Source organism: Eumetopias jubatus, unplaced genomic scaffold (assembly GCF_037043125.1).
Source record: "Eumetopias jubatus isolate StellerSeaLion01/CBP00866 unplaced genomic scaffold, mEumJub1_p1.0 scaffold_8, whole genome shotgun sequence".
Lineage (NCBI taxonomy): Eukaryota > Metazoa > Chordata > Mammalia > Carnivora > Otariidae > Eumetopias > Eumetopias jubatus.
The window spans coordinates 101,365,096-101,437,184 of NW_028274814.1; the positions used below are offsets into that span (position 1 = coordinate 101,365,096).

General features: G+C 40.8%; 1 protein-coding gene across 1 annotated transcript; it reads right to left on the reverse strand.

Annotated features, from left to right (window-relative positions):
• Nucleotides 1-1,492: 1,492 nt before the first annotated feature.
• On the reverse strand, nucleotides 1,493-20,016 carry CSRP2 (cysteine and glycine rich protein 2). Its single transcript, XM_028105518.2, has 6 exons — nucleotides 19,892-20,016; nucleotides 9,804-9,916; nucleotides 6,995-7,163; nucleotides 3,704-3,833; nucleotides 2,926-3,019; nucleotides 1,493-1,803 (listed from the first exon to the last, which is right to left on the reverse strand). The coding sequence occupies exons 2-6, from the start codon at nucleotides 9,913-9,915 to the stop codon at nucleotides 1,727-1,729; spliced, it is 582 nt and encodes a 193-aa protein (XP_027961319.1). The 5' UTR covers nucleotide 9,916; nucleotides 19,892-20,016; the 3' UTR covers nucleotides 1,493-1,726.
• Nucleotides 20,017-72,089: the final 52,073 nt, after the last annotated feature.

Sequence of the window (72,089 nt, forward strand, 5' to 3'; positions counted from 1 at the left end):
GCCAAAGCTATGGCTATAATATCTACATGTAGCCTCTTCGTGTGGTTTGGGCTTCCTCAAAACATGGTGGCTGAGCTCCAAGAGTAAGCATCTAAAGGGAAAAAGGCAGGCAAAAGCTGTACTGTCTTTTCTAACCTAGTCTTGTCCATCATATTGTGCTAGTTAAAAATGAGTCACTAAGGTTGGCCTTTATACTGTCTTTTCTAACCTAGTCTTGTCCATCACATTGTGCTAGTTAAAAATGAGTCACTAAGGTTGGCCTTTATTCCGGTTGGGGAGTAGTCTTCATGTTTTGGTGGGAATGTCCAGATTTTAAAACTACCACATAGAGAATTAGAAGTTACTCCATAACTCTTCTTCAATTCAGCCTATCTCCATTTATTGCTGATTAACTTCCCCAGTCTTCTTAAAAGGCTTTCTCCTCTACCACAGTGGAACTTGCCTTATAAGACCTACGTGAGGTGCTGAAGGCTGATGCATGAATTTTCACTTAGTACATCCTCAAGATTGACTTCTTCCCACTAAGTTTCTGCTTATGTTTTTAATGTCCTACATAGCACACCCTGTAGCTTTTCAAAATAAGCAATATAGTATGTTAAAATAGGCTTTGGGAAAGACTCATATGTGCTCATTGATCATGCTGGTTCAGTTTTACCAGTACACATTTACAGACCAATTTCACACCATACCCCTGAAAAATAAAAAGTTTGGATTGAGTCTTTGATAAAGAACTAAAAGTTTCTCGGGAAATAATAAGAATACTCTGTGTATACTTAACACTCCTTTTCTACCTGAGCCAGCTAAATGTGCCAGGACAGTGCAACATTCTTTGCAACTTACGCAGTATTGAAATTTTTGAGTAAAGCACTTCAGTTTCCAGGCTTTTGTAAGTTACCATCTATCAGATCAGAGTGGAGTCTAAAAAGTCACACCAAGCCTCAGATTCTGACGTTGTCCGTAGGTAGCTGTTTGTAATAATCTGTAGGTTTAGACGAATCAAAAGAATTTCTCAGTGTTTTGTTTAACAGCGTGCTTACCACCCTGGGTCATTGTGCCTTTCTGAGGAGCTTGTTAGAAGGGCTTCTATGGCCCCACTTCTAAAGAGTCTGCTTCTGTAGGGTCTAGGAGTCCGCCTTTTAATACTCCCAGGTGATTCTAATGCATGTGGTCTGGGAGCCATGCTTTAAAGGAGTAACCACCAGCCAGAGTGGGGAGGGCAGGCAGGCAGGCAGGCAGGCAGGAGATGCTGCTGAATGCCATCTCTGAAGAGCTAGAACCCGTTGCCTAGCAACCCCCACTCTTGAGGCATACTTGCCAGGTTAAAAGAGATCTTTTCCAGGAGCCGTAATGTTGACATTAAACTAGTAAGTCAACTGTTTAATGGGGTGGACTCTATTTAACCACTAATGTGCAGGTAGGGACCTAAAATGACTTTCCACTGACAAATCAGAGCAGCTTCTCCAAAAGGTAAACTGAAAAGACAACCACCAAATCATGCTAAGGTTTTATTTAAAATGTAAAAGAAATAATTCTGAAAATGCTGATGAATAAAGCAAAAGGACACCGTGCTCTCTTCCTACGAGTCAGCCAGCCAGCCTCTCCACGTACGGGACAACAGACAGTACTTAAGTGCTGGCAGAAGTTCACAGTAGTTTAGTGGTAGATTATCTGTGCCTAGAGGGTGTAGAGGTTCTCAGTGTGTGATCTTGGTTCTGGGCTTACACCTTTACTGAGCATGAACGAGGGCCCCTGCTCCTTGGCCATAGCCAAATCCCTTGGGTCCAAAGTTCTTTGCATAGCATCCTATAAAAGAAAAGGAAGAATTAGTAGAAGACCATTAAGCTTTGGTAGCATTGCTTAAGACCCAGGAAACAACAAACCCCTCTAAGTTAAAAAAAAAAGTTTGCCATGCCCAAAAGAGTTCAACCTATTGAAGATCTAAAATGAGTGATGTAGGGGCGCCTGGGTGGCTCAGTTGGTTAAGAGGCTGCCTTTGAAACAATGAATCATGGAACACTACATCAAAAACTAATGATGCAATGTATGGTGATTAACATAACTAAAAAATTTTAAAGAAAAAAAAAGAGGCTGCCTTTGGCTCGGGTCATGACGTCAGGGTCCTAAGACTGAGCCCCACGGTGGGCTTCCTGCCCAGTGGGGAGTCTGCTTCCCCCCCTGCTGTGCCCTGCTTGTGCTGTCTCACTCGTGTTCTCTCTCAGATAAAATCTTTAAAATGAGCCATATAGTAAATATCTTAGAGCTGCAAAGGCAAGTCCAAACATTCTGATGCCACAGTATTCAGCTCCTGGTCCCACTTGAGTTATAAGCATAAAAATCGGGCCGGGCAAGTGACGTATTTGTCTATTACCTTCATATATTCATATGCTTTGCTGAAAACATAAATTTGAAAGAAGACTCTTTATAGTGAGGTTTTTTGTCTTATTGGGGAATCTGAAATGACCAGAACTTAACTTTATTGTATCATCTCAAATTGTTCTGTGGTCCTCTGTTCTTTGTAAGCATCTCTAGAGGCTTTCTTATTTTTTTATTATTATATTAATCACCATACATTACATCATTAGTTTTTGATGTAGTGTTCCATGATTCATTGTTTGCATATAACACCCAGTGCTCCACGCAGAACGTGCCCTCTTTAATCCCCATCACCAGGCTAACCCATCCCCCACCCCCTCCCCTCTAGAACCCGCAGTTTGTTTCTCAGTCCGTAGTCTCTCATGGTCCGTCTCCCCCTCCGATTTCCCCCCCTTCATCCTTCTCCTCCTGCTATTTTCAAATAGCCAGTGGCAATCCCACCTTTCCCCACTGTCAGAGTATCTTTTTTCTTTTTAATGCTGGTGACATTTCCTTAACCAATAACCAGTGTGAGATATTCAGATGGACAGTAATAACAGAAACTCATTTTACCTTTACAATAGATTTCACCTTCTTTCTCAGTCAGGGTTGTGGATTCAAGACTCTTCCCACACTTGGCACAGCGGAAACAGTTTTTGTGCCAGGGCTGGAAGAGAAACTGAGTTAAGTCTGAGAGGTCGGTTCCTTGCAGTACAGTTGAGATGCTGCAGCAAGTGGCTCACAAAGATCAAGCCAGTGCGAGCTCCTGACTGCTGTGGTTCCGCTCCAACAAAAAGCCTGGAACTGGACCTCCCCATACCTACATTCCTGGTCACCTGCAAAAGGGCCGAGTTCAAACTTCGTTCACAGAAGACATGGGCTTGGAGCCCCACCACGCAAGGGCTGTTTCCCCAAGAGCGGTCTCAGACCTTGCTGCAAGCACAGCGTGCTCCTTTAAAGACTGTCCCTTTGATGGCTGAGAACAGCTGCAGCTCAAAGAGGTGAAGTGGTTAAGTAGCTTTCTCGAAGGCACACAACGAATGAGCGTTGGGTGCCCTGACCCTGGTTCCCCACTACCTGGAATAACCCACAGAGTCCAAGTGTGTTAACCGTAACAACCTTCAGGAGTGCCCCTTAGGAAAACAAGTTTCTTTCAGACATAGACGTGATTTGTCAAGCAAGGGCATCACTTCAAAAAGTTAAATGATTCAGATGGCAATCTGAGAAAAATGTGAATCCAAGGCATTTATTTATTTATATGAAGAGTACCTGAAGGGGCTGGGAAGGGGACAAGGGGGAAGGGGAGCGGAGAGCAGTCATTCACGGCTACTAACTCAAGATAGCACTGTACCTTTCCAGCTCCGATGATCTTCTCAGCAGCATACACAGAATCCCCACATCTGGAACACTTCTCAGCACCTCCGTATTTCTGAGCAAATTTGGAAGTGTTTGGATTTGTTGTAGGCCTGTGAGGTTGAGCACTTGTAGAAAGGGGGAACAAATTAGGCAAGATTTACCGAAGGCCCCTTTTAGCCTACAAGGCACATGCAGCAGGAAGCGGGGACTTCACTGCTCAACCGCCCACAGCCGGCGGCCTTTTTACGGGTCAAAGAAAGAAGGACTGAATCTCATGTGCTGGCCAGCTGGTACTTTAACCTATTTATGGGCTCATTTCTGCCCCAAAAGACAGACGAGGCCCCAAACTTAAGTATCTGAGTCTAAACTCAGAATTTATCGAATCCCCAGTGCTTGCCTGTCCACTAAACAATTACGCTTTGCTTTATAAAAACCTACAGTGGACATATTTTTACCTTATATTCATAGTACCGTTCATATTACCGAATCACAACTAGTTTTTTTTTACTTGACCAGAGTTTGAAAAATCACTGTTAACCTAAGCAGTTGAAAGTTTCTGCAAACAGGTCAGTGGACTTAGTCATCAAGAAAGTTAAGCATGATTTACAGATTAATTTCCTAATATATCTTAAGTAGGAGAAAGTGTGAATAAACTGCTTTCTTCATGGAAAAATATTTTAGAAAGTTTGCCTATTACTGTATGATGTTTACTTTTTCTCTGGATAGAGTTTTGTCACTTATTTACAAGTCACTGGGTAAACTGTTTTCCTCGCTTTCTCTAATGTTTTCCCCCTTCAATATGTAGGTATATCTACTCCGCAGAACGGTGTTTTGGGCTCTGAGATTTAAAGACCCCTCAAATCTTGAGCAGATAAGAGGACAACAGCTCGGGAAATTATACAAGTGCCCCATTTTTCCTATTGGAAAAACGGGTTTTTTTCCTCATAGTTTAGGTTACATACATATTTAAAATAAAATGTTAATTTAGAAATACTGCCTTTTCATGAAACAATGTATTCAAACTCTTCACCTATGTCTTCCATTTGTTCATCTCCACTGTATCCACGTTTGGGCCATCTCACAGTTTCCTACACATCCACGTGAGGGGTTTCAGATACATTTTTTGAATCATGTTTGGTGCGGCCACTGGAAATTTTATTCTAAGCAACAAATACAAGTGCAATACTGACTCACAATATGGGTGTTTCCAATTGTCCCTAACGTATGCATATTTTTTAAAAAAAATCTCTACAACCAACTGTATTTACTTTCTTTTAAGAGTGATCTTCAAATGCTATTCACAATGATATCCAACATTTGGAGTTAGGAGTTTCCCTGGAAAAATTTCCAACACATTATGTTAATAAGAACTTAATGGAGATCCTCTCCCACCTCCCTGCTAATGACATCACAGGGTGTGGATAATTGTTTAAACTCATGACAAATGAAGAAATAGGGGCTCAGATATCACATAACTTGTTGGACAGCTAGAGAAATAGTAAATTGGTGAGTCTGAACTGAAAAAAAAGCAGTTCTGCCCCAATGAAATGTTCCTGCGCATGCAATGCTGTCTCCCCGGGAGATCCCTGTGAAGATATATGGTCCACATATGTTATCATTACCATGTCCCACAGGGTGCTCCAGACCACGGGCACTCCCAGAATTCAGTCACTAAGAGAGGCTTCTGGAAAGGGAAGTCTACATCTGGCCCTAGTATGTGGCCAGGCTACGATGGGAAGAGACAAGGGCCCAGATCGACAGGCCAGCACAGAGGGCTTGTCAATTATTGGAGAAGGTGGTCTTTGTGACTCTAAAACTATGGCCGCACTCACTGACTGACTTTTGGGATTATGGATGTATTTGGTTTCGTTTGGGGGAAGGGATATAGATGTATGTGTTTTGAAAGATTTGAAATAAAACCTTAGAAAACAAGGATAGATTTTAACAAGCTGGAAAAGGAGAGCAGAGCAAGAACAATGAACTTCAACAAAGACCAAGGTAAAGCTGGGCTCCCACAATGGCATGCAGCATTGAATGAGTCAGCCCTTGTACACAAGGCACCATGACTCAGAAACTCCGAGTGTGGGAAAAAACGAAAGAACAGACAGGTGGGCCTCGATGCAGTGGGAAGAGCACAGGTGTGGGAGCCGAATGGACATGGAGTCAAATCCTGGCTGTGTCACTTACCTGTGTGACCTGAGCCTTAGTGTCCTGTCTATAAAATACAGACAAAATATCTAAACTCAGACTTAACTGTAAGGACTATAAAAGGAACATAAATGTTCAGCAGACAATAGACACAAATTATTTCAGGCATACCATAATGCACCGTGTTTAAGATCGAAGATTTGGAGTTACACTAGGTTAATTTCCAGGCTCTACAATTAACTAGCAATATGACTATAGGCAGATCGCTTCATTTTCATTGTCTAAATTTGTTGAGTAAGATGGGAAACCCTACTTTGTCAGGTTGTTGTGAGGATTATATGAGGTAACGTGTTAATATTGCATAGTGGCCAGGTCACAGGGCAAGATGAATGGTCTTGTCCAACAAAAGGCCATCTTACTGGAATATTACGCCAGTTTGGGCCTCTTCAGTATAAAATGGATGTGAAAAATTTGAAGTTCAGATGAGGGAATTATTGGGCCAAAAATAGGAGTTAAGAGGAAATTATGAAAATGAAAAAATTACATAGCCTGCACATGAAATACTAAGTGAAGTTGAACAGGGTTAGCACTTTGCTATTTTGGTACTGGAACCTTTTAAAATTTAATACTGATCTCTCAAACAAAAACAGGAAATAATTTCCATTTTTACGTAAAAATTTGTAAGAGAAAAGTCATTGCTTGGTGAAATATTCTTACATGGAAGGAGTGACTGAGGACTTTTCATTGACTGTTTAATTGCACCTGAGAAATGCATCTCATGAATCAGATACTACATTTCTGTATCATTTGATTTCATGACATCTGATCTCTAAAACACTGTGAGATGGAAGTAAATGTAAACCATGTGCTTTTGAGAACATGACTCCTTGATACACTGAAGAATGCTACAAAATGAAGGCTAGAAATCACTGGAATAATCAGTAAGAATTTTGTTAGGTCCCAAACTGTCCATTTCAAGCTTGAAGAATAGTTAACTCATTTATACTAGAAAATTGGAATAATTTTGTGTTCAATTATCTTAAGCTAAACATCTGTTCTGTCCCAGACTCCTGTTCACCAAGCAACATTAATTGTTATGACTCTTTTTCTGAAGGTAACAAACAGGGTCCTAACTCACCTCTCTGGCTTGATGCCCAGCCTCTCACCCCGGTCCATGTTGAGCGTGCCGGCGCCCTGGCCGTAACCATAACCTTTGGGCCCATACTTCTTTCCGTAGCAGGATTTGCAGTAGATCTCCTCATCATGAATTGCCACTGTTGTGCTATCTAAATTTTTCCTGCAAACCACTGAGGGGGAGTAAGTTAGACCTTTAGAAACGTGCCAGAGATGCCTTTTTCCTTAGAACAGTGGTGGCCCTGACACATGGTCTACAAATGGTAAAGGCATAGGCTCACATTCCTTTTTCTTCCGCGATTTCCCAAACACCAAGGACAGCATCTGGACTGGGTCAGCTACAGCTGAGGACGATTTGCCCTTCTCTGCGGATAGGATCGTTGTTTCAGAAACAGACCAGAATTGTAACAGCCCGAAGCCTCAACCTTTTCTATAGGCTTGGCCTCTCTGGGAGGAGGGAGAGAAGTTCGGAGATGGCTATAATTACGTGAACAAAGGGAACAATTAACGCGTTGCTCCCCACCCTCAACACAATCTTTTCCACCTCTTCCTAGTATCACCGAAATCACAACCTAACAAAGAACCAAAGGGTGGCTGAGTGCCTTGTGGGAGTTGGCTCTGCAGCCCTCCTCCCCTAAAGAGCACTCCCGGCATAAAAACGGCTTTCAATCCAGAATTGTAGTTTTCATCATGAGTCTAGAAGGGAAAAAGCATTATTTTTTCATCTCGCCACTGGCTTCTCCAGCGGTGATGAGTATGTCTGAAAATCGTAAAGTGGTTTGAAGTCTGCATTTGTGTTTCCCTTCTGTCCCCAAAGAGAACACATTCTTTCTTGATGGTTTTCTTGCCACGAGACATTTCCACGTATCCCACTTCATAAAACTGCCAAATGTCATCATGTTTTACCCAGACATTATTTCACTTTCTAAAACTTCACTTAAGCTTGCGAAAAAAGGAAACTATGAGGGAACTTGCTGGTAGCACAGCTGGGCAGCTGGAGATCCAAGATTAGGAGACAAGGGGATTGTTTCCCTCCTATTTCAAAGGGTGGGGGGCGGGATGCAAGGAGGAAGAAACGAAGGACAAAGACGGGGGGAGGGGCAGGGAAAGGCGACTGAAATAGTTAAAATTACAAAGTTTCTGTTAAGACTACCGTCTTCTCTGGTAGAAGAGAATGATGTCATCTACTCTGGAACCCTGCCGTTGAGGCTCAAGAACTGAAATACATTTGCTGGAAGACACCGTTCACCTAAAAGCATACATTGCTAAAGAACAAATACCCTTAACAGAATACGTAAAAATACAAAAACTGTTTCAAAGGCCACATATCTATTAACCAAAGGAAGTTCATGAAAACTTTACTGTCACTATCCTTCCTTCCTTCTGTCCTCATCTCTCTATAGTAAAATTCTCCTAGGTTTGCAAACTGCTCCGAATTCTATCCGTAACAGGCTTTAGTTAGCAGAGACTAATACTCAGAAGTAGTAGTAAAATCGCCATTAAAGAAGTTGACATTAAGTAAACAGTGACTTTATTGCGGTGGAGAGACTATCCTGGCTTAAGGTGGATGAAGCTAAGAACAATTTCTCAAGTATCTGTATTTCTTCTTTGTTCACATACTCTTGGTTTCAAACCTGCTGAGAAATAGAGTCCTAAAAAAAAACCCCAAAAAACAGAAAAGTAACTTCTAAGAGAAGAACTGCTTAAACCAGATCTGAGACATGGTAGCTATTATGGGGGCCTACACAGTAAACATATGTTGTATTTTTATCCTTTGTAACTGCGACTTTCTGTTGTCTGTTTCTAGTTGCCTGCAAAACAGCTACACTGTAACAAGGTCCCGACATGTTGAATGCTGGTGCCTAGAGGGAGGACAACTAACCACACTTAATACAAGCAGTTTCTAGCAATAATCCTCACTGTACAGGACTACAGATACGTCTGCACGTACGGGTGGGTTCCTTACATTAACAAATCGCTCATCAAAGAAAATTTTGTCCTTTGAGTCAGGAGATGATGCTTAATGAAGAGCTTTCTGAAGCGGCTTCTCTCCTGCTTGCAACTGAAGGCTTAGTTGTCACTAGAGGGGGCATGCAGGGGGAGGGGGCCTGTGTCTCCTTCTGTGTCTTACTGTCAGCAAACAGGCATGTGCTTCATGCCCTCCTTTCTGTTCTATCAGACGCTGATAATTTCCCATCTAGAAACAGTAATTCCCAACTTGCCTTGATGGGATTTTCATACCCTATGTTCCCTTCCCTCAATTAGGAAGGATATCAATAACCAGAAATAACTCTGAATTTTCACTATCAGAGAAGATGGGAATTTCACTTCTAGACATTTGATTTCAATGAGTCCTGGTGTGCCAGGAAACAAGTGAGGAGGTTTCAAAGAGAAGGGGCCCTGCCAGGAGGAGAAAGCTGGGGTGGGGGGGGCGGTGATGAGGAGCGACCTGCTGACTCAGAAATCAGAGCCCAGCCCTTACCCTGTGCCAGAAGCCGGGCCGAGCGCCAGGCTAAAATCAACACTGAGCTCTTCGCAAAGCAGGGGAGACAGAAGGGAGACCAAGTAAAATCCAGTGAGGGCCCAGTGGAGGCTAGGAGCGATGGGGACACGGCAAGGCCTCATGGGGCCGGTCACCCCCGCCGTCCGTGCCGCCATGCAGAGCCTTCACGCTGTCTGGGACAGACAGGCAAAACCCGCCAGCGCTTCTAACATGATCTTCGTTAACATCACTACAGTGTCTGGTTAAATAGGTAAATGGAGTCATGTTACACATGCGTCCAGTGAGAGGTCAAGCACCGGGAGCTACTTACTGCACAGAAAGCAGCAGCGGTGGAAGCTTCTCCCGTCACACTGCACCTCCTCTGCGTGGTACACGGTCCTCCCACAGGCCCCGCACTTGTTGCCACCTCCCCAGACGGGCATTCTGAAGGAATAAAGGATTCGTGAGAATGTCCCTGCACCCTACGAGACGCCTGCCACGCTTCCAGGGTGCAGCAGCAGATTCTGTTTCTTTAGGCACTGCTCGGACCACCTCTGGAGAGGCCCGCGTTCCTCCAGGACCGCCTCCTCTAACTGCAGCTCCATTAGCGAACTCTGGCTCGTGGGCACAAGCGCTTGCCCGCAGGACAAAGGAGCTGCGTCAGAATGGTACAGGTTGCCGGGCACAACCCAGACGAGGCCACCAGCGTCCCGGGAGCTAAGAAAGGAGAGTAGGAGTGGGAAGAGAACACTGGCGTCGCCCCCACCCCGCACCCCCATCTTAATGATGGGTTCGGAAAACTCCGCTGAAGAATACACACTTGGGGGAGAGGTTTTCATTGCCTCTTTAACTCACTGTAACACCAGCAGATTCTTAACATATACCATACACAAGCTGTGACACTTTCGAGGGAGGAAGAAAGTGTCGAGTTGCTCTGCAAGAACTAGTCTTCTGTTGGTCCGCTGGAGTCATGCAAGATTACGGCATCAACAGTTGGGTCTGTGACTCTACAGCCGCATGCATGGAGCCTTGCTGTAACCACAACAGACAGCCCTCCAGATGGCTACGATTTAGGTTCCTGCTTCACTAATCCCCAGGCCCCCAGCCCAGCCAGGAGTTGTTGAACCCCCTTTGATAGGCCTGCCAGTCGGTACAGAAGGCGCTACCAATTCCCTCCTCGGCAACGTGAAGGGTCTGGCGAGGCCGTCTGAGCACCGTGACCTGCCTCTGTGGGACAGCTCCAAGTTGAAATCCTGCTATCTTGCTAGGATGTAGGGCCAACGTGTTCTAATCTCCCTCCTCAACGACCTGGGAGCCGTTTAAAATGCCTACTTCGGCATGGCCATGTGCACAGTCAGCTGTCTCTGCAGTCCAGAGTTGTCCTTCAAGGACGGTGTGTTTTGTCTGCCCTGCCCTGAGAGGTATCTAAACACACTTTCTTCCGCACCATCATTTTCAGACTTCTCTTATGAGTGGTATTTGCAGCCCTTGGTGGTGAAGTGTCCTTGGATGAGATGCATGCCTCTCCGGGACATAGCTGGATGAGAAAGAGAGACCTCCTTCCTAACTCGGCCGTGGCTAGCTAAATAAGGGAAAAGGAGGGCTGCTTCACAATCCATTGAAGAATCTTCAGTCCTTAAAAAGGAAGGTGGTAAATTCCCATCCTCCTGCCCATCCTATAGCATTTAAATGATCCAGAACCCAATGACTCCCTGAACACTGTGATGAGGGCTTTCTAAAAGCAAGTCGTACAGAATCAGTCATTGTGTTGGGCACATTTCTGGACGTACGGCATTCTCTTGACCTTCTTCTGATCACACCTTCCCCCAGACTTTCTCTGGGGAAGCAAGCATCTCTTTCTAGGTCCATACGCTTCACAGCAGTCTTTATTAAATGCGGTCTCCTTGTGATGGTCCACCACGCCTGGTACCAATTCAAGATGAAATTCAGGTGGGAATTTAGAAACTTTAAACAATTTTATGCCCCAACAATCAAGAGCATGATCAGTGGACTCATCTTGTTGAACAGCATAGAATCAGAGAATCAATGTGCACTTGGAAATTAAAACAAAACAAAAAATGGTCCTCTACCAGATAGTTTGAGAAACACTTGTTTAAAGGGTATTGACTCTACCCTCAACTCCAGGGCTGGGCATGTGACTTGGTCATGGCAATTAGGTCACTGTGGGCCCCCAATCCCCATCACAGTGATTGATGTGCGAATGGTCACATGACCCTAAGGCAGGTCAGGGAAAGTTAAGCCTGGGGGCTTTGGTTTAGGTCTGTGTGGATGCAGGGGTGGAGATGCTAGCAGCTGTCTAGCCATTGTAAGAAAAGAACCTACGGATGAAGCCAGCACAGAAGAAAAGAGATGGAGAGAGTAGGCTTAGACACTTTTCAGCTGCATCTTGTCTTATCCTAGGCGCTATGGGAGCCAATAAATTGCCTTTTCGAGTCATGTGGAGGTGGAGCTCCTCTTCCTTGAAACAAACACATACAAAGAGACTTGACCGATAGGACTAGTTATCACTAAACTGTTGGCCTCAGCTTGCAAAACGCCTCCTTCTTATTCAGACAGGACCAAGGTAATTCCAGGGGTCCACCAACGTCATCAGCTACTGTGAAGGCATCCATAGAGGATGAATAACTAGCAACAAGGGAAGAGATCTGCAAGCTTTCCTTTAGGTAGTTGCATAAATCTGTTATTCCCTTCCCTAGAGACAGGTGCTCCATTGTTTAACTCCACAGTGAAATTTGAGCCTGACTGTAGAACCTCAGCCACAAAGCCCTGGCTCCAAAGGCCCTCCACTGGCTGGAGTCTGGAGTGCATTTAGTAACATGGACTTTGCCCCACGGCTCCAAAGTTACCAGAGTTCTGGAATGCTCATAGAGGCCACAGACATCTGCTGGCAGTACCCTCGTGATTCCAGAAGAAACCTAAAACCAAATCCAGGCCTGTAGGTAATGACCTTACAGTTACTTAAAATTGGATCCCAAGCATCAACAGCCCGGCTGGCTTTGGAAATACTTTGTGATTGTCAAGGCATTTCTCATCATATGAGAAAGTGTACTAGTTATTATCAACGTGTATTTTACATTTTCACACATATTTACTTTGGTGCTATTACCAGTAAGGAACCAGATTTCCATCAAGACTAATGCCCTCTTGGGTTATCTTTGAATAGCATTTAAAAGCACATTTTTCAAAAACAAACTCATCACTTTATGTTATTCTCTATTAAAAAGCAGCTTGGATTTTTAAAAAGGGATTTTAAAAAAGGATTTTTCATGTAATTTTATGTAATTCAGTTACTTGAATTCATTTCTTATAAGTCAAGTCTGATTTCTACTGCCCATGCCACACCAGCCAAATGAGTCACTTTTCAGGAAATACCCATCAAAAGTGCTACAACATTCAGCCTTCTATGTTAAAAGTCTTTTCCCCTCTAGGGTGGGGGCCACATCTCTGTCTTCCCCATACCATCTCCCAGAGTACTTGGCACATGTCAAGATAACTTGTGTTTTATTGTTTTGTTTTATTGAATTGTTTTAAAGAATTCCCCCTTTTTCAACCTGTCTGTACAGTTCTCAGTCCGATCTTACGCTGATCAAGACAAAGGTAGCACTGGTCTACTTCTCTTTGTCACATTTTTGGATTCTAAGTAAAATTTCCAAGTCATTAACATTTTAAAAGTTCCATCCAGTTTCAAGGCTTTCGTAAGGATTTCTGCATACCCCTCTCTGTGGTCCAAGCAAACGGTATAATAGAAAGAGCATCCTCACAAAGCTTCAGCTGCAGTTATGCTCTCTTTTTTATGTTGGATACTGAGTAGTTGGGTGTTCCTCATAGGATTCTCTATTTTGTGTGTCTGAAATATTTCAGCCTGGAAAGAAGGGAGGGAGGAAGGGAGGGAGGAAGGTTGGTTTGGGTATATCTGGGTTAATATCACTGTTAAAATGGTTCTGCAAACTTGGGCTTAGTTTTCTCATCTGTAAAATAGGGAAAGGTAGCTCTCTCTACCCAATGGAGATATTGTGAAGATATAAGAAGGTGAGCAAATGTTTTGGCAGACACCCAGTAACTGTGAGCTTGAAAACGGAAGGGGCCTCTCACAGTGTCCATCCTGCTGTAAGTACTCCAGTAAGGAAGCCCGCTAGAGAAGAGCATAGGTCAGAGCCAAACACGGTGAAGAGAAAACTTAGCTGATATACCTTCTTTGGGAACATTCAAACACTGCAAGAGTGATGACAGTTCCATTTGTGGTACCGAAGAAATGAAGTTCAAATTTACACTTTTAGGGTGAACCCCAATGGAGGAAGTGTGATGATCTTCCATTTCTGTCACTCTTGGCATGGCTATGCATAGAACCAAATTCTAAAGCTTTGGGGTTCCTATAGGCCTTTGGCTGCACCACTCCACGAGGGCTGACGTTAATCACGGCAAACTGGATTTGCACTGAGCAATCTGGGCTGCATGCCTTTCCCCAGTCCTATGCATTAATTTACAGAATGGTGAGAGGAGAAATGAAATCTCACTTTGCACATACCACGCAAAAGAGGCCAAACACAGGCTTATTCTGTTTCTCCGTCTGTTCTTTTTCAGTGTGTGAAAGTTCTAACACTAGGATTTATCCGCTGTGTTAGACTAAAAAGCTTGGTTTACATCTGAACACCTACATGCAGTTTCTCTTTGCTGCTTCTCCCCAGGCAAAGACACCACTCAAAATTTCCTAAGACTTATCCCTAGGAGAAAATTACTATCGTCTAAATCTGAGTCACCTTGTGGTAAAGTTACCTCATTCTCTAGATAATCAACAAAAGCTGCAGAGTGACCATATGGATCATTCTCACACCACCTGTTCTGCATTTAGCATCTTATTTTAGAATCTAAGTGTCTTGAATCCATGAGTCTAGAGTCTACATGTCGCCACTTGCAGTGTAAGTTTTTTGCTCGGATATTAGAGGTTTGGAGTGAATTGTCTATAAACCCAGATTCTAAATACTTCCAGAAGCTTTGACATTTTATTACTACATACAGGGTTTTGTTATTACCCTAGATCCTGGCTAGAATCCAATTTCCCAAAAGGGGGATTTATTATAAACCAGTTTCATCTTGAGACACATCCAGAGGGGTCACTAGTGAAAGAATATGTAAGTTAGTAGGATTGTCCCAATTACAATGATTTTTAACAGAGTTTGAGAGTTGTAGTTAATTGGAAATTAAGCTTTACTCAATGCCCATTCTAAAAATGTTTCCTTCTACTTAACCAAACTATCTGGTTAGTCTACTTCCCATATCTAAGTGAATACCACTGAACCAAGGCTAGACTTCGTGTCTTAGTGATCAGCTCCATGTTCCATTTGGCTCCTTCTATCAAAGCCAAATCTTCAAGACAGCTCAGCCTAAGGGTGAATTCAGAGCATGGATTTTGGAGTCAACACAATCTCATTTCCTTCACATGTAAAATGAGGATAATGTGCCTTTCTTATAGACTTACTGAGAGAATGAGATGAAAACATGCTTATAGGAGGCCCTCAATGTATAATGATATACTCAAGGTAAAATGTTTTGTTATCAATCCTCATCTCCCACTCATCTCATAGAGCCATTCCTTCATGATACTTCTAAATCCCTCCCCATCAGGGCAACTGACTTTCTGCCCTCCCTCATCCAGCTAAATCCTAACTTCTTTTCTGTATTGCAAGTAATTCTTCTAGGGTAGGGGCAGCTAAGAAACACTGTACAATGCTTTCCTGTCTGAAGATTTCACATAAGTGTATTCATCCAGCATTTCATAAGCCATTTCCTGGGTTAGGAACTGAGGCTGAAATGGTTGGTTATAAGGAAGGGGGCCAGTTCCTCCGGGAGTTCTGCTTTGGTGGCAGAACGATGGAAACAAATAATGGCGCTACCACAGAACCTATGACATAGAGGCATGTAGAAAGGGATTCTACATGCGTCTGCAGAGTCTACTTGTACAGGGATGGCAGAAACCGGTTCATCTTGTAGATTTACTGATAGTGGGCTCCTGGAACTACGTTCGAAAAAATTCTGAAGTTCCGTCAAGATGCCGCATTAAAGATGGCTATAATTACGAATGTCTGCCATGGAAGCTGCGGTGTGTGTGCCAGATTTAAGACATTCCTGGTGTAAGAGAAAGAGCATGGAACTTAGGTATAAGGTTGAAAGTCAGTCAGCAGCTCTGTGATCTTGGCCAAGTTCCTTAACCTCAACATCCTCGCTATACCTTGGAAACAGATGACAACGGTCTCTCATTGGGTGGTTGGAGGATTCAATAAGATAACATTTGAGGTACCTGGCAGAGAGCCGGTACTCCACAAACCCCGGCTTCCTTTTCCTTCAGCAGCACTGTGGGGCCTGAATCTGGCTACCAGAAGTTCAGGCGTTAGGTGACCTACTGAGGTCACTGACCTCTAGACATGCAGATCTGGGCTCCACTCACTCCTGTCTGACTCCAGAACCACAAGGTGTCCCCCAAACTCCCATATCTGATGGAAGGGTTGAGACCATCTCCGATCACCTGAGAATGATCAATCAGTCCTCGAGTTACCGAATTTGTTGTACACAGGAATGCCTTCCTCTCTGACCAGTCTTCATGGATCCAGCTACCAGTGAGTGAGTGTCTTCTATGGGCCTGTCTCACACCCAAACTGCTACTCTCAACCAAAAAGCTCTCTACCCCTCCTCTCTGCCTCCCTAAGTCTATCCTCACTACAGAGGAATCCCTCCTTCTCTCCAGTAAGTTCTCCTGTGTTCACCTCAGCCTCACCATTAATTACTAATTCTCTATCCTGTTTCTACTTTTGTCTTCAACATGGGGTACAGCAAAATCCTTGACACAGATTTGGATACTACTTGCCAAATCACATCGCAATTAGAGTGCAACTAGGCTAAAAATGTGTTCACCATGACCCCCAGCACCTGCCATAGCAATCCACAATCTGTACGAACTGCAGGATTTTTAATTATTCAAACAATTTAACGTTTGTGTGATTTTTACATGGAGTCAGACTGAGATTTTATATGCCAAGACTACTGTTTATTTGCCAAATGATCTGATGTTGGTTATTTGATCTGCTAGTTTTATCATTTTAAAAATGGAGATAATGCTTATTTATATCATAAACTAGTTCTGAGATTAAACAATATATGGAAAGCATTTAGAATACTGCTTGCCACATGGTAATAATAATTACAAATACTTATATAAAGCTTACTATATGTGTTACTTATATTAAGTAGTTTACTTATACTAACATTTAACCTTTATCACAATGAAAGGAGACATTATCATTACACCCATTTTATGGGTGGAGAAGCCGAGGTATAGAGACATCGAGTGGCTCGTAACTGTGAAACCAAAACAAAATTACCAATTCAATTTAAAAATCAACACCAATAAAATTCAAATAAGCTATAGAGTTTGTTTCATTGCTGTTTTGCTAAAAGTAAACCACTGTTGGCAACACAAATCTAGTACTGACTTCTCTGGCTCTGGCACAGGTTCTTTTTAAATTGGGCATTTCCTGTGCTATGTGAGGATCCAATTCTCTCTTCAATTTTCTCTTGCAGAAGTACTGTGAAGTCACCATGAAACCTTCTTTCCTATAGTGAGCTGGGAAGCTGTTTGGCCCTAATGTATTTATTACCTGGCATCTGTCGTCTTTTTATTAGTGAAGGACAATTAGTAGTACCGTTGGCACAACGAGATAGTAAACAGAAAGGCAAGGAACCTGATATCCTCTGCAAATCATTCACAGTGTAATTCTATTGGTTCTTCCCCTTGACTTACACCAAAACTTAAAATTTTTTTAACAATCAAAACTTGTGCCAGGTTCCTCCACAATCTAGTCTGAGAAAACTCCAAGTCAGGGTTCTTAAAGTGGGACCACGGTTTCCTTGGAATAATTGGAACTGGTGAACTTGGTACCATGGACTTTATTTTATGCACTTAAAAACATTTTGAGAAAGGGTTCAGACATTTCACTGGATGGCCAGAAGGGTTCACCACACAAAAACAGTTAAGTATCACCATCCTGGGTAATCAAGGCCCCAAGGGAGTCTAGAGATCCCCACCCAACAGAACCCCAGGGCTGCCATGCATATACCAGCCCCGGAAATGACACAGTGCCTGGAGGAAACCTGTGAATATCTGCAAAGGGAAGAAACCTGCTCCCCAGGCAAGGCCAGTAGATACTGTTCAGTTCAGGCTTTCACTGAGAGCCATTTCCCCATATAGTCAACAAAGTTCATAATAGTGTCTAATGACAAGGAATCTCTCCCTGGCTGAGCTGGGCTTTGTTCAAGGATCAAGATCAATATGCCTTATGACAACCCTGGTGTACATGCTATTACATCCATTTTATGAGATGAGGTAACAGAGGCCAGAGAGTAAAGTAACTTGCCCAAGGTCATCAAACCAATGGGTGCTGGAGCTGCAAGAGACTGGGGGAACTGGTCAGTCCTGCCCTTTTCACCAAGCCATGACACCAACCCCCTAGGAGGCTGGCTTTCCACAGCTCATTTGATTTACCTCATTCTTGGCAGAGAAGCAAAATCAGAGGCCCTCATTTCCATGGCCATGTAGTGGCAATGTTAAGGCTGGAGCTAGGCTTCTAAAGCTCCTCATTTATTGCCGTTCCCTCTATGTTATGTCAACATTCTTGCTGTTTTAGTATGAAATTGTATTTTATTGTATTAAATTGTGTGTAGTATAAAATTGTTTTTAGTAGAAAATACAAATTCCCCCAAATCCAAGTTATTTGGCAATTTCATCAGACCTCCAGTGAGTATTGCCTTTATCACAGTAGTTAGCATATCAGTATTTGTATCAATCATTATTTGAATACATTTGAAGGAATTCGTTAAAAATTTATAATCAAAACCTTAGATCAAATCTGCTAATGTTATCTATTGCCTGAGTCCAATGAAATATTTGTCCCCCACAATTGCAACCTTATTCCTTCCTTTCTTCATTCAATTAACCAATACTGGCTCTGGTCCAACTGTGTTTAAGGCACCCAGGCAAGTACTGTGAGTCTCAAAGACTGATGAGATGCAGATCCTGCCTCTTGTAATCTCACTCTAAAAGAGTAAAGAAAACTAGAATCCTGAGTAGAAAGAACACTGAGAAATACTGATCAAGTACTAGCAGCAGTCCACCTGAGAGAACAATGACCACGGATAGTGAGGGTGGACCAGGGTGGACTTCATCAATCAGTTATGGTTTGGTAGGCAGTTTTGAAATTACGTGATTCATTTTTAGAATCCCATCTCACTCATCTCTTTCCTGAAAAATTTGAGTCAAATTATAGCCAAATTTGTGGTTGTCCTATTTGAATTCTTGGCATTTCATAAGTAGAGCTTGAAAACAGGTTAATTAGAAAAGGACTAAAGAGACCGCTTTTACTGCCTGAGTTAAAAAACCTCTACCCCAAATTACAAGATTTTCTGTATTGAAAGCACATATAAAGTGAAAATGTGCTTAGCCTGAAGCCTGCAAATAAAACAGGTAAAACATTTTGGGTAACTATTTAAACAAATATCTTTCAACAAACGTCCGGGCTTGGGGAAGGGGGAGGAAGGTTGAGTGTCTCCCCGCTTAGAAACCCCCTCCCCCCAGGGGCTGCCTACGTGGAGCTTTGGAACTCAGGATGTGATTTTCAGGACCTGTTGCAGAATTTCACAACCAAGCATTCTGGCTTTCCTGTTTGTACCTGAATAGTAGAAAGTTCCGGAAAAAGCTGGGAGTGATCGACCTGATGTTTCACTGCTGTTCTTCAACATTTAAGGTTCAGCGCTTGGTGGGCAGTGACCACCAAACAATGGGGATGCCAGAAGCTCTGTACCGCAGCAGGGGAAGGATTCTGGGCTCAGCAGGCTATGGAAGCCCCCACCTCACTCCCAGGACTCCCAACCAGCCCCTGGTAAGGTCGCCCTCGGAGCAGCACACTCCGGGCAGAGGAGACCCCGAGATTCTGATCCCGCCCTCCCCTTCGCGGAGGGAGAACCGGCTGCTGGAGGAGGGGGCCCCAAACTACTAAAAAGCGGATTAGCAGCAACGCGAAACTCTCGGCCCCGCCTCTCTCCCAGAGAAACCGGTATGGAGCAACCCGTAGGGAGGTCACGCGCGAGTATTTATCTGCCCTAAGGGCTCGGGATCCGAGGACAGGGCCGGGGCGGCTGTGGGGAGCCGGACAGGTGTGTGGAGGGGGGCTGGGGGGACCGGGGCGCAGGAGTGAGGAGGATGGGGGGGCAAGTGGAGATTGGGAAGGGGATGTCAGAGGAGATGGGGGACCGCCAGCAGGACGTCCTGAGGACCCCGGGAGACTGTGGAACCTCCCTCCCCTTGGGTAGGCGGAGGCGCCCCCCTAACCTCCCACCCTCGCCACTACTCACTCGAGTCGGAGGCAGACCACGCACCGCCGGCAGAGATAGCAGAGCCAGACCAGAAAGAGCCCGCTGGCAGTCCGGGAACAGCGACGAAGCGAGCGCCCGCACCTTTTAAAGACTCCCTGGTGGGCGTGGCTTGTGAGCCCCGCCCCCGCCCCGCCCGGCGGATTCCTGGACCCGCTCAGGAGGGCTGGGGGCGTCTGGAGCCGGGGCTGCTCTCGGCTCAGCTTCGGGCTAGGGACCGAGAGACAAAGGGCAGAATCCCGCCTCTTCCTTCTGTTTCCCGCCCGCCTGGCATCTTCCCACGTCCCGAGGCCCCCCCCCCCGCCGGCCCTACCCCTCCTCCCTCCCCACGGGACCCGGCAGTTTCCAGAAGTGATTAGCAGTTGAAAAAGGAGACTTCCTTAACCTACAGAAAGACCGAGCCCGGAGACTGTCCAGTCGGGGAATAGCCCCCGCCGCCCTGAAACGTACCCTTCCCACCGCGGGCGCCAGTTCTCCTTCAGGAGGGAACAGTCCAAGGTCGAGGAGGCTGCCACAAGTAGAGAATCGGCCAAATCGGGGCTTTCCGCCACCCTCTCCCTTGCCTTATCCTTATAAGTAAACTCAACGTGATTAACTTCCCCAGTGGACAAATAGTCTCTGCTCCCATTTCCAGCTTCTGGGAATCCGCAACCTTCCTGTTCTTAAAGAGCAAAATATCTCATCTAGACTAAATAAATGACGTTACGAAAACGCCTCATTCCCCAAGTGTTTTGCTTTTCCCACCGCGAGGGCACACGCTGCTTAGGGGGGAAGAAACCTAAACCCAGCCAGAAGAAACCAGGGCACCGAAGGGTCCAAGGATGTCAGTGACCACGCAGGGGACCTCATACCTGAGCTGCAGGATGATTTATTGTTTTAGATGAAAAGAAGAACAATGCCGGCTCTATCTGGTTCACTTTCTAGGCCTACTGATGACCTTTGTGCCAGAAGCCACGATCCCTAAGAATTGATACATGGGAGAATGGGGAGCTGGAAAAAGGCTGTTACTGAAACTATTCCTCCAACCACAAATGCAGAGCTTCTCAGCCTGGACACCTGACATTTTGGGCTGGGTAATTCGTTGTAGTGGGGGCCTCCCCCCACCAGATGCCAATATTACCCTTCCCTCCACTTTGTAATCATCAAAAACAAAATTTGACTTTGCCAGATGCCCTCGTGGGGAGAGGGCCGAGGGCATCGGTTCAGAACCACATCTGCAGGACAACTTGCATCACTGATACTATGCTGGGGCTAATCCAGGATAAACTCATTAGAATAGCAGCCTTATAGTCTCTGTCCACCAAGTACTGTGCAAAAACACATAGTGGTGACTGACATGTCCTGATATTGTGGCAGGAGTCTGGAAGTATTCCTGCCTGCTGTGAGCTTTTCTAAATATGGGCAATCCATATCTTCATGATATCAGCTAATGTAAAAGTGACATGACTCCTGGGGCTGACGGGACGGTTCTGTTCTCAGATTCTACATTCACTCTAGCTCTGTTGCTTACAATACTTATTTTTTCTTGCACAGGTTTCTGTAGTGTTTCTACTGAATGAAACTCTGTGCATGTCACTGCTGTGCTGATTTTCAGCAAACCATTGGTCCATTCTCCCCTACCCTTGGGTTCTTCTTGATGTCTCCAGGACCTGACCTGTTTGCTTTCTGAGGCTCATGTTGTCCCTAAATTTTACAGCCTCATTCTATCCTTTGAAGTTGGGCTTACTTCTAACCTAGAAGTATTTCTGCTCTCTGATCCTGTATGTATTTGTCTCAGCGTATTTTACAGTGAGTCTGGGGATAAAGTACATTTGATTTTGAATAAATCTGTATTTGTGTTTAATTATCAACATTTTAACAAGTATTTTATTTCCCTTTAGACATTTCTTTAAACTGTTGACTCTTTTCCTTGTAAATATTAAGAAATTATTTCAGATGATTAGAGAGAATGGTGCCAAAAGAAAGAGTATGAGCTTTGGAAACAAACTGATGTGGTTTCAACATACAGCCCTGCCACCTAGTAGCTCTGGGAGCTTCGCCTAATACTTAACTTCTTCACATCTTTTTTCTTTATCTGTGAGATGATGATACTACACAACTCATAGGATTGTTTGGAGGATTAAATCAGATTATGTGTGTACAATGCTGTGTCTGGCTCATGGTAAATTCTCAATAAATGTAGGTTGTTATGTTAAGCAAAGCTATCTTGATGTCCTTTTCTGCTTTGAGAAAGAAATAGAAACTGTGTTTTGCTGAGCATTCATCTTATGTTGTCTACTGAAAGGTTTGGTAGTAGGAAGGTATTGTTTCCAAAATAATTAAGAGCCCGCAATAGAAAGTAAATTGTGTGCCTAGGGAAGAGCTAGTGGGAGAAGAATAAGCCCTTCTGAATTCCATATGGTTCTAGTCTGTGTGACCCCTTCAGTCTTATAAGAGGCAAAATTAAAGGTTAAATGTGTCCAGCAGGAGGTTTCTTTTTCCCAAGAAATGCACATTATACTTGTAACAGCTCTCTCATTCTCTGGAACCCATTAAACAATTTCAAATGAAAGTTCTTCATCAAGGTCACTGTCCTAAGGCAAGTTGAACCAAGGTTGCTTTTCTTCATGACCTTGTGCTCAAGTTCAGATTTTTCAAATATTTTTATTATTTTTATTTCATGCTACTTTTTCTTAACAAAACTCTGAACCAGATGAGTGTGAATATAAACATAGAGCCTCTTTGTTTTATTTTAGGACAAGGATTCCTTCCCAGAAGCCGGCTAGGCTACAGTGAAGAGGAATTTTTTAGTATATGTGAAATAAAGGAAAATATAAATTCTCACTTTGCTAATCTACATGCTTAATGGATAATAATAATAATAATAAAAAGAAGCAGCTGTTCCATCTTATTTCTTAGCCAAGATTTAGCAGCAGTGGTAGGAATTAAAACTTACTCATACTCAAGCCTAATAGTCTGTGATGCATTTTCTGTCAGAGAAAAGAATCATGTAAGTTACATATGCTTAAATTTTGAAGGGTAGAGTATCTTATTCTTGGTATTTGTCATAGTTGCTTTTTTCGAAACTTATTTGAAACTCCTACTTCATTATAACTTGCATTATTTCTTACCCTTCTTTCTCCAAAAAATACAATATCCGGGGCACCTGGGTGGCTCAGTCGGTTAAGCATCCAACTCTTGATTTCAGCTCAGGTCATGATCTCAGGGTCTTGAGATCAAACCCCATGTCAAGAGTCAAGATTCAAGATTCTCTCCCTGTGCCCCTCCTCCCCCTCACGCTCTCTCAAAAAAAAAAAAAACAAAAAAAACCCAAAAAACAAAAACCCACAACAAACAAACAAAAAAAAAAACCATTTCCTTCAGTGCTATCACTTCCGTTACAGGATTACTGATGTTTTCTTTTCTCTCAGAGCTTTCTAGCTTTTCCAGCTAAGCTTATGTTTTCTTATGACAGCAGTTTTCCTAGTTGGACAAGTATGAGAAATATGGTTACCCTTAATCTCCAAGACGGTCTGTTCCATCCACCTTCTCTCAACCTCATGAATGCCCTATTTCACTCTTCTCCCTTATGTTCCGTTGGTGACCTCCCCTCCTTCATTCGCATTCCCAACTACAGCCAACATTTGCTCAGCCTGCCTCCTCTAACTGGCTGTGTTTTCTCCCATGTTTATACTTGCTGTCCCTGATGACGTCAGAGGAAGAGGTGGTTCTCCAACCCCTTACCAAGAATATCCACTCCGAGGGTGTCTTCGATCCCATTTTTTAGCATTCTTCGTTACATTCTCTTGCTCTTCAATTCCTCAGTCTCTACAGCTTCCTTTGCTCTCACATTACAAAGCTGCTGTTATCTTAAAAATATCTTAAAAAGCTGGCAAAACTTCCTTGACTTTTGTAGTAGGTACTCGAGGTGGCCTCTTGATCATCTGTTCCTCTTTCCCAGAGGCCCAGGTCTCTGTGTGGTGTCTGTGTGGTTTCAGGGATATGCCTCCATAAGCCCTGGTTCAGGTATGGACTATTGGACCCCATCAAGGCCTTCCAGCCCTGGTCTGGATAGGGGGTGGGGGTCATGTGTGACCTAAACCCATCCTATCAGAGTGAATCTCTGAACTCTGGGGGATGCTGCCACAGAGCCATGCTTACATGTTCTGGAAAGTTCTGTGTGCATACATGAGGCCCAGAGTTGCTGCATTCATTTTTGCTGGTAGGAAGCCTGCCTGAGAATGAATGAACAAAGAAAGGGCAGAGAAATGGAGCGGAGCTCTGAACAAAGGGCTCGTGAAGTTTGTCTCCCTGCAGGATCTTTTTGTTTTGGGAGCAAATGAATCCCCATTGTTGTTTATTTCTTTTTTTTTCTCTTTTTTTAATTTCATTTTGAGATAGATTTTCTGTTACCTGCAATCAGGACTTCCAATTGATTGTGGTGGTTTAAAACTATGTCCACAAATTCTGTGATACTTCTCCCTTCATCAGGTGAAATTTCCTTTCCCTGCCCTGGAGCATGTGCTGGGTTTAGTGTCTTGCTTCTAGAAAACAGAATAAAGTGTATGATTCTAAGACTAAGTAAAAAAGGGCATGGCGATTTCGTTCTCTTTCATCCCTCTCACTACCTTCTATCTCTGTCTCTTTATCTCTCTGTCTCTGTCTTTTTCTCTCATCACTTGCTCTTGGGAAGCCAGCTGCCATGTCAGGAGGACACTCAAGTGGCCTTGAAGGGCCCCCATGGTGAAGAACAGAGGCCTCCAGCCAGCAGCTGCAGAGAGTTGAAGCCTCCTGACAACAAAAACACGGGTGAGCTTGGAAGGAGATTCTACAGGCTTGTTAAGCCTTGAAATGCCTGGCTGACACTTTACACTCTCGTGAGAGACCCTGAGCCTCTTACTGTGGCCAGAGAGGGTCCCAACTGCCAAATCAATTACCATTTTCCAGTTCTTATGCCGCTTGACCTCTTGGTTATAGGACAACATTGAATAAGTATATGATTGTGTATACATGCACAGAATGGAATTTTCTAAGAAAGGTCACACCTAAAGTTTCCCACAAATATTAACTTCTGTCTTAAGATATTGTTCTGATGAGAATAAATTCTCAAAGTCACAATCACTAGGAAACTTATTTCTTCCCTCCAAAAATTTTACCATGAAGAACAGAGCACACTAGGGATGTATTAAATAATTTTATATTATCTCACTTGTGATAAGAAACACCAGACACTTCCAGGAAAGTAAAATATAAATACTCTAACTCTTAACAGAATTTTTTTTTGCTACAGATTACATAAAAATGAATGCATAGTTATCCACCAAATTTCAAGGAAAAGTTTTAGAATTTGCAGTAGGGTTTACTGAAGAATTTTGGTTTTTTTCCCCCATTCAGAAAAAGTCTAAGTAAATTAGTCTAATTTGGGATTTAAAAATTAGCATTTGGGTGTATAGTTTATTTCAAATGTAGTTAAACAAGATTTCCGTATATTTTGATCACTGAACAAAGCACCAGAGGAAAATCTCATAAAAATTTCCACTTAAAACATCATTCATACATATACATATATATACATATATATGTACATATATGTGTATATACATAATATATATACATATATAATGCTTTTTTGGGAAGTGATGAAGGTTAATAGCGTTTTGGAAACAATGCGCAATTGCTATAATTGATAGGCACTTGATTATTTATAGCATTTGCCGCCAGGCTTTTTCTGTAATGGTCACATATGGGATTGAAAGTCATTTGTAAAATGAAACTTCTCTTCTAAAAGAAAATAAAAACTGTCATGTTTCTGCATCTCGCACCTCATAAGAGAAGTGTTGAGCTATAGACAAAAGGTTAATACTTTTAAAAAAGCTCCTATAAATTCTGTATTTCTATGTTTATGAGGAAAGCTGACTTAGATTTTACTTTAAACATTATTGACCTACCCCGTTCCAGAAAGGATTGTGGGAATACCCAATTCCCATGGCTAATTCTTAAATAATGCCATGTGTTAAAAGACTCAAGTTTTTGATTTATTTGTCCCTGTGTTCACTTCAACAGAAGACTTGACATGATGAAGTAGAACCGAACTCCACCGGCCTGTTAAGGGCTGGGTATGAGCTCAACTCTCTATGTTTACACGGACTTGTAAAGCTATCTGAGTCCTTCGGGAAAGGGCACTGGGCTATGCTGGAGCCATCTTCGTCTCCTGTCCAAATTCAGCTGTAAAACTGTAAATGAGGAAGAGCCCAAGTATACACCATAGGCTGTTCTTCAAGCCGACAGCGTATCCAGCAACCCCAATAACAATAACCATTTGCTAAACCATTTGCTGGACAATAATCATTTGCTGAATGAAACCTTGCATGTCAAACATTATAGGAATATTTCTTCTGGTCCAAACAACAGCCTTTTAAGATCAGTATCCTTTAGGGCGCCAGGGTGGCTCAGTCATTAAGGTTTGCCTTCGGCTCAGGTCATGATCCCAGGGTCCTGGGATCGAGCCCCGCATCGGGATCCCTGCTCGGCGGGAAGCCTGCTTCTCCCTCTCCCACTCCCCCTGCTTGTGTTCCTGCTCTTGCTATCTCTCCCTCTGTCAAATAAATAAATAGAGTCTTTAAAAAGAAAAGAAAAGATCAGTATCTTCCTTTCCATTTTACAGATGAGTAAAGTGAGACTCATGGAAAGTGAATAACTTGTCCCACAGCCACATAGGAAGTGGCAGAGCTCGGAGTCAAATCCAGTCTGGATCCAAACCTCATACTCTTTCCCCTTACCGAATGGGACCTTTCACCAATGAGTCTTTCCTCTCATACAAGAAAAGCAAAACAATAATTTTGCCTGCTAGCACTAAGGACTGTGAGCTCCTTGGGGGCGAGTCTTCATTCAGGCAAACCAAACATGAACCTTTGCAGTGTGCGCACATGCTCTACGCCGTAGCTGGCTGGTGTGAAGGCTATGACAAGAAGTGGCACCACGAATAAGCCTAGGTGGTCTCAACCTGGGGAGCAGGTCTGGGGACGGGACATGTGCTGGGGTGGGGTGGGTTAGAAATGGAGGTGGGTGTAGAGAGGAAGCAAATGCATGAAAAAGCCAACACTATCTTCTTGGAGCTAAAGCCTGCCACATGTTGGATGAGCACATTCGACAGTGTAGAAACACCAAAGTTTAATTTGGGCACATCCATTTTTGTCCCATTACCTTTTTGGGGCACAAGGATGGAATAAATTCTTGACACAGCGTGGGAAGCAGGCATGTGGTCTTCCTTCCACCTCTATCCACCTGAGGAAATGGGTGAGTTATTTAACTTTTTTGAGCTTAATTTTCCTCTAAGTCTAGCTGATCACCACAGACCCTTTAGCTCTGAATTCTATGATTCTACTAGCAGCAATGGCATGATATTATAGTCATGTATTTTTTTGACATGGAAAGGCATTCCCATGTAGTTAGGTGGCAGATAATTGCAGATAACAGAATTTCCAAGAGAAGCAGGAAAGCAAACAATGCAGTAGGAGCCAGAATCAGTGCCTGACCCCAGCATGGTGCAATTTTAACGGGACCCCTCTGCTGCCCAGGGCTGCCTCTCAGTATCTGTTCTGCCAGAGTCTGAGAATGGACTTTCTCCTTCAGCTACTGGGAGATATGCTGTCCCTGACCATGGTTGTCACCTCATGTTACTCACTTGCCTTCCATATATGTTCTCAGGGTGTGTATCTACCATCAGGGCTTGGTGAAAATTTGGTTACACTTGGAACCCAAGCTGCAAGGGAGTTTTGGAAATGTTTAGCTTTCTAGCCTCTGGAGTACAGGAAGCCATGTCAGAAGTGTGAGTGGGTGTTACGTGAGCCTGTGTGCATTGTTGGCCACGTCGCGTTACATCGCTGAGTGCAAAAAGAGGGGGCCTCTTGTAGATGTGTATAAAATAGTATATAAAAAGTCTGAAAGGGTATTCACTAAAATGTTAGTGTTTTGCTTTGATCAGAAGTGTAGCTATTCACTTCTCTGTATTGACCGATATCTCCACCATGAATGAGTATTCCTTGTATTATTTCTCAAAAAAAAATGTTGCTTATTGTTTATGTTCCTATGATTCTGCATGACGTGCAGGTGCGGTCCCTGCCTCTCTGTGTCTTGTAGATGTCTGTGTCTGTCTTCAAGACACAGGCCACAGAATTAGACCTTGGGAATAACGTCGAAGGGCATCACAACATTATTTCAATTCAAATCATGTTAACAAATCTCTAGCTATTTGAATCAGTTTCTCAATGAAGACTCATAGACAATTTGGTAATGACAGGGAAGCAAAGTGGGGTCTGAGGAAGCATTATTATCTGGAGGAGTTGTTTTATTTTCTCCTCATAGCATATATCTTTTGTCCATTTTAAAACAACGATAAGTTTTCTTAGGACGTGGGATCTGTGGTATTATGCAGTTTTGTTAACAAAGATAAACCTGACTGGAGGTCATGTGCATGAAGATCACACAACTGTACCCACAGCAGCTGTGAAATAGGAGAGAGAAAGCTGGGAAGGGAGGTGAGGGATGGATAGACATGTGGGTCTTTGAATGCTGTGTTAAGAAATATGGACTCAATTCAAATCTTATCTCCTATGACTCCCTCAGTGAGTGCCTATTTTTTTCAACCAGAAAATATTAAAATATATTTAATCTATTGCTTAAACTTAAGGATTCATTTTGAACTTGGAACAGCTTATGAGATTTCTAAATCATTAATTATGATTCGTAAAAATTCGCTTAAATAATTTGATTTATATAGTGCTACAGAAAATGCTGTGAACTGTTTTGGTGTTAGAAGGCTATAGTGCCTTTCTTATAAAAATCCTTAGTTTGATTAATGTAGTTACTTAATCTGGTATTTTTAAAGCACCTGCTATATGCAAGGTACTTTGTTAGGCTTTTGGGGAAACGGATTTAAAGAAATGTCTCTTCTCAAAAGAGTTTATGGTTTAGTTATGAGAGTCTAGACATTCATAAAACCCTGCATTAAAGAGCATAATGTGAGACATATTCCAACACGGGAACACCGGAGCCCAGATGGGGAGCAGGCCCTGATACAAGGATGCAAGAATAGGGACTTTTCTTTTGAAGGTATAGGAAGGAAGGTGAATGGGCAAGTGAGACAGAGAAGAGAGGGTAGCAGACATAAAATGCATTATCAAGCCAGTCAGCACTGTAGGCAACGGGAGCTTAACCTCCTGGGGAAACCAGGAAATGATATGAGCACCACCTCCGAGTTATTCCACCCAAGTTACAAAGGAAATGAGGTGCTTATTCACCAGTGTTACGGATTGAGTGTTGTTTTTTCCTAAGTTCCTATGTTGAAATCTTTTTTAAGATTTTATTTATTTATCGGAGAGAGAAAGAGAGAAAGCGCACTCACAAGCAGGGGGAGTGGCCGGCAGAGGGAGAAGAAGCAGGCTCCCGCTGAGCAAGTAGCCCGATGTGGGACTCGATCCCAGGACCCTGGGATCATGACCTGAGCCAAAGGCAGACGCTTAAGGGACTGAGCCACCCAGGTGTCCCATATGTTGAAATCTTAATCCCCGATGCGATGGTATTGGGACATAGGGCCTTTGGGAGGTAATTAGGTTTAGATGAGGTCATGACAGGATTAGTGCCCTTACAGGAAGCGACACCAGAGAGCTTGCTCTCTCTCTCCCTCATGTTAAGGAGACAGCGAGAGACTACTGGACCCAAGAGAGCTTCACTGGGAACCAAAGTAGCTGGTGTCTTGATTTTGGACTTCTCAGCCTCCACAACTATGAGAAATAAATTTCTGTGCTTAAGCCACCTGGTAGTCCATGATATTTGATTATGGCAAGCTGAGCACACTAAAACAAACAGCCTCCATCGGTCTTGGAGCGGGGGTTCCCTAGAACGAGTTACTTCGTTAGCACTTCTGGCCTGCCGAGCATGGGCAGAGCAGCCTTCTCCCGGTTTGGAGGAGGTTCTCAACCACAGACATGCTGCTTCTCGCTGTTGCAAGTGCACCTGTGGACACTGAAGGTAACGCTAGAGGTATTTGGGTGAGAATTAGCAGCATCTTCTAGCAGGTTAATTTTGAGGAGGAAGGCACGTGGAAGTCTTCATACTCCAGGGAGAATGTGATGTTTCAATGGAGCCTTAAAGGGATAGGATGTCAACAGACATAGGCAGGGAAAAGCCATGCCAAACTCAGGGGAAAGCTGGAGCCTAAACCTGGAGGAGGCAAAGTTTGGGATACTTTAGATAACTAATCCAATTGCTATGACTCTATTTTATTTGTTTTTCCCCTTAACATTATTTAATTCTTGGATTTCATGTCTAAAAAATCGTTCATACCTTAATTTAAAAATAGTTTGTTGCTAAAAAATGCTAACCATCATTTGAGCTCTCAGTGAGTGGTGATCAGAGATCACCATAACAAATATAATAATAATAAAAAGTTTCAAATATTGTGCGAATTGCCAAAATGTGACACAGAGACATGAAGTGAGCAAATGCTGTTGGAAACATGGCGCTGATAGGCTTGCTGAAAGCAGGGTTGCCACAAATCTTCAATTTGTAAAAACCACAATATATATCTACAAAGCGCTATAACACAGAGTGCGATAAATGAGGTATGCCTGTATCTAGAATGTTTTCAAACTTTATTCTAAGGAATATTCATTTAATCAGCAAGTATGAATTCTGTATAATATGAAGATGAGCAAGACAGATCAAACACCTGCCCTATGGAGTTGACAGTTTACTAGGAGTCGCTGTTGCAACACAGCTACAGAAGATCAATCTACAACAGTTCACAAGGCCTCCACCCTGGGAGAAGAGGCAGGAAGTCAGGTGACTGCTCTGAGCTCCTGGCAGGTGGGGCGCGGCCTTCTTTCCATTCAAAATCCGGGTGACTATCATACCACCTGGCCCTGAGTAGACACTGGGTAACATTGGTCAAATGATGGGAGAATATGCCTAAGCAGGGTCTGAATGGGGTAATAGGAGAACTTGAGTTCAGGTTTTGTAAAAGAATCACAGTGATTAGCAGCACTTTTTTCCTCTACAGCTTTCTGCCATGTCCTGAACCATGAGATTTATTTCCCAGATATTTTCTTCTGTGAGGTCTTTAGCTTAGGATGAAATATATTTCACTTCCTTGGAATGTGGTGAGCTAAGGCCACACCTCCCTTCTTGCATCATAATATGCAAAGAGAAGCTTCTCTTTAAATTCTAGAAACAAATTTTATTTACTGTTTAAGTGTCTTCACCTCAGGTGACTTCACCAAAAAAACCTGTCCCGGCTTCTGGCTTTCTCTTGAATTACATTTCTGTCAGCAATTACATGTGTAATGTTTTATCTTGCTAAGTTTTGTGTCTCATTAAAACAGTTCATGAATCACTTTTTATGGTTTCCATGTAGGTTACAAAATGAACTCATTTGCATACAGATTCAAGTCCCTGCCAAATTTAGGAGACCACCTTTAAAATGTATCTATTTTCTTGCTAAGACCCTCTTTCTAAGATCACCTCCATCTCCACCTCCTTTTTTTTTCCTAATAACTTCTTTCCATTGCCAAAACCAACAGCTGACATTTTCCTCAGGGCCACTTTCACAAGTCAAAGATTTCTATTACCGTAAAAGCTACTGCCTGAAGAGCAGCAAACTAGAAAGCCACATTAGAGTATGTGTTGTGGACAGTGGGCTGAGCTCATTCATTAGCTAGGTAACTCACTCCCCAGGCTCCATCTTGCTTCAGCAGAATCCCAGATTACTATGGCAATGGAATATCTTCTGACCAATTGCTAACTCTGAAAATGGTAAGCTTACAAATGCCAAGGGTCTGCTCCAGTATTTCTGAAACTGGCTTCCAAGGAGCATTAGAATTCAAGTTGCTAATGGGTGTTTTGCAAAATAAAACGGTTTTGTGGTCAAATAAGTTTGGGAAACCCTTCATATTCTATCTTTCTCTTGGATAATTCATAAAGTACATTAACATATTATAGGTTCCTAACCCTTTTTAACCATAGAAACCTTTCACAAAGAACCTATTAACAACTCACAGATTACTAATGTTCTAAGGAATATTGTTTGGGAAAGATTGATCCACATGGTGTCTATGGAGTTTATTTCCTGGATTTTTCAGATCAGAGGACATGAACAGTTTTTTTTTAGTTTTTGATATATGTATCTCCAAATGAATATATTTACTTATGATTGTTTTTCTGTGACTGACAAGTTTTGCCTTGATTATCAATGTGTTCACACTGTGTTATTGATTCATAGATGAACATCACTGATATGTTCTTCGTTGAATAGTTTAACACAGTACTTCTCAAAGTGTAGTCCCTGGACCAGAGGCTTCAGCATCAACGGAGAACTTATTAGAAATGCAGATTTTCAGGTCCCACACTTACTTACTTAGAAACTCTGGGGGAGGTCAAGCAATCTGTGTTTTAACAAGCCTTCCAGTTAATTCGGATGCACACTGAAGTTTGAGAACCATCCGTTTAACACAGTTTAAGACATCTGCTTTCAGCTCAGAAGGGGTAACAGGGACTAGATTTATCCTCCAATCTGAAACAACTGAAAAACTGGACAAAATGTATGAAACAATGGTTCTCAGATGTGGGACATCAGGCAGCTCAGGATAGTCACCCTTGAGAAATGGACAACAAATGAAATGATCCCTACCACCGCTCCAACTTAAAGAGAATTTCCAGGTTGAGGTCACAGAAAGAAGATCCAGAGAGCTGCAGAGGGCTCCCCTCAAGGCCTTTGCTGATTGCTGGTCAGAGCTTGAGTGTGAGGAAACTACCTGAGGCAAAGAGCTGCCCAAATGGAGCAGAGGAAACAGTCCCTACAGCTCACACAGGACTGGGGATAGGTTGTGCTCCCATCATCTGGAGGAAGAACCTTCTAATTCACAGAGTACTGGTAGAATACCCAGAGAGTATTGCTTCAGTAAGTGGGGCAGAGTTGGCTCTCAACTAAAGGCTGTTCTGGTCCTGACTAATAAAACTTAAAAGTCTTGAAAGGATCAAACTATTTCCAAATAACATAACTGTGTCCCAGAACAACACTCTAGAATATTGATCAGAGAACTTAACAATGACTGGTATCTAATACAATCTATAATGAAGAGAAAAAAAACCATTAATAGAAACAGATCCAGGGGTGCCTGGGGGGCTCAGTTGGTTAAGTGTCCAACTCTTGATTTCAGCTCAGGTCATGATCTCAGGGTTGTGAGATCAAGCCCCATGTCAGCTCCATGCTGGCATGGAGCCTGCTTAAGATTCTCTCTCTCCCTCTGCCTCTCCCCAACCTGCCTGTCTCTTAAAAAAGAAGAAGAAGAAGATCCATAAATGACATAGATAATAAAATCAGTAAATAAGGACATTAAAATAGTAATAACTATATTCCATAGGTTAATATGATAAAGTAGAGAAATGCTTGAGTATGTTAAGTAAAGACATGGAAAATATTAAAAAGGCTCAAATTTAACTTTGCGAGATAAAAGACACAATGCCTAACATGAAAACTGCAATGTATTAGACTCAACAGAATAAAAAATTAATAACTTAAAGACACAGCAACAGAAATTATTCAAAATGAAACTCAGAGAAAAAAGGACTGAAGAAAAAATGAGCAGAGCATTCATGAACTGTGGAACAACTTCACATGACCTGATACATGTGCTTAGAGCTCCTGAAAGAGAGGGACAGAGAGAATATTTGAAAAGATAGTGACCAGACATTTTCCAAATTTCATGAAGACTAATCTACAAATCCAAAAAATTCAGCAAAGTCTAAGAGCAAGAAATATGAAAACAATACCAAGGCATATTATAATTGAACTGCTTAAAATCAGTGATAACGAGATAATTTTAAAAGCTGTCAGGGAAAATGCCAAAAATATGTGGGGGGGGGGTGGTTACAAAGGTAAGAATGACAGCTGATTTCTTCTGGGAAACAATGTAAGCCATAGGACATTGGAGCAATATTGAAAAATTCCTTTCAAAAATGAAGGTTAAATAAAGTTTCTGTCAGGAATATAAAAGCTAAAAGAATTCATCACAACAACAGACTGAACCAAAATCAATTTTTAAAAGAAGTCCTTCAGGCAGAAGGAAAATGATATTAGAAAGAAATCTGGAGGTACTAAGGAATGAAGAAAACTGGAAATAGTACAAAGATAAGTAAATATAAAACACTCCACCCCCCACCTTGGCCTTTAAAAAAAAATGCGTAAAAAGATAACTGTTTAACAGAAAAAAAATGCAACATATACAAGGTACTGTAGGGATTATAATGTAGAAATCAAATGTCAAATGTATGACAATAATAGCACAAAAGCCTGGAGGTAGGAAAATGAAGTGTGCTATTGTAAGGTTTTCATACTCTATGTGAAGTGGTATATTATCACTGAAAGTTGACTGTAATAGATTAAGGATGTACACTATAAACCCTAAAGCAACCACTAACACAAAATAAAATAGTTATAGCTAACAAGCCACCAAAGGAAATAAAATGGAATCATAAAAATATTTAACCCAAAAGAGAGCAAAAAAATAAAAAATAAAAAAAGAACAAGTAACAGATGGGGCAAATAAAAAACAAATTACAAGATGATGGATTTAAAACCAACCATATCAGTAAATATTTGGACATGTAAACAAGATTTTTTTATTTTTGCATATAGTCTTAGGCAAATAAATAAGTTTTATCTCCTATCAACAATTTCTCTCAAAAAGTTGTGCAGTGAAAGATTAGAAAGTTGAACTAATCATGGTTATAACAAACAGCAAAATGATCTTGGCAGTGATTCCTTTTTGAACTTAAGCATATCACAGAGATGTCTAACAAGTTCAGCCAAGAGACACTGTGCTGAAGGCACTTTTCATTTCTTGCTTCACAGAGATTTATGTAACTCAGATTGCTATAGGGTAAGAATCCAGGCATGGAGGGCTCAAAAGGGACTTCTTCCTCACAAGGCTGGGCCTGAGGAATGCTATTAAAAGGACGTTCTTTTGTTCCCCTGAGACTCAAGGAAACTCTGCAGGCCTTTTGAGCCAACTCTCTTGTTTGGTCACTGGTATCTGCTACCCTCGGCCTCCTGTGTCATTCTCCCCTCGCTCTGATTATACCTGCTGCTTTTCAGTTCCTGTTTCCCTTCAGGCTGTCCAAGGAAGTGTCTCCTTCCCAGAATACTTTTTCATCTGCCAAACCCATTCACTTCGTTCATTCTTTTTTTTTTTTTTAAAGATTTTATTTATTTGACAGAGAGATAGAAAGTACAGATAGGCAGAGCAGCAGGCAGAGGGAGAGGGAGAAGCAGGCTCCCCGCAGAGCAGGGAGCCCAACGCGGGGCTCAATCCCAGGACCCTGGGATCATGACCTGAGCGGAAGGCACTGCTTAGCCGGCTGAGCCACAGGCGCCCCCACTTCGTTCATTCTTGCTCATCCTTTAGATCTTAATTCAAAAGCGCTTTGCTGCTCACCTTACCCCCATCCCAGATTCTTTTTTTTTTTTTAAAGATTTTATTTATTTATGAGAGAGAGAGTGAGTGAGTGAGAGAGCACAAGCTGGGGGAGAGGCAAAGGGAGAAGCAGACTCCCCATTGAGCAGGGAGTCCAATGCGGGGCTTAATCCTGGGACCCTGGGATCATGACCTGAGCCAAAGGCAGACACTTAACTGACTGAGCAACCTAGGGCCCCCCCATCCCAGCTTTTTATCATATTTTGAAATTATATATGGTGGGGTATGATTATTTGGATGGCAGGGATGGAAGAAAAAAATGATGAATATCTGTATTTTTCAGCTCATCAGATTAAAAATAGTCCAGTGTTTTTTTTGTCGCTCAGGGCCTCCCAGCCATCCCCTCCCCTGACGTTTTAAGGAAATGTCTGAACTTTATTATGCAGGTTGGGGTAATCAGTGGAGGGAATACTTGAAAAACAGGTAAGCCTAGAGGAGGCAGGCTGGAGAAAAAAAGTACTGGAGGTAATATAATAGTGGACTTGGGCAAAGAGAGTCAAGGCACGAAATGAGGGAAGGACAGCAGGGATGTGAAGGGGACTTGGGAGGAATTTTGGTGGGGACCGGATACGAGGCTGGCAGAAAGACACTCGGACATCGTGGGACATGCACGATACTGAGAGTGAGGCGAGAAGGACAGCAGAGCATCAAGATGTGTGTCTGTGGCTATGAATTGGATCCCCTTTGACCATCACTGAGAGGCACCATTAAGGATAGAAATTGCTTTCAGTGGAATTTTGGTTACCTACATTTATCTCCAGGAATAGGAAGGCACAGAGAGACTGGACCACACGGGGCATATTAGTGGCTAGTGTGCTTTGACTGCCAATGTCCATTCCCCTCCTTTTGGTAAGGCATCCCCAATTTCTTCTGAGCACCAACTCTCTTCCCCACTCTCAATCCACAGCCTTCTCTAGGTTCTACCTACAGGTCTAAGGATGAGCATATGACTTGGGCCTGGCCAATCAGAATACTGCATTCCCCTGGCCAGGATGGGTATAGGGAGTGTGCATGAGTTCTCTTTGAACTAGTGAGAGTCATGCCCAGGGTATTTGCCAGGAGAAGAGAAACAGTTCTTTTACTACTGGATTTGAACATGGGAATGAAACTGAACCATAGATGAACTGGCTGAAGTAAGGAGACACCAGGTCCTGGTAACATTGTTGGAGCCCCCTCATCACCCCATGCCTCAACTAGCCCTCAGCTTTTTAACTGCATGAACCCATAGATCCCTCCCCATTTTCTTTTTTTGCTTATGGCAGTATGAGTTGAGTTTTTGGCTGCTTGGAACTGAAAAAGTTCTAAATTATACAGCATTCAACTTACATATCCATGTTACATTTTATTAAGGCCTGTCTCCATGACTATACTTCATAAGGGCAGGGTCTGGGCCTTTTTTGTTCTCTACTGTATCCCTAGCACCTTGTATTGTCTGTAACATTTGTTGGATAAATGATTAAGTGCATCTTTGTGACTGGTTATTGTCTGTTTCCCTGCTGGATTTAAGCTCTCTAAGGGCCAGGATATAATATATATTTTTCTCTTTGTTATATATTTATATAATTATATATATATAAAATCTTATATATATCCTTATATATAAATATAGAAAATCTTTTTATATATTTACATAAAAATTTGTAAAATTTATATAGGCTTTTAGATAAAGTTATTTGTATATAAAATATATAAATATAAAATATAAATAAAATACATAAAATGATTTATATTTATAAATATATAAAATCTTACATATTTATAATTACATATAATTTTTCTTCTTTTCTCACTTGTCTTGAGCTTTCAGACTAATGCACAAGGCTTGGCATATATAAAGTGCTCCACAAATGTTGGCAGAATGAATGAACAAGTACAGGAAAAAGATATAAACTCAAACCAGAGCAAGGGATTATAGTGCCCATCATGAAAAGGCCAATTAACTCAGTCTTTGTAAGTTGATTTCCCAGACACATATATTTAATGCCTATGAAGTGAAAACTTGGTGTTTATGATTTCAAAAACTGGGAATGAATCAGGCAATCATCACTACCTTACTTACCTCTCCACTCTTCTACATTATCAGAAGGGATGATAACTTCTACTTCATGCATGCTTCTCTGACCTGAGTAGGCCTAAGCTTGTGTAGAAAACTTAAAAAAGAATAGTGGTTAACATATCATTATCATATAGTTTATGCATTTGCAATATCTAGAGAAAAACAAGTGGAACTCTATAGCAGTTAACGGTATCAAAAGATAAGACAAAAGCTCAAGTTACATAAGCGATCTTTCTAGATTATTTTAAATTGTCACTTATAAACGACAAAGAAATGAATACCGGTAAAGACATTAAAAAGTCCACAAGTGATTCCAATCCCCACTCACAGAGTTATGCAAACACTGAGTCTATTCCAAGACCAGGAAGAAAAGTTTCCATATTTCCTCTCCCTGTTAAGTATTGTATATGATTCAACAAAGTAAACAATTTTCTGGAAAAGACTTGGATGGTATGAGTTCCCTAAACCGTCTTTAGTAGTGCGGAGAAAAGGCTGTGATTCCAGGAAACTGTGGTTTTGCCTGGGCCATCTTTTTTGTCAGGACAATGCTGGTGAGTGGAAGCATTCCTCTTCTCCTGCAAGACCACACCCAAGCCAAACCAGAGCCTCAGAAACAAAGAACAAACGGAGAGTAAAACAGGGCTTTCCTTTGCTAGTTTCTGATAGTCTTCGAGCATCCGTTCCTTCTCCCCTGCCCCTCCTTAGGTGAAATGACCCATCAAGTTAATGCAGAGGAATCTCAGATTTCTTAGGTTGATTTTATCAATTAATGAATGATGTTTTTGGAAATTGTGGGCGTTGACTCGCATTATAATGAGCCCTAGAGAATATTAAAAATTTCAAAACAGTAATTTTCGCTGTAATGAACTCATGGTTAGAAAACAGGTCTGAAAGAAAAAAATTAACATTCACTTTGTGGTGAATTAACAAGACTGGGCTAGAAAGAGGGAAATGTTTCCTCCTTTATGTGAAAGTCTGGAGCGAGGATTTGAGAATTTGTACAACATAGGAAGAAGTGAGTGCTTTTTTGACATCAGGACAAAAGAAATGTGTTCCTTTCACCTACCATCCAGTTTGTCTCTCCCTTCTACAGGAAACAATTATGAAACTATAAGGTAACTCTTTTTTTTTAGAGAGAGACAGGAAAAAGCATTTGCTGTTCAACAGGAAGAGTGTATTGTGATCAGATCAATAGCGCACTGATGTTGTGGGTATTCTGCTATGATATTTATATATCTGCACTGTGGAATCTTTCTTGATAATGCCGTTTATTATAATAGGATTTCATTTGTGCTATTAAAGTGATAAAGTGTCAATCATTTAAATCTTACTTATATCTTAAATATGTATGTCCTAATGTATACCCTTAATAGCTAGTGTACCATGAGCACATAGCATTTGTTTGTACCAGATATATCATAGGTGCTCATCAAGTGTTGACATAAAATGGCAAAATGTTGTTTTAGCAAGCATCTATTTTAAAGTTTCTCTAAATTCTTATGTGGAATTTTTGGTAAGAGTAACCTTGGGACTTAATGTGTTTAGACTGCCCCAATGATATACATAGAGATCCCACAGATGTCTGGAGCTCATTTAATAGCCTTCTTAATATTACACTTAAGCGCTCCTTAATTTACATTATCATTTTAATAGCCTTGGATGCCAAAATTAGTTAATGGTTCTTCCCATGCTTCATACATGGGAAGATTGTTTCTTTAGGTGTCACACTCTCAAAGCAAGTTTTGTAAAGAGGAGAAAAATCTGACCAAGTTTTATTTTTGTCAATACTTTAAAATGTGAATCCATGCGATAAATATAGGGGGAATTAGAATAGTTCATTATTTGATTATCAGTTCTTTCTTACTAAAACGAATCTTTGAGATGTATTTTTTAGAAAGTCTGGATAGTGATAGAACTTTTCTCTTAAGCTTACAGTGGCTCTCGAAGTTTGCAGTCCCTGATTTTAACCATGCAGATTAAAGGCTTGTTGAGATATGTGGCAGATTGTGTTCTCCAAAGATGGTCACCACAATATATCCCACCCCTTACAATGTGATGTTGATACTGCTTCTACCAAGAGGTGGCCTCTGTCTTTCCTCCCTTGAATCTGATGGGCCTGTGACTGTGGTAGAAGTGACCCTATGTGATTTCTGAAGCTTAGGCATAAAAAGCGAGATAGTTCCTGCCTGGTGCTTTTGGGTCACTTGATCTTGGAACCCAACCACCATGTGTGAAGAAGCCCAGGCCGCAGACTGAGGCTGTGTGTGGGTGTTCAGATTACAACTTTGACTGACATTCCTGCCAATAGCCAAAATTCATGGGCTATATGAATAAAGAAACTTTCAAGATGGGGGCACCTGGGTGGCTCAGCTGGTTGGGCAACTGCCTTTGGCTCAGGTCATGATCCTGGGGTCCTAGGATTGAGTCCCACTTCGAGCTCCCTCTGCCCCTGCCACTTCCCTGCTCATCCTCTCTCTCAAATAAATAAATGAATAAAACCTTAAAAAGAAAAAAGAAAAAAGAAACCTTCAAGATGACTTCGGTACCAAAAACTGTTAGACCGCATAAGAAAAAATACTCCAAGAGAAAATTACCCACCCACCCCCAGCCAAGTAAACCTTCAGACTTGTGTCAATAATAATAAAATGATTGTTGTTGTTTTAAGGGACTACACATTATGCAACAATAGATAACTAGAACAAGATAGAATGAGGTTCTCTTCAATTCCCTAAGTGGTCTTTCGTGGTGAAAAGAGAATTCATGGCATTCTCTCTTTTCTGGGAGGTTTCCTTCTGATGACATAGCATCGGACAATGGAAAGGACTGCCAATCATGTAGCAATCTGTGATCATCTTATCATTCGGTGCAGTCAAGACTACTGGAAAACTACAAAAGCCTGACAAAATTAGAGGGGTATTTTTAAAAAACTAGTAAATAGAAAAAGCCAATTACAAACAGTATGAAGAAATTGGTTTGGGTTTTTTGTTTGTTTTTGTTTTTTGGTTTTTGGTTTTTTTCTTGGTACATAATTGAACTCATTGTCTGTGTTATTGTTGTTGTTGTTTTCTCATGCTGTACCCTGAACGCCTAGAATAATGCCTAGCAGGGAGGCTCACTAAAATTATGTTGAATGAATGAATGTAAACACATTGGACAGAGTGAACACCGAAATTTATTTCTGGCAGATAGAATTATGTATGGTTTTCTTGTTTTTCCTAAATTCTCTACCATGATCATGGATTACTTATATAATGTACTTGTAGAAGGTCATGGCATTCTATTTAGAATAATAAAAGCTTTCAAATACTTACATGTAAACATATATTCAAATCTTTTTTATAAGCAATATATCTTGGAAAAAAAAGAGGCATTATAGTAAGTCTCAAGAGAAGGCTTTGTGTTGTATAGGCAGGGGCAGTAATAAGTACAGATTTTCTTAGTTATTTATTAGTTATTGTATGGATTCTCTACAGGTATCACAGAAACACAGATTTCTGTCAAAGTTTGAATTAATTAGTTGGCGTATTTTCCCGTCTTCTTGTAATCTCTTTATTCAGCTCAGCTGGGATTCATTTCATCTGCCAATTTAAAACCATAGGATTATCACCTTATGCCAAAAAAAGGCCCTGAGAGAGAGTCTCTCTTGCCACTACAATCGTTCAGATTTAGGACAGAAAAGAGATTTCGGTTTCTGTGCCAGCTCATATTGACTGTTCTGGAGAGGACCCAGCATGCCCTGTGGAGAAGGATCCCCAGGTAACAATGATGCCTAGTCGATGAGCAATGTCGGCCATGGATCAGGTGTAGAGGAGGGGGGCGGTGTGAGGGCCTGCAAATGCACGACTCAGTCAGTGACTATCTTAATCTGTCCTGTGTCAGGCCCTACTTGTTTACAAACTCTTTGATCTTAATTACCTTCTCATGGTCAGTTGAAAATGTGATAGGTTGAATAACCCTAAAAGATGTCCACATTCTCATCCCTGGAATTGGGATAACAGTCCGTTTTGACTAAGTTGAGAAAGAAAATGATCACCGATTGCAACGTAATTGGCAGTCTAGTGAGACCTCTCTTTCCATAATTTGTTGCTTTGGGAATACATTGTGTCCTACAGTCAAGGGGAATTAGGGAGCAGCCGGAATACATTACCGGTCAGCTAACCTTAAAATAGGGAGATTACTCTGGGTTATCCAGGTGGACCTATTTTAATCATAAGGGTCTTTAAAAGTGGGAGAGAGAGGCGGAAGTGTCACGGCCAAGGGGAGATGTGACAGTGGAAAGAGAACCAGTCACACGAAGGACTCTGCTTCACGTTGCTGACTTTGAAGATGGAGCAGGGAGTTGGGAGGGAAGGAAAGCAGGCTCTAGACGCTGGAATAAGGCAAGTAAAGGGTTCTCTTCTTAAGCCCCCGGAAAGCAGTGCATTCTGCCAGCACCTTAATCTTAGCCCAGTGGGATCCATGTCCTATTTCTAACTGTAGGGAGGAAAAATAATATTCCCTCTATGTTCCTGAGTTCATAGCTGAGCCTCTGTGTACTAAAAAATAGATTAACAAGAGAGAAAAAAACAGAAGTTTATTAACATGCATACCTCATGTATACAGGCCAGATGCCCAGGAAAAATGAGTAACTCAAAGAGGTAGCTTTAATTTGGGATTTAATACCATCTTCACAGGGAAAGGAAGGGGGATGTGTACCTCTTAGGGGAGGGTACATGATTTTTGTGAAAGATAAATGGACCTTTAGAAGCATAGATGGTAGGTGTGATAGTTTGTGACAAAGTCTGGCCGGGGATGGTGTTGACTACTAATCTCCTCTACACTCCTCTACACAACCAAGATAAGAGTTGTTCTTCCCCGGTCAATGAAACTCCAGGGAAGGGGATTTGTAACAATTGAGTTCCTTTTGGAGGAAGGGGAGACAAGGGGAGTTCAGAGAGAGCCTCTTCCTACGTCTGCTCTTTTTCAAGTGTCTACAGCTCAAAATAACCAATATGCCAAACCCACACATTTTGCGGAGGTCTACTACCTTATGTTTCATAACATACCGAATTGTAAGGTAACAAATTAGTGTTAAGTTAGTGGTAATTTGTTACAGCTGCAGTGGAAAAGTAATACAATATGGGTTATTCTATATTTACTTATTTTTAAAGATTTATTCATCTGAGCGAGAGAAAGCATGAGTAGAAGGGAGAGGGAGAGGGAGAAGCAAACTCTCCGCTGAGCAGGGAGACCAATGCGGGGCTCCATCCTAAGACCCTGAGATCATGACCTGAGTCAAAGGCAGACGCTTAACCATCTGACCCACTCAGGCACCCCTGGGTTATTCTACCGTCAAAAAGGAGACTGCTATTCCACAACGCCCTCCCCACATGCTGACCCATTAGTTTTATGGATATCACTTTAAAATTCATAGCCAGTTTTTTCTAACAAGTTGAGGGTCCAGTCTCTCAACTTACCATGTTATATTGTGTGAGAAGCAAGCAGGTTTTATCATTGCTGATAAATGCTCTAATTTCCCTTTCTCAATAATTTTTGTCTATCCAGCAAAGCCACATTCATCAAACAATTAGAGAACAGTACAAAATGAAGAATTCAAAGTTGGATTGCTGTAAGGAAGGGGAGAGATTAATATTAGAATTATTGACTACAGATTTGAGGAAAAACTATAATCACTGAATTTTGGATTTTAAAGTTATTGGGGCACCTGGCTGGCTCAGTTGGTAGAGCATGTGACTCTTGATCTTGGGGTCATGAGTTCGAGCCCCACGTTGGGGTAAAGATTACTTAAAAATCTAAAAAAAAAGTTACCACTTATTAAGACCTAATTGCTTCATATACGTTATCTTGTTTAATCTTTAGAACAACTTTCAAAGGGAAGGATTATAGTTTCTATTTTTACCAATGAGGATATCACGGCTCAATCCAGGAATTAACTGCTTCAAGTTGAAGTAGAACTATAGAGGTTCGCTTGATGGATCAGATAACATTTTCCTTTGTGATAAGATTAGCCCTGTGGCCTGCTCTTCTCTCAGAGCCTTAGTTTAAGGACAGGATATACCTTTTGGAAGAGTTGCATGCAGTTCTACTTCCCTCCACCTGTAGAGATAGGCAGGTGATTGACTTTACTCTCAAGAACTAAGATTGGCTTTAAGAAGCAATAGCCCTGCCCTAATATTTAATTATAGCTGAAGTAATGTCCACAGCAGTGTTTCTAAAATTGTGTCGCGTTTTAGAATCACCTGGGGAACTTTTAAAAATCCCAAAGTCCAGGCCACACTGCACACCAATTAAATCCTAAACGCTTGGAGTGGATTTGGAGTGGATTTAGAAAACAGTAATTTTTTTAAAACTTCCAAGGTGATTCCAAGTTTAAGAACTCTTGATCCACAGCCCAGACCCTCATTTGGGGTGGTTTTATCCCCGGCATTAGCTGGTTTATAGTATATAACGGTTACGTGAGCACACAATTTTTTAAATCAGTATTTTGATGGATCACCATAACCTTACTTCCTCAAAGTTAAGAGTTTAATGAGATTCAGGTTGTCTTAAGCCATGATTCATTTTAGCAAGTTTTGGATTTCTGAGTGTATTGATGAAATTTCCTTTTTTCTTAATTCTTATATATTTTTTTCTATTCACAATTCTTCTAAAGCCTTCATTCTGTAACTTCTCTATATCACTATGTTTAGAGAATGTCTTTCTAGCCTTCTTACTACTAAGGCGGTCATACTGTATTGACTTAAGACAAAAACTCAGAAGCAGGAAAACCTTTTAAAATATAATGTAAATAAAGGAAATCCAAACAAAGACACACTACCAGTGTCTTATGTTGTGGGGTAGAAAACTCCTGTCCCAATGGGGTCAGGCAGGAAATCTAAAGAAATGAAATGCACTTGTGTTTTTAAAGAGAACGGGAGGGAGGGAGAGGGAGGGGCAGAACAGGGAATACAGGGTTCCCATTGTTGCCAGATCTTCTTTTTTCTTTTTTTTTTTTTAAGCGAAGCCAAAATCAGGTCTTCTATTAAGTGTCTATATACTTCTTAATGTTTGCTCAATTTTAAAATACTGTGTCATTCAAACAAAACATGGATGTGCTTGATACTCAGCCATACTGGCCTCCACTATGTTTCAAGCAGATACAATGGTGGATTTACAGGGGCAAGTGTCCTTGGGATCTAGCCTTGATGAGAATGATAGCAAGCCCCAGAGATAAATTCATTGGCCATTGATTGGACATTAGTCATGTGAGTCATTATTGGACATTAGTGATAAAAATGATCACAAGATTGAACAATTCTGTATTGATAGCATTGCCTGGAATGCTGGTTTTTGTATGCTCGGCACAGCTAATACATATTATTTAATGACCACCTCTATCCATAAAGAATTAAGACTAATCCATGGCTACGGAAGAGATCATGGAATGGTGGTAAGCGTGACTTTTGAGATAGAAAAAGCATTGAAGGACAGGGTGGAAGGTGAGGAACGAGGGGAGAACCCAGGAACATTGCATTCATATCTCTTTGAGGGGAAACTGGTGGAATTATTTGCTTAAGAGGTTTTGATAAGGATAGAAGAATTTTAGAAATCCATTTTTATAAATACTTTGATCTCTTGCTTTATTCTAGTCATTATCTATCAAAAGCAGAGATTCCTTTTTTCTTTGTTGCTTATTATTTGCAAAGCATTTATAGACCAAAGTCACTGTTGCCGACCTTCTTCCCCTACCTCCTTTTAGCTTTCATTCCTTTGTGTTAGATGCTTTGAATTACAGTAATAGAGGCTGGCTATAGTTGACTAGTTCTGAAGAGTGTTAGTCACCTGCAATCCAGAGTGGCTGGAAGCCTAAAGATTCTCTTAATTTGCTTACCCTCTGACTTGCCAATATGCCATTTCTTGATAAACTTGCTATTATCCTTTCAGCTCCACCCTCTGTTCAGTTTCCTGACGATTGTTAATGGAAAACTCTTTTAATTCCCTACAATAAAATTAATAATCAAAAAGGCCTGTTTGTTAGCCCCTTTTGTTATAAACATAGCAGCTACCGAAGGTGAAAAGGAAGTAGTGGTGGTAATTCTGTATTTTTTAACATCAGAGAATTTGATAGCTAGCAGGGATTGAAGCCCACCTGGGCATGCCCTTGTTTTTACAATGTGGGTTAGTGACCTGGCCAAGGTCACACAGCTGGCCAAAGGAGGCACTAGCCCTATGCCACATGTTTTGACTTTGACGTCACTATAAAGCTGCTCACAATTTCCAAAGCATTCCCATATTTGGTCCCTTTAACAGCACCATGCAATAGGCAGGGGGTAGGAATTACCATCTCATTTTACAAACAATTAAACTGGGTCTCCAAAGTATAGAAATATATCCAAGGTCAAATAACTGGAAGCCAGAGTTCTCCATCCTATTCAGGACATTTTGGAGGTTGAAATTGCCCAAGCTAGTTCCATTTCTTGAAACGCCCACTACCTTTAAAAATGCCCAAACAAAATCCTGTTTATTGTAAAGATTTACATTTAAGAAATCATTTCTTATGTAACGCCCCACCTCCAAAGATGACTATAAGTATAAGTTCTCCTGGGGATAATATGTAAAGTCTATATTTCAGATTTTGGTGAATATGAGGGCCAGGCTAATTTGTCCTTTTGGATGATCCCTGACCTTGGTGGAGGAAGGAAAGGGAGAGAGTCAGAGAGAGGTGGTGAGACCATAACACCTGCCCCAAATAAAACACTCAAACTTTGAGTTTCTTAGGCAACCCCATAATTTCTATGTAGAAAGGGCAGCAATTGCTAGAATATCTGGCTTAAAGCAGCATTGGCATACTACTTTGAGACTAAGAACATTTATCGAAGAATGAAGATGTGGGTAGGGGTAGGAACTGGCAGATAATATTGGTTGTGGAGGAAGGGGGTCAGGTGGGAAAGAATGGCCAAATTATCCTTGGCTTTCTTACCTGTTTTGATTTGGTATAGAACGGACCATCAGCAGACTTCCTTCACAGAGAAGTGAATAAAATCTCAGTCTAGACCCTCCCTCTCTTTTTGCCTTATTTTGAACAAAGAGGGTTCTGTCCTTTTATTACTGATTGTGGCCTTAAATAAAGAATTCTTTAGATTCCCTCCTGCTCACCACCTCTGGCTCTTTTCAGACCAAATTCAAGAACCAAGGACCGATAGTGAAAACTGAAATAGAACTGTGAAAAAGAATGTCTCGCTGTAAAGACACTTAGTTTTAAAGACCTTTTCACATTTGGTCCTTTTAAAGCAACCATGCCACAGGCAGGGTAGAAATCATTACGCTACTTTACAAATGATGAAAGTGAATCTCGAAAGACCTAGAAATATATACAATGTTATGTAACTGCAGTTTCCACAGTTCCATTTCAATTCTATGGATAAAGACACTTTGCTAAGGACTTAGAACTTGGGAAAAGCTCATGTCTGATTTTAAAATACAGGATATGTTTGTCTTGTTTATCACAGTATACCCAAAAACTTCAAGAGTTTTGTGTTTGTGCTTTAGTGTTTACGAAATCCTGCAGCTATTTTTAAACAATTCGGTATTTATTTTGGACTCGAATCCAGATTTCATTCACTCCTGCAGTTTCCCAGTGGTCAACCACTCCTATGTTGTTAGCTGTTTATCGTGACCATGATCCGTTTAGGAGCAGCTTGAGGGGGACGACTCAGTAATTACTGGTGTTTTTGCTATTCAGCATTTGATAGCTGGCTTTTCAGGAACACTTAAGCAGATAGTGCTTGTGACTGGTGAACACTGCCCTGAAATTAGTCTTTCTAAAGTCATGGGAAACTGTTCTTGTTGGGCATGAAACCGCTCCTCTAAGTGCTGGAATGTATACTTTAAGGCTCTGACTACTACTTTTTATTTTTCCCAAAGTACTTTCACATACGTGATATTGCTATACAGTCTGTGAGTGGGAAGATGATGTGTCATTCTTTCAGTTTTCACAGTAGGACAGAGAAAGGCTAAATTTCCTGTGTTGTGTAGGTAATTAGTGGCCGGCCATGAGCTCTAACTCCCAATTTGCCTTTTGACCATGCTCTCTACGTGTTGACATAACAAGGCAGCAGTGATTGTGGCCCACCAGCTGGCATTTTAATACTTGAGGAAAATAACCGTTTGTATACCCTCCTTCTGTGCCAGCTACCGGTTCCTTTCTGTCTTGGGCCCCATGAAAGGATCCCTGGATCTTAGATCATAGGAGCCCCTTTTTAATGTGAGATACTGGCTACTCTTTTGTCAACATCCTCATTATCTGTAATATGTATTCTGCCACTTGGTTTACATTCAGTGTAGCTCTCTACTGTGCCATTTCATCTTCTCTTTTTTTTTAAGATTTTATTTATTTGAGAGAGAGACAGGAGGAGCAGCGGCAGCATTGGGAGGCCAGAGGCAGAAGCAGACTCCCCACGGAGCTCGATCCTGGAACTCCACAATCATGACCTGAAGGCAGACACTTAACCAACCGAGCCACCCAGGCACCCCACATCTTTTTTGTTGTTGTTGCTTTGTCTTTAATCCTGGTCTTGCCAAAATAACAGGGTTTTTATAGGGAGGGACTGACAAATTTTCTAGGTGCATTCTTGACTTTAACTTCCTGTTTAATTCATTTTTTAATTTTTTAAATTTTTAAAAAGATTTTATTTTTTAAATAGATTTTAAAAGATTTAATTTTTTAAAAAGATTTATTAGAATGCGTGCACAAGGGGCGAAAGAATCTCAAGCCGATTCCCGCTGAGCTCGGAGACCAACACAGGGCTCCTCGTGACCCTGAGATCATGATGGGAGTGGAAACCAAGAGTCAGGCGCTCAATAGACCGAGCAACTCAGGTGAGCCTGTTTTATTTTTTTCTTCAAGATATCTTGAGCTTGGCTTCACAAAATGTGTATTAAAAGAGTTCCCCCCTCCTCTTATCAGTCATCTTTTCCTACTGAAAAGATAAACAGAAAGGACCACTGCCAGATGCTGGTTTCTCCTTACCTGCCACACTTGCAGTTTTCTTCCTAGTGGAAGGATCTTTTGTTTCAAATTACTGTCCAGATTCAAATGACCATCAGGGCCAGCTGCATAATGTATAGGGTCCAGTGCAAAGTGAAAATATGGGTCCTTTTTTCAAAAAGAGAAAGGGACCATTAAAAGTACTAAAATGTAAAGCTTTCTTTAAAGATATTTTGTTTCTAGGGGCACCTGGGTGGCTCAGTCATTAAGCATCTGCCTTCGGCTCAGGTCATGATCTCGGGGTCCTGGGATCGAGCCCCGCATCGGGCTCCCTGCTCAGCGGGAAGCCTGCTTCTCCCTCACCCACTCCCCCTGCCTGTGTTCCTCTCTCTTGCTGTCTCTGTCAAATAAATCTTTAAAATAAACAAATTTCACTACATCTAGAATGGAGGATTCTTGGGACAATTTTTCTGAAAAGGTCATACAAATAAGTTTTCTGTAAATCTGAATTTTGTTTTAAATGTAAATTTATACAACGGCATTTTAATTTTTGCTCTGGAATTTCCCATGATTTGGGGAGGAGGAAGTCACTCAAGAAACTGAAAGAGACTTTAAGATCTGTATATTGTTAAATACTCAATTATACTATTGTGTATCTTCAGTTATAAGAACACAATTTAAAAATTTTTCCCTTGTTAATATTGGGTTCAGCCAAAGTTTCATAGGAAAATAGTGGTCTTTTTCACTGACTGTGATCATCTTTAAATTATTTCCATTTTTAAGCCTGTCGATACTTGCTTGACAATATTACAGCAGTTTCCAAAATCTGAATAATTAAAATAATTCCCTGATAGGCTTTATTTCCATGTCCATGTATACACTTCTGTTTTGTAATAACTTACCAAGTTTACTGCCTGAGTACGGGCAGCTATGATCGCATCAGTCCAGCCAGAGGGAGAGTTAATATTTGTGCAGATAGGGTAGGGACAGACCCTGGGGACAGATGAGTGAGCTGGCCTTCCACCTAAGCCCCTTCTCTCTCCTGCGGCAGCTGCTGCCATTGTCCGTGTGGGCCCAGCTCCTAGCCCCACCGCCCCTCAGGCCCTGCACCCTGGACTGGCTGACGTAGCTGTGCTCGTGGACCTGAGCCTTCGCGCGTGTGCACCACAACCGCTTGCACGCATGGCTGCCCGCTTTCTCTGCTCATGCTCCGCTGGCTCATTAGACTTTGCTTTGAAACCCACGTTCAAGAATAAAACGGCCCAAACTTAAGTAAGCCAAATGTGGCTCTGTGCGAAGGTGCAGATTACATGCCCATGAAGCCGGCCTTGACAAGTGGGACTTTTTGAGCAATTTCTCCAGCCCCCAAATCAGAGATGAGTTAAAGAACAACTCCGTCTCCACCGCCCAGCCTGGCTTTGTGACACTGTCAAACCTCAACCCCACCCGCTCTCTTCAGACCTGCCCCAACAAGGTTTATGACCACCTATCCTTGCTGATCTAACACTACCTGGTTGGAGTGTATCGTCCCCCTTTATCAGTCTTGTGTATTGACTTTTGTCTCTCCTCCTTTCACTAACTCTTGTTTGTTTCACTCCTCTGTCCTTCAGTCCTGATGCCTGGCACCACTTTGCAAATAGACTACCTACATGTGTGCCCTTGTCTCAGGCTCTGATTTCAAGAGAACCCAGATTCTAGCTATTAGTACAGTACTTGGAGATGTTCTTTTACTTGGTGAAGAACTAGACCCCTAACCATGCTGGCAATCCCATGTCATTCAACAAATATTCATTGAGTGCTTACTCTGTGCCAGGCACAGAATAATGGGAAACAAAACACAAGAATTCCTGCCTTTGTGGTGCTCACAGGAGAAATATTATGGAGAGAAATAAAGCAGGGGAGGAGGTGAATGTGGGAGGAGGTTTGCAATTTTTTTTTAAAGATTTATTTATTTTAGGAATGCTTGGGTGGCTCAGTCAGTTGGATGTCTGCCTTTGGCTCAGGTCATGATCTCAGGGTCCTGGAATCGAGTCCCACATCAGGCTCCTTGCTGAGCAGGGAGCCTGCTTCTCCCTCTGTCTGCTGCTCCCCCAGCTTGTGCTCTCTTACTGTCTCTCTGACAAATAAAAACTTTAAAAAAAAATTTAGAGAGCATGAGAGCAGGAGGGGCAGAGGATAAGGGAGAGAGAATCCTAAACAGATTCTGTGTTGAGCGTGAGCCGGATACAGGGCTAGATCTCATGACCCTGAGATCAGGACCTGCGCTGCAACCAACCATTGGACACTTAACTGACGGCAATACCCAGGCCACCAAAGTTTGCAATTTTAAAGAAAATGTCAGGAATGGCCTCACTTGAATAGACTTGAAGGATGGGGAAAGCCATGGAGAAACCTGAGAGAAGAGGTTCTAATTGAAGGCAAGGACAAATGGGAAAACCCTGACTGGTCTGGAAGTAACATGGTGCCAGCATAGCTGGAGGGTAGTGGTCATGGGCAGACTCATAGCAGATGAGGTAGAGAAGCAAGGCCAGATCTAGTAGGACCGTTAAGAGCACCATCCGGACTTGGTGTTTATGGGGGAAACACGGATTTTTTCTGCAAAAGAGTGACTTGATCTGCTTTACCCTCAGGTACAATCAAGCTTTGCATGTGGAAAGCTATCCCAGCTGGGGATACTATGAACACAACCAGTTCTCCCAGTTCTTTCTCCTGGCTTTCAAACAATTTTAAGCAGAAATTTAAATCTTCTAAATTTTTTTATTTGGAAAGATACTCAAACTGTACTCCTAACGTTGGTATGATACTCTTTGATTTCTTTATTAAAAGTGCTTTTTGAAACAATTATTTTTATTCAGCAAGACATGTAAATTACGTATGCTATTGTCTTTATTCAAAAGAAACCCTTTGTTTACTGGTAGAAATCCTCTGTCAATCACTGCCTACATTCTTTGAAGACTAGCTTAAGATGTTGTATACATAATTATTCTCATTGTTGGAAAATGCATAGTTTCCACCCATTTGAATTTGCATTTTGATCTTGTTTCTTTTGTTTTGCAATAAAATACCACTTTGTTAGCCAAGTATGTAAGTGAAATTTAAACTGAACGGTTTTAGCTAAGAGGTAGGACATGAATATATCATTCAGTTTTATATGGAATCAATTATTCTCTGCCGTAATGAAGTCAGGATGGCATAAAATTAGTTTTCTGGCTCTTCAGTCCATAGTGTTTTTGTTCAAAGTTTTGAGTATTATGTGAAGTAAAGCCACCAAATCCTTGAGAGGAGGCCTCTTTCCCAGAACTATAAACAAGTGTTGACAGAGCAGGGGACCAATATTTGTTCATACCCCAGAAGGCACGGTTCAGCCTGTCTCACCTACTTCCCCCCTCCTCCCCTACTCTTCCCTAAGTTTGTTTCTCTTTTTATGCTTCTGATCCTTTCTTCTATTCTGCTCCCTCTCCAAACCCTCTATCTGTAGAAGTCCACCAAATTGTTGGGAGGGGAACGGGGGTCTAGATTATAGGCGGGGCAAAGTTTTCCAGCTCCTCTTGTTCTTCCATCCAAAGCTCTGTCTCAATGCTAGTGACCTGTTCCCAGTGCCCAGGGAATGTTGCCACAAGAACCGAATGTTCTCTTCGTTTGGCCCGATTAATGACCTGTGAAATCTGCAGTGCAAAATGCTTAAAAGGGGTGTAAATGCAACTCACACACTTGAACAATTATACTTGAGTGTAGCAGTTGAAAATGTTTTCTCCTCTTAGGCTCACTACTGTCAGTTCCAGGAAGGCAGGGGGGTCAGGGTCTTGGTGGTTGGCTCGTTTCTCTAGCAGTAAATGAAATGTCTAGAACCTAGTCAACACTTAAATATTTCTGCTATAAATGAACACAGAGCTAACTGTATACAGAGCCTTGTAGTATTTGGTTTATTAAAGACCTACCTGAAAGGAGCAACAGGTTTAGGAATTGATCTTCAGAAGTTGTTGAATCTGTTGGCTAATATCAGTCAAAAAGAACAAATCAGTATTAAATTTGCCCAAACTCAAATAATCCCTTCTGGTAATGGCCTGTAACATTCAGGTGGATCGGATAGTATGGAATCTGGCCATGTACTAGATCAAGTTTATTTTGTTATGTCGAGGAACATTTGGCAATTAACTAACCGTGGTGAGCTCATAGTGTTGAAGTCCTATTAAAAATAAAACATTTTTCTGAAGTTGTGGTATAGTACATATCTGTTCCTTTTTGCCCTAGAGAACCCATTGACCAGTCATCTTTAACTTTAATGGTTTTTTTTTTTTAAGATTTTATTTATTTGAGAGAGAGAATGAGAGCCAGAGAGCATGAGAGGGAAGAGGGTCAGAGGGAGAAGCAGACCCCCTGCTGAGCAGGGAGCCCGATGTGGGACTCTATCCTGGGACTCCAGGATCATGACCTGAGCCTAAGGCAGTCGCTTAACCAACTGAGCCAGCCAGGCGCCCTAACTTTAATGTCTTTAACTTAATTTGGTTAATGTGCTACCAATGATGTTACCTACTCGAAACAAAGGACTGAAGCTCTGCCATCCAGGGTGTCACATTCCCTGGGCCATGGTTACTCGATTGAAGATCCTTTCCCTTTTGCTACAGAGTATAGTTAGGAAGATACTGTCTTCAGATACGTTGCCCTAGGAGGGGAGTCTGATAATAAGGAAACTAACATGGAGAGTGGAATTCAGAGAGAAATAGGGTCAAATTTGGGTCATGATAATAGATAATTTAAACCCTTTTTGAGTCTATACCTAAAGACCTGTCTATCTCTGGACTTGACTGTAATGAGCTGAAAAATTCAATATTTAAGTTTATATTGGTTTTTTGATCCTTTCTGACCCAAAAGAATTAAAACTAATAATACACATTTCCTTTTCTGTACACCCCTTGGCTTTTTTTCTTTGTGATTTTTTTTTTAATCACTTCTTCGTTAAAACCTACTTTAGCTTCATCCCATAGGTTTTAATATATGATATTCTCCTGTTGTTTTAAAGTGTTTTCCCATTTCCATTTTGATTTCTTTTTTAAAAAAATATTTTTATTAATTTGAGAGAGAGAGAGAGCACAAGCACGGGGAGCGGCAGAAGGAGAGGGAGAAGCAGGCTCCCTACAGAGCAGGGAGTCTGACGCAGGGCTTGATCTCAGGATCCTGGGATCATGACCTGAGATGAAGACAAAAGTTTAACCAACTGAGCCACTCAGGGACCCACCATTTTGATTTAATTCTTGATCCACAGACTCCTTACAATTATATTTTTTAATTTTCAAATGTAGGTGTTTGGGGAAGTTATATTTTTCTTAATATGTTCTAATTTTAATGACTTGTGAGTAGATAATGTATCATGCTGATTTTTGGGGGGGTAGTACAGAGATTTGCTTTATGACTTAGTATAAAGTTGGATTTTATAAATATTTGTTTGGAAAATTGTGTTCGGGATTCATATACATGTTTCCATTAGATCAAGTTTCATCATTATTTTGTTTAAATCCTTAATATTCTTACTACTTCAGGTTTGCTCTATCTGTAAATTGCTGAAAGGGATGTTAAAATCATCTATTATAATTATGGGCTTATAAATTTCTTATAATTGTGTCAATATTTTAGCACATATTTTAGCCATGTTAGCTAACTATATGCTCAGGATTATTCTATCTTTAGATTGTCTTCGTCATGTCATATTTTGTCTTAAAATCACATTAATATATTAATATAGCTGCACCAACTTTCTTCTTGTTAGTGTGTATCTGTTATATCTTTCCCAATTCTTTTTCTCTGAATTTTTCTATGTTCTTCTGTTTAAATGTCTTTTGTCAACATATATTTTAAAACCATTATAAATTTTACCTATTAAGAGGTTAATCATGAAAAGAAAGATGATGCATAACTAAAAAGTTAAAAGAGGAGAAAAATGGAATCATAAAAACAGTTGATCCAAAAGAAGAAAAGAATTAAGGAACAAAGAGCAAACAGGATGAATAGAAAACAAACAGTATGAGATTTGAACCCAATGATACCAATAATTTTAATTATAATCCACATTCCCACTAAAAGATGGAGATTATCAGAGTGGATTAAAAAAATCCCAACTGTATTTTCTGGATTCTTTCTCCTTATCAAGTGAGATCACTAGAAAGCTCAGTTTAGACTATCTTACTCTAGTTTATAAAATACTTGCTTTTGTCCAAGCTATAATATTAGGCTGTCTGCTTGTAGTGTTGGTTGATATAAGAAATGACCATATAAGGAAATTTTCTGTATTATCTGTAGACCCCTCATTAAAGACCTGACGTACTGTGTGGCTCAACGTTTCGTATAAAGTTTCATGCAATAAATCCCTCCTGGAGTTAGTGCTAGGAAAAAGTTTGGTTTCCTGACAAAAGAAAAGCTTTCTCTTACTGGTTATATAAAATGACATTTTCCTTTCCCGTCTTGTATGCAAGAAGCTTAGGGGGAAATCTTGTGATTATTTTTAGTGATTGTCTTTGGTCCCGGTTTTTGCTAGAACGATTTCTTCCTCCCAGTTAACCGTCACAAAATGATTGAGCACCAAGCCTATTTGGGGAATAAGGAAACAAAGAACACAAAGATTTTAAAAATGGTAAAGACAGACATAAACAAATAAGTACATTATAGTTAGGGGGTGCTGTGATAGAGGTATGTACAAAGTACTACCGGGACGTAGGTGTAAATGCTTAATTTTACCTGGAGTAGCAGAGCCAGAAAGGCTTCACAGAGGAGGTGACATCTGAAGTAGGATTTTAAGCATATATGAGATCTTATCAGAAGGAGAAAAACATACACTACAGCAGTGATATCCAATAGAAACATAATGCAAGCCACATAGGAAATTTCACATTTTCTAGTAGCCACATTTTAAAAGTAAAAAGAAACTAACAAAATAAATTTTAATAATACATTTTAACCCAATATACGCATTATATTATTGTTTCCACTATACGATCTATATGATCAACATGCAATCATTTTTAATAAAACATTGTGATATTTGGCATTACCTTTTGGTGCAAAGTAATTAAAATCCAGTGTATATCTTATATTTACAGCTTGACAGCCACATGTGGCTAGTGGCCACGATACTGAACAGTGCAGGATTAGAGCATTTTTTTTTTAAGAAGATTTTATTTATTTTTGCAAGAGAGGGAGAGAGCACATGCATATGAGGGGAGAAGGGCAGAGGGAGAAGCAGACTTCCTGCTGAGCAAGGAGCCCGACCTGGGACTCTATCCCAGGACCCTGGGATCATGACCTGAACCTATGGCAGACACTTAATGACTGAACCACCCAGGCGCCCCAGGGCTAGAACATTTTCAGACAGCAAAGAAAAAGGATATCTGGGAAACTACAACTAAACCTGTATGGTTCAAGCAGGGGGTGGGGGTGGGGTGGTGTGTGTTTGCGGGGGGCGGGGTGGGGAATGGAAGAAAAAAGACCAGAAAGGTAGATCGGGGCAAGAATATAAAAAAAAAAAACTCTGATTTTTTTTATTACATTGGAACCACTGAAGGTTTTCAGCAAAAGAATGACATTTTCACAACTGTATTTTAAAACTCTAATTCTGGAGGCAGTGTGAAAAATAGATTGAACTTGAATCTGTAGTTTTGAAATGGATGAGGAAAGTTGCAGTTAGCATTAGCAGAACTTGGCAATCATTTGATTGTGGGGAATAAGAAAGTGAAAATGATACTGGTTTTGAGTGTGTGTGGCAGTGTGAATACCATTAGTGAGAGGGAATTAAACAGTAAAAACAAATTTTGAAATGGCAATAATTAGTTTGACCTGTTTTGTGCTTATTAAGATTTGTAATAGGCATTTGAAAATTCTGAGTAGTACCATATCCAATAACGGGAAAATCTGCATCATAAGATTGATAAACTCTACCCAATGGGTGTCCAAATTTTAGTGTAAATTTAATCAGAAGCTAAATTTTTTCTAATTGACCAGATTATTTTAATTATGTCATGTGGAAGAACAAGCATGTTAAAATTTCTAAGAAAATATTGAAGGTTGAAAATTAGGTGTGCATTAAAATACATTCAAACTGCCATAATCAAACTGCATAAAACAGGCACAAGAAAAGCAGTGTCTAAAAACAGAAGGTAGGGGTGCCTTGGTGGCTCAGTCGTTAAGCATCTGCCTTTGGCTCAGGTCATGATCCCAGGGTCCTGGGATCGAGCCCCGCATCGGGCTCCCTGCTCAGCGGGAAGCCTGCTTCTCCCTCTCCCACTCCCCCTGCTTGTGTTCCCTCTCTCGCTGTGTCTCTCTCTGTCAAATAAATAAAATAAAATAACTAAAATAATTTAAAAAAAAAGGTATACTCAAGAGACTAGAAACAGAATTTAGAGGACTATTTTTACAGGAATAGGTAGGGTAAGGGAGCCAACAGGAAGTTTGAGGTGCTTTGGTGACCAAACAAGGAAGGATCAGGGAAGAAATATTCCAACCTCTCTCTCCTAATCTCTTGCCAGTGCCTCCCATTGGCCAAAGAGGATATAAAATCAGGAAGCAAGGGGCCCTGGGTGATGCAGACCCTAGGGGGTAGCTCCCTGGGATGTGGGGCTGGGCAGAGAATGAGCCTGAGGGAGTAAAGTAAGGCTATCTAGCATACATGGACAGTTAATATATGATGGTTGGCATTTCTATTCATTGAGAGGAAAAGGACTTTTTAAAAAAGGCACTAGCTATCCACTTGGAATAAAATGGTTTGTCACATAATAAAAAAATTCTAAATGGATTAAAGCTATAAATAGTAAGAACAGCATTTTTATAATGCTGTTTTGGTTAAAAGAGGCCTTAATCAAAAGGGGAAATAAAAAGATGGAATTATTTACACATTTGTGTGTATGTAAAATATATATATTAACATATGTTATATATGCAAGTTCTAAAGGACCAAAGTCATTATGGACAATATAAAAAGATTACCAGGAAAAAATATTTGTAAAACATATAAGTGGTTAATACATCTTATATTCAGAGAGCTACTAAAATTAATAAGGAAGTTAATTTCTTTAAATGGACAAAAGATATAAATAAGCGTTTCATAGAAGGAATCAAATGAACAGGAAACATAGTAAAAAAGTGGCCGACCTCCCTTTTTGTCAGAGGAATTCAAAGTCAAAAAGGAGTGTAATTTTCATCCATCAGATCAGCAAATTTTTTCTTTTTTCTTTTATTGGAAAATGACTAAATCCATACAGTAAAAAAGTCAAATGCTACCAAAAGGTATGGAATGAAGCAAGCCTGCCTCTTGTTGTAAATCACTAGTCGCCCACACTCTACCTTTTAGGGGCAGCCTCTGTGAAGTTTACTTATGTATCTTCCCAGAAATATTCTCTGTGTATCAAGTACACAGTGAAAAAAATATAAAATTACAAACAGGAACATGCCATACCCATTATTCTGGACATTGGTTTTTTATTTTGTATCTGTCTACTTGATCATGTTTTAGAGCTGTAGAGTATTCTGTTCTTGGGAGGCATCATAATTAATCAGACTTTTAAACTGTTTCTGAACTGTTGCTGCAATAAACAGTACTACAGAGACTAGCCTGTATGTTCAAGTGCAGCTTCAAGACAAATTCAGAGAGGTGGAATTGCTGAATTAAAGAGTTTGTGCATTTCAGATTTCATGGATATTACCAAATTGCCTTCCAAAGTGGTCACACCGGTGTCACTCCCAGGAACTGTAGGTGTTGAAGGACACGTGTCAGGGTGTTAACACAACAGGGGTTGGAATGGGTGAGAGGCAGACTTTAAGTTTTTCTTTATACATCTGTGATTTATTTTTACTTATTAGAGGACCCATGAATTACTTTGTAGTTATTTTTTTTTAAATAAAATGAATAGCAGTTCGCCAGTCCATGGGGAGAAGGCAAAATTAAACAGACATCTGGGCGTAGTGAAAAAGGTCTGTTTAAATGCACTTTTTTTTATTGTGAGCCTTTTTAGAAGTAGGAATCCTACAAATGAATGTTAAGTGTGAAATAGATCAGTGCCTGGCTAAAATGGAAATTCTAGACTTTTCTTGGTGTAGATGAGCCCCTAAGGAGATGAAGGCCCATTATCTCCACCATTTACCTGCCTAATTTCTTTTTTTCTGCATACCATTAAAAGGCTGGAAAATGTTAGTGCCTCTTCCAAAGCGCTACATGAACTCCTCTCAAAGATAGTGATTTATTTGGACCATTAACAAGAGTGCACCCTGGACTCTTACTCACCTCGGACTTTAAATTATGTTTTAAAGATCTTTTCACATATTTACCTCCATTTTCAAAAATATCACTATTTTTGTTGTTGCATTTCTTGCTGGTAGCCCCTTGTTGATATGGTTCTCTGGGTTCCTGGAAGGCTACGGATCTAAGCAGCACAGAACAAGGGCATAGTTCATCAGGGATTTTGTGAACAGGTGTCTCCTGTGTGCATTCCTGTCCCTTCTGACAAGTGCTCTGTACTGGGACCAACCAAGGAAGACCCTGCAGCTGTGGATGAGCTGAGACTTTAAAGAGAACTGGGAGGTTCCTGTCACCTTCTTGGGAAGGGGAAAAATAGCAGGATCTGGGGCTTTTGAGAGACGATGGTAGGAACTAACAGTGAGATTGGACAGGGCTATGCACAAGAGAAATAAAGGCTGGGCTGCTAAAGGATTTCAGAAAAGAGTCACATAATATTTTTCCTTTAACAAATAATGTTAAATTATTAAAGACTGTAAAAGCCACATGAATAAACATTGGCATTTTGGACTGACTTTTTTTTCTTATTGAAAGTATTTATATTATCCCATTTGGAGGGATGAGAGGGGGAGAGAATAATTTCCCTTTCCCTAGAGGAAAAAAGTCAAACTCTTAGCATGTAAAACACTTGACAAAATCCTGACTTTACTGAAAGCCAGCAATTGTCAAGCCTAGAAGTCATAAAAATTAAAATGTTTTTTCCTCAAAAAGGTTCATTGCGGCTCAGGGAAGACAGAATTAAAGCAAATGATTATGACATGCAGGATAGTGTAATGGTGGGAGCCCTAGAAACACTCCCAAAGAGGGGTGGTTCATCCTATGTGTGGGGTCAGGACACATTCCTTGAGGTGTTGACATCTCAGGGATGATTTGAAAGTGGACCAGAGGCAGATGATGGGAGAGGCTGGGAGAGCATCCCAGGCAACATGAAGGCGGGCTGTGCACCACAGCTCGATGGTTATGTACAGCAACACGGTCATGCGCTCTTCTTGGAGGAAAAAGTGGAAGGGGGGCATCTGCAATGGGGGGTTGCTTCATTCACCCACAAGACTCTTCCCTTCTTCCTCTGATAGACCCCTAACTGTCCTTCAAGATGCTAGTCAAATGTTTCTCCTTCTTTGAATTCGTCACCGCTGCATGATGCTATATCTACTTGCGATTAATGTTAATCACACATTATAATTACTTGTGTAGCAGGGTCTCCCACCGGAGATTTGGTTGTTTGTACTTTGGGAGTCAGACAAGTCTAATAATCTGGGGCGGCATATCTTCTGGAAATATGTTTGGTCTTCAGCCCCTTATCCATTCTGGGAGAGAACTTGAAGGAAGAAAAGCCAAGAAGAGTAAGTTGTCCTATAACAAAGCCTCAGTTGTTACAAAGCAAAGCAATCTGAGGACCATGTGATGATTGTTAGGCTCTTGCCCCTCACCTCCGAATCTGTTTTCTGTACACTTTGTGACCCTAGGGCTGGGAGTCTGCTCTGCCGAGAGAAAGCCCTAGGGGGAAATGGGAATTCAGAAGAGAAAAGGGACTTGCTTCTCTGTTTGCTCACTCTTCTGTGTCTAAGTAATAGCACTTCACCTGAGTACAACAGGGGCTTACCAATCCTCAGAGGTGCCAGTGGCAGCTGGGCGGCCCCCATTCTCAAGGTCACATTTTAGCTTTGGAGGTCTCCTCTTCCAACCTATGTTGTAAAAATCTCAACCTCCGTGGACATATATATGAATCCTATGAGATGTGAGTGAAAAATAATTTTCTGCAAAAACGGTATTTTTGTTGTTTTTACTCCTTCCGGAGAGCACAGCACAAAAATGAGCATGTTCTCTTCATTTGACCACAGACTCTTCCTGAGATCCTCCTGTTGGAGAATTCTCTTGTGGGACTCAGTGGGATCCCTAAGAGTTTTAGAGTTCCATATAGCACTAACCAGTTGAGAAGTTCAGGGCTGGAGGAGAGGAAAATTCAGCTGATGGCCAGGCAAGTAATATAAATGAATAAAGTAGGTTAAGTCCATGAAACAGGAGTGGTAGGTCATTGTAAAACTGGAACCAAGTACCTTGTCAATATGGGCAACTACTACTTGGTTCCAGCCTATTAACTGCCATGTGGGAATGTGGAACCCAGTATGGCCTACATTTTCCAGAAAGCTCAAAATCAATATTTTCAGGGAAAAGTAGCTAGCAGTGAATTCAAGTTAAAAATAACTGTGCACCTCAATACCATTCAAGTCAAACAGTACCTTTCGTCATTGTAGACCATTGGTCACTATTTCTCAAATCTGCAGGAGCTAATAAGATTTATTTACAAGACTTGTGAGAGCCTTAGAAATACTTGATCTTGGGGCACCTGGGTGGCTCAGTCAGTTAAGCTTCTGAGTCTTGATTTCGGCTCAGGTCATAATTTCAGGGTTGTGAGATCCAGCCACACATCTGGCTCCTGCATGCTCTCTCTCGGGTGCTCTCTCTCTCTAAAGAAAAGAAAAAGCAAAGAAATACTTGATCTTGGGAGATAACTTTGCAAGAATCTTTATTGGTATAATTGTAGATGTGGGTAAGAACCAGTGACCCACAGTTTATATTTATTCATGCGTCTTTATTAGATGGTGAGCTCCCTAAGGGGCAAGGGTTATGGGGCAAGGATTTATGTCTAATACATCCTTACATCTTTATCCCCTAGCATAATTCTTGGAATATACTAGTTTTAATGAATGGCTGAATGGATGAGTGTATTAAGAAAAATAATCTAATTTGTACAACACAGCTTGGAAATTAGACTTGGGTTCTACTCCTGGATTTATTGTGAGCTGTGTAGCTTTGGGAAATCACTTACCTGAAAATTTCTCGTCAGTAAAGTAGAAATACTAATACCTACCTCCCAAGGATTTCTGTTTTTATTCTTTATTAAAAACCTCTCGTGAGTTTTTTTTTTTTATTCTCAATTCATTAAGATAACGTGAATCTTGTGGAGGGATTAGCTAAGAATGGGGGCTGGAGAGGCATTCAGATGTTTTGTCCTCCTTCAGTAGCTCACTGTAGATCTATAGCACAACTAGAACTAAACCCGTGATACAAAGTGTCCTAGCCCAGTGATTTTTCACCTGTATGTGCTGACAGCCAATAATACATGGGAAGAAAATTCTATTGTTAACACTGAATTGAATTTCCATCAGGATGACTCTGCTGTGTTGAACACTGACCCACTGTTTGAGGAGGAAAACCTTCCACATAACCCACATTTGTGCAGCTCAGATCTTTTCAAGTATTTTGAAAGGATGTGTCTTTGATTAATTTTCCTTTTCTGGAATATCTAAGGTTATGATTTGAGAAAATAGTCCTCTTATGAAATGTACTTTTTGGATTTCTTCCCAGAAGTTACTTACTTTTCCTTTTCTCCTATTTGAAGGAATGAAACTAGGGCTTTCATGTAGTGCCAGTGGTTAATATGCTTGAGGTGTTTATGTGATGAAATGGGCTCTGGATGCCACCAGATATAAAGCTCCTTCCTCTTCATTCCTTCATGTTTAACTTTCTGTTGCTTCTATCCAAGGCCATGTAGCATCTCCATTAAATATCATAACCCTCAGGTCCCTCTCTCTTCCCCCCGCCCCCCCCATGCCTCAACTTGGCTGTCAGTCGTCAGCCAAATGTGAGTTTGGTCAGGTGATGAGGGAACAGAGGCTAATTTATCTCCATGTGTGCAGATCCTGGAAAAACAAACTTCATAGAGTTAGGCTGATTATAAATACCTATGCTTGTCACCCAATTAATTCACTTTGACCTGACTGACTTGGTATAACTGTTAAGCTTTTTAAAGATAACTTCTATTTTATTTTCTTCCCTACAGATTCTGGATTTTTCAAGCCTCCACAACTGAGGGAGTCAAGTCCTTAAAATAAAATTTATGCCTATATATCTATGTATAAATAAAGATCTATCTATAGATCTAGATCTATAGATAGGGATACAGGTATATAGACATAGAAAATATAGAACCAACAAGATGTATGTGTATATGGATATATAGAACCAATGGGACACATCCTGTGGTTCCATATATTTATCTATATCTGTAGCTACGTAAATAGCCTGTTGGTTAGATACGTCTGTCCAAATCTATATCTCTACGCGCGTGCACGCACACACACACACACCCTGTTGGTTCTATTTATCTGGAGAACGCTGACTAATATGAAATCATGAAAGAAAAACGTATAAATTAAATTTCATCAAAATTAAAACTTTTGCTCTGAAAAAGATACCATGAAGAAAATGAAAGGCATGCCACAGACGGCAGATAACATATATATGGTGTGTGTGTGAAAGATGACTTGTATTCAGAATATGTGAAGAATCTTAGCACTTAATAATAAGGCAATAATAAATGACCAAGATCTTAACAGGCAGTTCACAAAAAAAGGTGTGTGCTTACAGCACATGAAAAAATACTCAATGTTGTTAGTGTCAAAATAAACAAAGCCAGATACTAGTTAAAGTGGTGAGGACAGATTTATTTGGTAATTCTATTGCAGTCGGGAAAAGAGTTCCAGTGTGATTTGAAGTCAACATTGATTTGTGCAGCAGTAATGGAGTGTTTTAAAGCGAGAGTAGGGGGCTGGGGGCAAGAGAGCAGTGGGGGCTTAAGTAGAGTCATAGAAGTAGAAATTACAAAAATGCGTAAGAGGGTGTTAGTTAACGTGACCAGGCCATCCGGGTTTGTCCATCAGCGCTTTTATCTGAAAGAGAAACTTCTTGTATCTTTGCAATAAGAGGCAGTAATGTATTTAGAGCAAGGAGCCCAGCGAAGTTGGGCTCTTAACTTCCCAGGGGCACTGAATGTTTGCGTTTCAAAGAAATGGCTCCTAGGTCCTTGAGAAAACATTTTGGGTGGTAGATTTATATCTCAAAGGGCAGAGAAAAGATTTATACACACACACACACACACACACACACACACATACACACATACATATAGAAAAGCTTCTAAAGTAACTGCTCTAAGAGGAGATTTTAGGGGCCTGTCTGCCTGTTACCATCTTAAGGCAGGGCTGGGGTCATCCTAGGGATGAGGCCTTGAGATGTTAGAAATTAGGCTAGTGTTCAGTCAAATCTCTTAGGGTGAGGTGGACAAAGGCATTAATGCTGAGAGTCTACTCAGGTTTGAGGCCTAGTCAAGAAAGGGCTCAGAGAAGCCTGACTAGAGTTTGGTCAAAGAGTTTTTCTCAGTCACTAGGAAAATGCAAATTAGCACTACAATGAGATAACATACCAAATAGCTTAAAAAAGAAAAAAAAAAGACAATAGCAAGTGTTAGGGGTGTGGGGCAGGGTTCACTGTGGGGAATGTAAAGTGGTACAAATACTTTAGAAAACAGTTTGGCATTTTCTTATAAAATTAAGCATGTAGTTATCATATTACTGAGAAATTTTGCTTCTATATTTAGCTGAGAAAAGTGTCCATCAAAAAGTGAATGGGTAAACCAACTCTGGAATCCTATTCAGCAATTAAATGGAAAAAAAAATAGAAATACACACCATGAACGGATGAATCTCAAAATCATGCTGAGTGAAAGGAGCCAGATGAAAAAGTTTCTGCTATGATTTTATTTATATAAAATGCAAATTAACATATAACATAAATCAGTAGTTTTCTGAGGGAAGGGCTGGAGGGGGGGATGAATTTCAAGGAAGCATGAAGAAACTTGTGGAGGAGATAGAAATGTTTAATACCTTGATTAGGATGATAGCTTCATTGGAAAACTCCTATATTATATATTTTAAATATGTACAGTTTATTGCACATGAAATATACCCCTGTAAAGTATTAAAAGTTAAGATTTCAATTACCCATTAGTGCAAACACTTATTTAGCACCTGTATTAAATTGAGGAAACAACTTTGTAATTGTTGTATCTAGATCATAGGTTGCAAATCTTTTCTATAAAGAGCCAGGTAGTATATATTTTATTTTATTTTTTTAGATAGGCTTCACACCCAGTGTAGAGCCCAACTCGAGGTTTGGACTCACCACCCTGAGATCATGACCTGAGCCAAAATCAACAGTCAGATGCTTAACTGACTGAGCCACCCAGGTACCTCCAGGTAATATATATTTTAGACAAACCACATGCAGTTTCTGTAGAATGTTTTTCTTTTTTCTTCTTTTTTTTTTTTTTTTTTTTTTACGGTTTAAAAATGTAAGGACCATTCACAGCTTGAGGGCCATACTGTGGACCAGATTTATTTCAATCCAAGAGGGCGAATGCAATCATTTATTCATAATTGGTTTTATTTTAATACTGATTTTTCAAAATGGACTCACCTTCATGATCTCATTTGGCAAGTGACAACACGTGTCAACATGGTAGAGCTGTGGTTCTCTTTTCCGTCTGGGTAGAAACTGACTACCAGGGGGCTTCCGTGGATTTGCACATGGTCAATCAGTGCCACCAAACTTTACCTGGCGAATTCCACTTGAAGGAAGATATAATAATTTGGGGAGGAAATTAGGGACATATAATGACAGCTTAGTGTTGATTTAACACCTTCCAAAGTAAAAAGGGTAGGTCACATTAATGATGATTTTAATCCTCCCCAGAATCCTGTAAATTTTGTTGGACAGAAAATAATCAACATTTAGAGCCTTTATAATTGAGAAGATAAATTCATTTATTTGATTTTATTTTCACAGCAAAACAGCTTTGGAATGCTTGAAATCTAGTTGTCACTTCAGGACCTTATTATTCATAGTTTTACATAACCTAAGCTTTCCTTCATCTCTGTGATAGGTACTTTTAATCATTCAATGAATGGGCAGACAAGCAAATTTATAGATACTTTTTCCCAATAAATCCTGATGATATTTGATCTGTAGGAAGTGTGTCTATAGCACTGCTTTGCATTGTCTGTCACCAGAGCAATTTTTTCAATAAGAAATTCTACAGCACATGAATAGTGTGGGCAAAGCACTTTGTTAGCATGGTATAAAAAACTTTTTTGTTTTCGGTTTTTTTGTTTTTTGATAAAAGAAGAAAACCATCATTCAGAATATCTTTAACTTTCCCTATACAAATTTAGACATCATTTTATTTTTTTGTTTTTTTAATCTTTTTTAAAAATTTAAATTCAATTAAGAGGTACAGGTCTGTGATTCATCAGTTTTATATAATACCCAGTGCTCATTACATCACATGCCCTCCTTAATGTCCATTATCCAGTTACCCCATTCCCTCCACCCACCTCCCCTCCAGTAACCCTCAGTTTGTTTCCTGTGATTAAGGGTCTCTTATGATTTATCTCCCTCTCTGGTTTCGTCTTGTTTTATTTTTTCCTCTCTTCCCCTATGGTCCTCCATTTGGTTTCTTAAATTCCACATATTAATGAGATCATATGATAATTGTCTTTCTCTGATTGACTTATTTCGCTCAGCATAATACCCTCTAGTTCCATCCACATCATTGCAAATGACATTTCATTTTTTGATGGCTGCATAATATTCCATTGTATATATACATACCACATCTTCTTTATCCATTCATCTGTCGATGGACATCTGGGCTCTTTCCATAGTTTGGCTATTGTGGACACTGCTGCTATAAACATTGGGGTGCAGGTGCCCCTTTGGATCTTGTATCTTTGGGGTAAATACCCAGTAGTGCAATTGCTGGGTCATAGGGTAGCTCTATTTTCAACTTTTTTGAGGAAGCTCCATACTGTTTTCCAGAGTGGTTGCACCAGCTTGCATTCCCACCAACAGTGTAGGAGGGTTCCCCTTTCTCCACATCCTTGCCAACATCTGTTGTTTCCTGACTTGTTAATTTTAGCCATAGACTGGTGTGAAGTGGTATCTCATTGTGGTTTTGATCTGTATTTCCCTGATGCCGAGTGATGTTGAACATCTCTTCAAGTGTCTGTTGGCCATTTGTATGTCTTCTTTGGAGAAATGTCTGTTCATGTCTTCTGCCCATTTCTTGACTGGATTATTTGTTCTTTGGGTGTTGAGTTTGGTAAGTTCTTTATAGATTTTGGATACTAGCCCTTTATCTGCTATAGACATCACTTTAAATAGGTTTTAAAACAATTCTTTAAAATTTAGTAAATGGAACCAGACTTCATTTTCTTAATTAGAACACTGGAAAACAAAAATGTTTGAATAAAAGGCTATATTTTTCATCCTGGAAAGTTTTACTCTCTGATAATGAAGAGAATTTTTAGAAACTTATGTAAGAAACTACATTCCCTCAATAGAATAAATTATTAGATGTACTTACATGAAAACCCAGTGTAATTTTTAAAAGATTTTTTTATCATCTCCCTTAGATTAAAATATGAAAATCAAAATCCCATGTTGAAAGTGATAAGTTACATTATTTTCCTTGCTGCTTTCTTGGCATAATTTATTGGGGCATGTACATAATCCAGGGATAATTTATCTAGTTTATACAGAATAGTAATTTACCATGTAAGTTTACCCAATTTCTACAGGAATTCATTTTGGGCTAACTTTGGTAGTTAATAAATCATTGGAGAGAATTCACTTTGTGATAGGTGTAATTAATAATCAAGACTTCCAGACTCCTTCTTCAAAGCCTTTTATATTAATCAAATTATTCACATTTCCAAAAGCAGTAATAGGTACCATATATATTTTTGCAGGAAATATAAATTGTATTAAGGATAAATATCTTGGAAGCATGTCTTTTCAAATGGTTTGCACTTCTCTTTGGTAGGGTAATTTGCTGTAGATATTGAGTTAAAATATGTATTTCTTCGAGGTGATTTAATTCTGAAGAGAACAAAATAGGAAAAATGGCAGATATTGGAAAAATTTGAGAGAAGTTTGAGTTTCACTCTTCTTTTTTTAAAGATTTATTTACTTAGAGCTTGCATGCATGTTGGCGTGCACAGGGGGGCAGGGCAGAGGGAGAGGGAGAGAGAATCCCAAGCAGACTCTGTGCTGAGCACGGAGCCCACTTGGGACTTGATCTCACCTCCCGGAGATCATGACAATGTGGAAACCAAGAGCCTCCGGCCCACCCAACTGCGCCACCCAGGAAGCCCGAGTTTCGCTCTTACTGGGGAAGGACCAAAAGGAAAATGTATTGTAGGATATTTACTGGGGCATGCTTTGAAGAATCTTGTGGTTTTATAAGTTTTCCTTTCAAAACGTACATTTTAGAGGCACCTAGGAGAGGCTGTCCTTCAACATGCATTAAATGATCGATCCTACTGTATGGAAAATTGCTGTAGAGTGGCATGGTGCCCCTTTCTTGACAGGGGTTGATTCACAGCTCTCTCAGACCTTGGTTAGTCCTAGGAAAATTTATAACAAAGACATTCTGGTGATAATTCTGTCTCCTGTGTGTTGGGCTCCAGACAATAGGGCTGCTAGTAAAGTCATAGTTATAAATGCACAAACCACATTGTATAAATGTACACCCGTGTAAACATGTAATCCTAGCGTATGAAAAACCATTTCAGATGTCTGTTTTCATTCTCCGTTCTCTGGATGGTCTGAGACCCACCTCTGGTTTCTGGGTCTGGTGCTGCTGGCAGTAAGCCAAATTTCCAGGCTGTGCAGTGAGGCATATTAGGTGGATGGTCTATGCTGCTGAGTTTGCTTCTTGTCGCAAAGCCGCTAAGTCTGTGGGGACAATCATTGGCATACAATGAAGCTCTGTTCCTGCTACCTGAGTCTTAGTCACTGTGGCTTGGTGTCTCTGGGAAATAGGTTGATCAGACAGCTAGTGTCACTGGTATTTTTTCAAGATATTTGGCTGTTTAGGTATCTTAATGGAGAGCACACACACTCATTTACCCTTACATGCAAATTAAAGAGAAATCTTTCCCATCACCTCATAATGACAACTTTATGGAGCCAAACAAATATTAGATTACGGAGGCAGACTTGATTATTCACCATAGTTTCAATTACACAGGAAAAGGGGCGTCTGGGTGGCTCAGTTGTTAAGCGTCTGCCTTCGGCTCAGGTCATGGTCCCAGGGTCCTGGGATCGAGCCCCGCATCAGGCTCCCTGCTCCGTGGGAAGCCTGCTTCTCCCTCTCCCTCTCCCCCTGCTTGTGTTCCCTCTCTCGCTGTGTCTCTCTCTGTCAAATAAAATCTTAAAAAATATATATATATTACACAGGAAAAGAAATAGTTGCTGATTCAAGTTTTAATGCAAGCATTATGTCTATAGTCTAAACAAAAGCAACAAAGAACATTGAACCAAACATCCCCAGCTCAGATTACCACTGAATAAAGTGATAAGCTAATTTCGGCAGGTGCACTCACTAGTAATTCAGGATCATAAGTTGGCATATGAATGTCTACATCACAGTTCTCTCATGCAGGAAGAAATGCTGCAGAAAACGGACCCTAAGTGTCATCCATGGGAAGCTTATAACCTTGGCATTCAAGATCATTAGACTGGTAAGAAAGGAGAGTGGCACTAATATATTTTTCTGTTGGACTCAAATACCTTGTTTTTTTAAATTTGCAATTTAAATACACTGTGGTATTTCACATCCATCCACACAAACTTCAGGGCTTCTGAATTTTCTTTTTAAAATAACACTCCAAAGGATGGGCACCTGGGTGGCTCAGTTGTTAAGCATCTGCCTTCGGCTCAGGTCATGATCCCAGGGTCCTAGTATCGAGTCCCACATCGGGCTCCCTGCTCAGTGGGAAGCCTGCTTCTTCCTCTCCCACTCCCCCTGCTTCTGTTCACTCCCTCGTTGTCTCTCTCTGTTGAAAAATAAATAAAATCTTTAAAAAAAAAAAAAACACTCCAAAGGAGAGAATAATGATATGAAAGAAGTTGCAAGGTGATCCTGAGAAAGTCTAGGAACAAATTCCCCATAATACGTACTTTTCAATATTTGACTAATGATTTGTTGTTGTTGTTGTTGTTGCTGTTGTTTTGATACAGGGAACAATAGTGGCATTGACAAACATGGCAAATGTCTTCATGCCATTCCCTGGAGATGTCAAGTTCAAAATCGCTGCCACCTAAGATAAAAGTGTGTGTGTATGAGTCTTCCATCTTGACCTTCTCCCCCCCACCTTAAAATCAGGGAAATTTCCTTGTCTTCATCCATTCATTCAGTTCAAAGTACAGCTTAATTTCCTGTGGAGACGTTGAATGCATCTAATCCTATACAACGAAACTAAATCCCATTACACTAAGTCTAAAATCTAGAATATTAAAAAAACACTTCTAATTGCTTCCTATTGTATTTAGAATAAATTTTAAAAGAAAATTTCAACTCCAGAGCATGGCCTACAGGGGCGTCCATGACTTGCCATGTCCACCTCTCCCAACTCCCCTCCATCTCCTTCCCCATACTGTAGCAATAGTGGCTTTCTTCTTGAAGCTTGTTTCTTACCTCAGGGCTTTTGTTCCTGCAGTGTCCCCCTTCCCCTGAACTCCGTGTGACTGGCTGCTTTTCACCATTTCAGTTTCAGCTCAGAAATGACTCCCCAGAGAGTTGGGTTGGTGGAATTGAGTGGGATGAAATTCACTTTGTTCAATGGACTTGGCCAACTTTTAAAGCATTAAATGGTTTCAGAGACACATTACTTTGTCAGTCTACACAGCCTTTTTCTAGGCTATAAGCCATTTGTAGTAGCCTGTATTAGGGTAACATTACCAGTTGTGAGAGAGAAACTCCATATTCTCAGTGGCTTATGGTCATACAAGTTTATTTCTTGCTCATGTCATAGTGCACTGTGTATTTCTGATTCATTGACTTCCATGTGCTCATTTAGGGAACCTACACTTCTCCATGTGTGGCTCTGCCTATGTCTAGAAATTTAGTTCTGACATACATGTATCTTAACCATTTCATTCTCTTTCCATTCACCATCCATTCCATTCAGTCTCCTTCCATTGGCCAAATGTAACCACCTAGGCTATCTGTTACTGCCAGAGAGATGTGGAAAGTAGTCCAGCTGTGAGCCAGGAGGAAAGGAAATGGGATTTGGGAAGACGGTTAAATTAATTAAACAAGGGGGCCGTTAGACTGAGGTGGCTGTAATGTTTGGCAGCCTAACTAAGCAAACCAAAAATCTGAGCCTGTAATTGCTTCAAGGTTATGAAATCAAAACCCTAAGGACGGCCAATCACTGACAGCCAACAAGGCTTTAATCTATAGCCAATCCAATAATTTCCTTTCTTTGCTTCCACATCTTCTGTCTTCCCTGTGGCTCCTGTTGGTAGCATGCTCTTAACCGTTTCCTGTTTGGTGCTGCCCCAGTGGAATTGATTTTTGCTCAATAAATTCTTAGAAGTTTTATTACCTCAGTTTATCTTTTAACAACACACAGCATTGTCCTTCAGAAAAGAATGACCCTTTCCCCCGACATCCAGCTGTGGCCCAAAGTCTCATTAAGGAATCAAAACTTTTCTTTTGGGGCCTCCTCTGGTTGTAGGTCCTGATTCAATTAGCTCAGGATCTCTCTGGAATATTCCTCCTAGCCCCTGTGAAACCCTGTTTCCATCCATTTTCTTTTAGCCAGGTTCTTAATGTACTTATTAAATGGTACTCCTATTGCCCCTGAACCTCTGTTATTGATTCCCTTAGTCTTGGTCCACTTCCTCTTGGTCATAGATTCATATAATAGCTCATGCCTTCGATCTGCATTTTCTCACATTCCAGACTTATCATATCCAAATCTGCATAACTTTGCATAGTTCTTGCACCCCTCTAATTCTCTGTGCCAGCTGATTTGCATTCAGTTCATTCTATCCTTTGTACAATATCTCCATTGGGGGATTTTCCATATACTTCGTAATAACTGCATCATCATTTTCCCTAGGAAATCTAGACAATACCTTGAAACTCTTTTTCACATTGACAATTGATCATCACATTTTGGGGAGTTTCCCAGAGCCACTTATCAAAGCTTGCTCTTACAAGAGCAGCCTGGTAAAATCATGTAAGGGAAATAGCATGTACTTTGGGATTAAATAGATCTGGATTTAAATCCATATTCTAATTTATTAACTGAATCATCTCACAGAGATGGTGATAATATTACACAGATTTATTGTGAGGATTAACTAAAATAACAAAGTGCTTAGCAAATAGTAGTTTCTCAAACATTAATGGGTCAATGCATTACCCTCATTTATTATTCCTATTCATAGGTGGGAACTGGGATAGATCATATCTGGCAAAATGAAACAAATGACTAATTTGACTTTATAATGGCAGGTGGTCTCTGAATGAAGCTTTTGCCTTGCACAATGTGGAGTGGAGACTTGGGAATTGGATCATGAGGTCTGCATTCTGACAGTAGTTGACTAGGGGAAATCTGAGCCACATCTAGGACTGCAGAGACTGTGCACTGCACAACTCAAGGGGGTGCCATTTT

What these genes read in the sequence shown, in the direction of transcription:
- CSRP2 (XM_028105518.2), bottom strand. Translation starts at nt 9,915, where the DNA reads ATGCCCGTCTGGGGAGGTGGCAACAAGTGCGGGGCCTGTGGGAGGACC. An exon ending in CTGGGCATCAAGCCAGAGAG is followed by an intron (nt 3,834 to 6,994) that starts GTGAGTTAGGAC and finishes CCTTTCTACAAG; the next exon opens with TGCTCAACCTCACAGGCCTA. An exon ending in AGGTGAAATCTATTGTAAAG is followed by an intron (nt 1,804 to 2,925) that starts GTAAAATGAGTT and finishes TTTCTTTTATAG; the next exon opens with GATGCTATGCAAAGAACTTT.